Source organism: Sprattus sprattus (assembly GCF_963457725.1).
Source record: "Sprattus sprattus genome assembly, chromosome: 18".
NCBI classification, from domain to species: Eukaryota; Metazoa; Chordata; class Actinopteri; order Clupeiformes; family Clupeidae; genus Sprattus; species Sprattus sprattus.
In genome coordinates, this window is record NC_137916.1 from 5,246,402 (window position 1) to 5,317,635 (window position 71,234).

Below are 71,234 nucleotides of genomic sequence, written 5' to 3' on the forward strand. Positions count from 1 at the left end.
AGTCAGAAACACTACATGAATCCTGAAAGAGTGCTGCTAGTAGGTACGGTAAGCTACTAAATTCGCCAGGAAATAATAACGCCTCATATCAGTATTTCGTTTGGTCTCAGCATTGATATTTTGACCCTTTTGTGCTCTGAAAAGCCACCTAAAAAGAAAAGAGATGCCAGAAGTTTTTTTCCACCCATAGAGCTATCAAAAAGCCCAGGTCACTGTTAGTTAGCTAGTCGGAAAACTACCCACATTGCGAAGCTGCTAACCCTAAATCGCCACCCATTGTACAATGGAAAGATGTTTTGAAAGTTGTTGTGTAGGGCATGAAACTTTAGCTTGCATTACATCTCGTCTTGTTGAAGCCAGAAGGATAAGCTACCCTACCCTGTTTAGACAATTTTACCCATGAATGTAATCAATCACACTGGCTATTTTGAGAATACATGTTATACTTGAAGGTAGTAAAAAGGTGCAATAAATTGGGATGCCCAAATGTATGTAGCATATAATTCATGACTACATTATTTCATTGCACTGCAATCCAGATGATGTAGGTTTAGTACAGCTCCATAAAACCTTAACCATTTACCCACATATTACAAAATACAAATTAATTTCAGAACAAACAAATGCACTGCATGTACTTATCATTAGGTCATTTTGTTCATTAAGGCAATATTTTGAAATGCATTCAGGAAACTAAGAAATCCAGTGCAGGTTGAGGAAGAAGCAGCTGGACCATCAGGGCTTGAGATGAGGTCTTACTCATGTTTGGGATATCCAAAAAGGACAACAAAAACATGTGATGTCAAGAAATGTGGAGAACGTTTAGTTTTTTATTTAAACTAAGGGTTTATTATTCTTATTATGTTTAAATCAGTTCCAAGTTCCACAAGTAAGTACACAAATGTTAATATAATCTAATAAAGTTTGTCTGTTAAATATAACATCAACTACATTTTTCAATTTATGGTGGGGGTGGGGGGGTCTGCCGGGCAGTGTCCCTACCAATGCTGAGACCAAACCTACGCCCTTGTGTCATTCACATAGAATGTGGCAGTACTGTAGACAATCTGGATTACAATACGTAAATGTGTCTGAATGTACACTTACTTGCACATACTGAGCTCGCAGTTCTTTCACCCTGGGTGAGTTGCGCTCAAAAGGTACTCGGTAGACCTGTTTCATCCTCATGCCGTTGCGATGGAGGACACGGTGAATTGTGGATATGCTAACACTTTCAATTCCCTGGAAGTCTGTGTTGCCTAGTATGACTCTTTCTTGGATATCTCTGAGTCAAATTAAATTATTTTGAAGGACCATGCCCACTATAATGGTCTCTTGCTCTGCAGTGAATACAGATGTCCTTCCACCTGCATGTGGCAGCCTTGCAGTTCTAAAAAAAGTAGATGTGCAGTTACAAAAATATTCATGCAGTATAATACATACAGTGATGAACTTCACAAATGTCAATTGAAACCGCTGCAATAGAGAAGTACAGTAAATCTGCAATTACAAAAACACAGTAGTATACTGTACCTGTTCTCTTCTCTGAATGTCTTTACTATGGTGGACACAGAAAATCGGCTCAAATTGGGTTGCACTCTAAGTCCTGCTTCCCTCATTGTCAGTCCATGGACTACAACATGGTCTATAACTGTTGCTCTAATTTCGTCCGATATTGCCACTCTTTGTTTTCCTCTTTGTCCTCCTCTTCCTCTTTGTCCTCCTCTTCCTCTTTCTCCCCCTCCTCCTCTTCCTCCTCGTGCCCCACCTCGCATACGCACTCGTCCTCGTCCTCTCACAATGATTCTTCTATCCATTTCAATACTTTCTCCTTCCTACCTTCATCAACCTGTTTGCTCTCTAAACTGGCTTATATTGGTTGTGTCACATCATTTGACACAAGTGAAATCAATTTTGAGTGGTTGTGTTTAATCAATGACATGTGTTCTCTATTTGTATTTGATTTTTGCCACTTGTGTTTACCAGTATGGATGACATGTGCATTAGAGTGCAGAATGTGTTTTGAGACTGAGAATGTGTTTAGAGTTTTGCTAAAAAGTCTAAGTGAGATCAGCAAATTGTGTTTTACCATGAGAAATAGTTTAAGGTATTGACAACAGACTGCCCAATTAGCTTCATGAGTCCAGGCAACTGAGAACTTTGGTCAGCCAATGGGTTTTAGTGTTTTAGCAAGTGTAAAAAACTGTAACACTAAGGGGCATTCTTGTGTGGAGGATTTGATTCCGTTAAAAGTGGTTAGAAATGAGTAATCTTTGATCACTACTTTTTTCCCTCTACATTACGCCAATAACAAATAACTACTTTTCAATCAATTATATCCAGGCAAGTTCCTTTGGTTTTCTGTGCTAAACCGTGTCCATTGTCTTATGGCTTACAACATGGGTGCAAACGGTAGGCTACGTATTATGCATGTTAGACTAACCCACACCCCATCCTATTTTCTTGGATTCAAGTCACTTCTGACTCAGATTCTTCAAATCATCTGGTTAATAGCAGGGGTCAATTGAATCCCTGTTGTTTCAGTAATCGCACACATTTATCCATCTCAGCATTGACTGCAGACACCGCTCTTATTAATAGGGAGGCACTGATACCCATACCAGTATTGTGTATTGAGCTGATGCTGTCCTCATATATTCAAATTCTACGATACCATGCACCGAACACACTATTTTGTTTAAACAGAATGTTTTGTTTTTGGTTGAAAATAGCCTCCTGTTACACATTTTATGTTCATAATATTATATTTTATTTTGCAACAACCAGAGCGCATCTGATGGGGGGTAAAAAACGGTAGCCAAATTCATCACATTTTGATGGCAATTGTTTTGTTTTTTTTCAAAGTAGAAATACTGCCTTATTAAGTACCCGTACTCCTTATTTAGTACTCTGCATCAGCAAGTACACAAATGCAAGTACTCTTACTGTCCCAGAAAGTGGCATCGGTAGATCCCTATTTATTAATAAGGAGCAAGGACAGATCAGCTTGATAAGCTGTACTAATGTACAGTGGTATATCAACATTCAAGTAAGTATTTATGTTGGTATAGTTCCTAACATTTCCTCAAGTTAGCATCATCCGAAAACCACTAGTATCAAACTTCTGCCAGGGCCTGTATCAGTGCTACACTTTGCAGTGCATTACCACTGCTCATATACCTCACTGCAATGTTCAAGTAATGGATCTGAAGATGTTGTGATCAACCGCACCACCTATTGGTAGAAACAAGTTCCTAGCAACATATAGTATGACATTCCAAACGTTGTTTTGAAAGGGCTTATGAAACAGCAGTGACGAGACTAATAATTTGACCACCAGACGAATTTTTTTTTGAAGACGGTTAAATATTGTATCTGAAATCTACAAAGTCAACTCAATATAGAGTGTGGTCAGACAATTCAAGGGACAATCTCAACCTGACCCAGATTATATTTGGCCCTTTATCCAATATTGCCCTGATTTAAAGAAGAAAAACTCTAATCTCTAAATAAAACTATCAATGTATACACTACACTGTATCTTCCTTAACTTTTGATGTACAAAAATAAATGTACTTTTTGTGAACCTCACAATTTAGTGATTTATTGCAATAGTAATATGAATATTGAAACTAGAAAATGCATTTCCTGAAGGAAATACCAGTGCATGAAATGCAAAAGTTAGGAAAGGAGAAAAAAAGAAAGAAGAGTGAAAGAAGGAAATAAGAAAGGAAAGAAGAGTGGAAGAAGGAAAGAAGAAAGGAAAGAAGAGTGAAGAAAGGAGAGAAGAGAGGATGAAGGAAAGAAGAGTGAAAGAAGGAAAGAAGAAAAGAAAGGAAAGAAGAGTGGAAGAAGAAAAGAAAGAAGAGTGAAGAAAGGAAAGAAGAGTGAAAGAAGGAAATAATAGTTGAAGAAGGAAAGAAGAGTGAAAGAAGGAAAGAAGAAAGGAGAGTGAAGAAAGGAAAGAAAAGTGAAAGAAGGAAAGAAGAAAGGAGAGTGAAGAAAGGAAAGAAAAGTGAAAGAAGGAAAGAAGAGTGGAAGAAGGAAAGAAGAAAGGAAAGAAGAGTGGAAGAAGGAAAGAAGAGTGGAAGAGAAAAAGAGCGAAAATATTGAAAAAAGGAGATAAAAATGGAGTGAAGAAGAGAGATTGAGTGTGAGAGAAAGTAGACTGAGAGGGATAGAGAGAAAGATGGAGAGAAAAAAAAGTAGAGAATGGAAGGTGTCTTAATGTTCCTAGTTACAGTTAAATTGAGAGGGACAGAGAAGAGGTTCCTTTGATTTGGCGCAGCTGTCAGTGAAGCACAGGTGCAAGCCAGTTTAAAGACCCTATTATGATGTCATAATGGCCCAATGTAAGTCAATGGGAAAATTTAGATTCGTTTTTATTTAATATCTTAAAAAGTATAAAGTTTAGAAAAGTGAAAAATACATAGCATAAGTGTCCTTTACAAGACCTACGCGACAAAGTTTGAATGAAGTTTCTACGTTAAGCGGTTCGGGCTGAATTAATCGCAGAAAAAGGTAACAAGAATAAGAAGAAGAAGAAGAAGAAGAAGAAGAAGAAGCCTAGGAATAACAATACAGGGCATTTCATGCACTGTAATAAAGTAAAAGGAGTACTCATACATTTTTCACAGACATAACTGACATCAAACGTATGTCTCTTAAGATTGAGACATAACTTACACCCAAATGCAATATTATGCAATGTCCAAAATCTGTAACTTTAATAGAAATCACTAACATTTTCACTAAATCTTAAATGTAAATGTAAATGCGTTGACTGTTTAAAGCAGGTGTTTGTGGAGCCCGGCGGTCCTGGTTGGGCGGTGAGGCCACTGGTGCATCTGTGTCCTGACCTTCCCGTTCTGGGCTTTAGAACAGTACACGTCATGAAGAGGCCCACCTCCAACCAGCCTGCCCGCCCGCCTCCGTCATACTCCTACAGCATGTTCACCTCCCCCTCACACAGCTCGCCTTACTGGCCGTCTGTTGAAAATGAGAGCAGGTACATCAACAAAGGACAGAAGGCATATTTCACATCATGTGCATCAATAATGAAGTTTAAAGGACAGGAAGGCATATTTCACATCATAGGTATTAATAATAAGCTTCAGGGCTAGACTAGATGCCAGACAGAGAATCCATCGTTAAAAAGTTTAATATTGATCCAAAACTTCTTTCTGAAAATATAACAGAACTCTTCATGTAAAGTTCACCAATGACAAATTGCAATTACACTTGTATTAATGTCTAACTGTACTTGCGCTTCCACTATCGGGGCAATGCGACCTAGAAATCAGGCCAATCTGGTGATTCAAGCAGCGATAACCAAAACAATTTGCGTTTCTGGGCCGATAGCCCAGTAGTAAATAGCCTAAGCCTATTGGTGATAATGTCACCCATCCCGTCAATTTCACAAGTCAGTGGGAAATCGTACAAATATCACTGGAATCATGCGATTCAGTCTGGATGCCAGCCACCTACGACCTCGAGCAGAAGTAGAGAAGAAAAAGAATAGAATGGAAACCGAAGGGGCTGATTGTGTGCTGAATGATCTTCGTTTGCGGAATGAACAGATTCATCAGACTAATGCTAATTGCTGTTTCACTCAATTAAAGCGTATCCTTCATAACATCTATTGCTTAAAACTGTACTGTACTGGGCTGGCATTGTGGGATAGCTGTGTGTTTTATTGAAATACTGTATATTGAGATTTGTTCCACGGGTGTTGGATCATGACACGCACCGTATATGAAATGTTTATTATTACAGTGCATGAAATGCCCTGTATTGTTATTCCTAGGCTTCTTCTTCTTCTTCTTCTTCTTCTTCTTCTTCTTCTTCTTATTCTTGTTACCTTTTTCTGCGATTAATTCAGCCCGAACCACTTAACGTAGAAACTTCATTCAAACTTTGTCGCGTAGGTCTTGTAAACGACACTTATGCTATGTATTTTTCACTTTTCTAAACTTTATACTTTTTAAAATATTAAAGAAAAACGAATATAAATTTCTCCCATTGACTTACATTGGGCCATTATGACATCATAATAGGGTCTTTAAACTGGCTTGCACCTGTGCTTTACTCTGCCGTGCTAAGGCAAAAGACCGTAACTTCAAGTTAGGTCAAAAATGAGTTTTTGACGTATTTGTAAAATATCAGCAGTAATTAAACAAATGTACTGATATTAAATGTACTACTAACATGCCATTATCAAATTAAAGCCAGTGACATCAGTATTTTGGTTGATTTCACGATGTATAGGCTACCGACAGTTAGCATATCAAGCTAGGTAGCATTACCATTAGAATTGCATGGCAGATATGCTAAGCTATCGGGCTATTCCCCCACCCAGTGCCTGTGGCTAGTCCGAAAAAGGTGCATCTAAATCGGGTAACTTCGCTTGGCGAGCGGGGGCATGTGGAGGGGGAAAATGGGCCTCATTCTCTATCGTTCTCTCTCTCTCTCTCTCTCACACACACACAGACACGCACACACACACACACACACACACACACACACCCCAATGGACTGACATAGATGTTTTATGTGTTTCATGTGACAATTCAAGTTCATTGTTTTATGTGCTTAATGTGATAATTCAATGGTGTGTGTGTGTGTGTGTGTGTGATAATCATTGTATTGGTAATTGTGATAAATGAAATAGTATTACTACTGATTAATTAATAGGGTCATTATTCCATTGTTATCATACCACTGAGCTTTAACATAGAAGTTACTGCCTTCTGCCTTAGTATGCTTCACTGACACCTGTGCCAAATCCAAAGAACCTCTTCTCTCTCTGTCCCTCTCAATTTAACTGTAACTAGGAACATTAAGACACCATCCATTCTCTATTTTTTTTTCTCTCCATCTCTCCATCTTTCTCTCTGTCAACTTTCTCTCACACTCAATCTCTCTTCTTCACTCCATTTTTATCTCCTTTTTTCAATATTTTCACTCTCTCTTTATCTCTTCATCCAGAGCCACTCTTGTTCACTCTTCTTTCCTTCTTCCACTCTTCTTTCCTTTCTTATTTTCTTCTTCCATTTTTCTTTCCTTCTTCCACTCTTCTTGCCTTTCTTTTTTCCTTCATCCACTCTTCTTTCCTTCTTCCACTTTTCTTTCTTTTCTTCACTCTTCTTTCCTTCTTTCACTCTTCTTTCTTTCCTTATTTCCTTCTTCCACTCCTCTTTCCTTCCTTCACTCTTCTTTCCTTTCTTCTTTCCTTCTTTCACTCTTCTTTCTTTCCTTATTTCCTTCTTCCACTCTTCTTTCCTTCCTTCACTCTTCTTTCCTTTCTTCTTTCCTTCTTTCACTCTTCTTTCCTTTCTTCTTTCCCTCTTCCACTCTTCTCTCCTTTCTTCGCTCTTCTTTCCTTTTGTCTTTCCTTCTTCCACTCTTCTTGCCTTTCTTTTTTCCTTCATCCACTCTTCTTTCCTTCTTCCACTTTTCTTTCCTTTCTTCACTCTTCTTTCCTTCTTACACTCTTCTTTCCTTTCTTCTTTCCTTCTTTCACTCTTCTTTCTTTTCTTCTTCCTTTCTTAACCTTTGCATTTCATGCACTGGTATTTCCTTCAGGAAATGCATTTTCTAGTTATTATTATTATTATTTATCATTATTCATATTTGGAGGGTTGGAATGCACTACCCAACATTTCATTCATTTGCTGAACTGCATTCATTTCGAAAAGCTGAATATATAAACATTTTTAATGTTTATATTATTTACACACTAGGTTGTGTTTTAAATGGGAATTGATCAATTAAAATGTTTAAACATATATTTCATACTTTTTGAGCAGTGGATGGTGAACATTTTGGGGGAAACTCAATGTGCATTTTCCCTTGTTGATGGGATGTATACTGCATTGTTGAGAGGCACAAATCACTATGCAATGTGCCAATCTGACCAGGTCCTTGCAGACCATCTATCCCCATAAGCAAAATGATGGGTACACAATATGTAAAAGTAGTTTCATGAACCCCATAAACTAAAATGTAGGTGAAAATGATAAATGTTTCTCTCTGCAAGAGTGTCTGTAATTTAATAAATATTTTTTTTGGCTCTGATCCTCTCTTACCTGACTCCACTAACTCCCCCTTGAAACTGCCTCAAGCACCAGTTAACCCCGTTTTCCCCAGGGGTACATGGTGGACCAAAAGCCAGGCATCAAGAAAGCCCCGAGGATACACCCTCAAGTGGAAAACAGGCCTTAGTTGGCACGCACGAGCTCACCGGCATTTTGCCTCGAGAGTGGAAACACGGCAAGTGTTGCCTATGTCAATCATTCACTTTCTCTTTTAAAAAGCACAAGAGAGATCGAAACAGTAATCTTTGAAATTAAACTGTAACATGTGTGTCCAGAAACTCACCTTTAGGGACGAAACGCAGCGAGCTGCTGAATATTCAAAAGCGCGACTGGCCATGTTTAGGTCCGTCGTTCAGAAATTCATGACCGAGTCCATTTCCACACTTTCCACAACGAACCTACATGACAACATATTTCATATTCATGTTCGAATCAAAACCGATGCCTCACATGAATATACATTCTGATTGTAAAGTTTGTCTCGGCTACAAGGAAACAAATGCTGCATACCTTGAAGGCGCCCGACCTCTCCTGTTGCTTGGATAGGCTATTTTCGTGAATGGTTTCAGTGAATGCTGGCCAGGGTGACGAATGCTCGTATTTGGACCTACTTGGGAAAAGCTCATGGCCACACTCCGCGCACACATAGATGCCTGATGGAAAATTCACAAGGACAGTGTAGGGCAACACAAAAACAAGAAGTCACCAGATGACAAAAATCAAAAGGAAAGTTTGTATCAATCCTTAAAATTCCTATAAAGATATGCCTATACGCCTAACAGGGAAGAGCCAACAACTAGGTTTCTATCAGCACTCTTGAATCATTTCATGAATTTATCGTTGACGGATATTTGTTTATTAGCACACAATAGAACGCACACTTAAAGTACACCTTCCAAAACTGATTCAAGTAAGAGCAGGTTGAACAGGCTTGCGTGTTTATCAGATCAAGGGTTAACCTTACGCAAACAACTTTCATAACAGTAAGATGTCCACCAAAAGTTCACTCAACGTCAGCTGTTTACATCGTAGGAGTAATACTACTTACCACTTTCAAAGTGATCTTTGTAGATCTCACCTCCGGAAAATGCGCAAAAAGACATAATTCCAGAGATTTAAGACGTCAAATGTCAATGTTTAAAGGTAGAGATGACTCGAAGAACGAGTGCTCGGTCGTTTCGTTGATCTCTCCGGCTTAAATTCACTCGTTGCGCATGACCAAAATGGCTCTGGTGTTGCCCACGAGATGGCAGTGCTGGTATTTACAAACTTCGTTTTTTTTCTCTAAAACTCACGCTCACGTAATTTTCGATGGATGGCAGAGAGCGATCATACAACTGGCCAATCAATAATGATAAATGTCATGACTGGCCACACAATAGGGCCGGTCAAATTTTAGGCTAAATAAACTGTCTGTCTGAATTAGTTGAAATATTATGTGTGAGACAAACTATTCTGTACTTTCATTGCCAGATTTAAAAGCTAATTAGCCTAATTAAGGTGGAGCTCAATCAAGTAGCTAGGCCTAGTTTATTAGGCTAACGTATATTGTTTCACCAATCTACTACTTTTGTATTTGGCTTTCACCTACGATCCACCTGCCAGCTTTTGTCCAGTGCAATATCTAAATACCACTTCCTTTCATCTTATCCGAGCCTATCGACTCTATACCATTCGGGTCATCGCCGTACGTTGCTTGCAGTGTTCCTCTTGGCCTTCCTCCACTACTCAGAGAGACAGCAACTTTATCATTAGATCTGAGAGGCAAGTGCAGCAGGGTCCTCTTCTAGCAGAGGAAGAACCAGTTGAATGACATGACATATGTTAGAGATATAGGCCTACAGTGCGCCTCGGCGTAATGAATCATTAAACTGCAGTGTAACTGAACGTGAATGTAGGATGTTGTTGCAGGGATATCTGCAGTGCGGCTTCAGCAGGTGTGGGACATTAACACTTTTCACTGTATGAGAGAAAAATAAACATAATCCTTCACCTCTATATCGAAGTCGAAGATGTCCACATATGGCCTGCTGGATCGGCCCTATAGCTGGATTCCCGTCCAACTCATTCCCATATTTTAAGCGCATTGTGAATATTCAACAGGAAAATCCAGCTATTAATAATGTAAGTCTGAGCATTCCATCCGCTGTGATGGGTATTAAGAATGAACACTTTCCTACTCGAGGGATGAGCTGTGAACAGTTGTGAATTTTAAAACTTGAGGTGGCAGGGCAACTTTATCACTAGCCTACCAATGCGACTTGATGCCAATTAATCAGGACACGTTTGTCGCATTATACCCCTTCGGGAGTTTATCCACTCCACCAAGCGAATTAATTTATTATGACTTTTATACACATTTCAAGCGTTTCCACTCAGAATTCTCTAATGGTCAAAATTCGCTATCAAAGTTGGATGGAAACCACATTGATCAATTACCTTGCAAACTAGCAAAACAACTTAAATAAGAAAAACATCTACCATCTATTTCAAATTGTAGGCCTACCCATATTAGCAATTGGCTCGCTGACGTTCACAGGCTTTATTCGTCACCTCATAAACTTTTGTAGGAACTACGAACTGCAGCCTCATATCCAACCTGTCAGATATTTCAGACACAGCATTACAAACCAAATTCGTTGTATTTCGGTATGTAAAGTTAAGATGAGGACATACCACCTAATTTAAACAAATAATTACATTACTTCACCAGTCACAACAAAGCCTGGTTTGGAAATATCCAGAAGAGAAGGAAGGTAATTCTGAAGACGATGATTTAATCCGGATTAGTCAGCGATTCAGCAGCCCTCACAATTAGATTGGCTTGGTCCCGCTAGGAGAACCAAAGAGAGGCAGCACTGTGTTGCGCTGTTTACATGTTTCAAGAGCCACGGCACTTATCTGGAATGGTTAAATTTGGGTTCTATCCGTGTAATGCATAATGTCACGTCTATTTGTTTCCTAAGACCTTCATTTTGTGCGTAGACGCGTTTAAAAGTAAAATCTCGCCACCGGTTTACTGCAGAGGGTCTACATTTTAGTGCGGGACTCGAGAGCACTGCCCTGGACTGCTGCATACTCCCTCGAATATGCCGACGTGCGACATAAAGACATAGGCTAAGCAGCCGGAATAGAGTTTTGCAGTAGCCCGTGTTTGAGCATCTGTCCCAACATGATCTTGTAAATCTTAAAAGAAGCAATAGGCGACAGAGCAGCGATGGCAAAGTTCCGGTGAGTATAAGCACGATCGTAACGGACCATTATATCTTGTAGGCTTTCCAGTCTGCAACAGCGATGTTTCGACTCTGTAGCATGTCTAGTTATATAGCGTACATTGGAATGTAGCCGAGTCTATCTCACATCACATTTGAAAATTCGACTTTATTTTCTGACCATTTATAATAGGCTAGTGTTACCTGTAGAAACCTGGATATAGCCAGGCAAATAGATCGGAGTAATCACAGACACTTTTTTTTGATTACGCAAGTAATGAGTTATGACATGAAGCAAGCGAGCTGTGATGTGTGTCCATGTTATTGCAGAGTGGCCTATTGCTATGGCATTCAATGGATCACACTAACTAGCCATGTGAAGAGATATAAATAACACATGATGAAGTGATCAGGGTGCACTGCCCTGCAAATTAAGTCAAACTGAACAAAACTGATTCTAATCTGCAACCTTTGAAAGCTGAAAGCAACATGGCTATTGGCCAGTCAGATAAATGCTTCAGTTAGACAAAAACTAGCATCAGATTGATTGGGTTAGGGAACCTGATAGTCACCTCAAAACAGCAACCAAACAGTAAGACAGCCCAAACGTACATGTCAGTTAACTTTCTGTTCCTTAATATCTGCATGTGTATAGCTTGCCCCAGATTGACCACTGCCAGTTCCAGTCCTTGGCCGGTGATAAGGGCTGTTTTCGGGCCCAGTGACAGTGGACAGCTCAAGGCGCACTTTTGTCTGCCCAGACCAGGTACCTCACAATAGGCCCTGCTTAGATACTCTGTCCCTGTGCACTATAAGCCTATTAAAGTCAGTCCTACTCAGGCTATCTTTACCTGACGTAAACCTGCAGCCCATTTACTTGACCTCTCCCCTAGAGACAGGTTGCATTTAGAGCATCAGAACCAATGCAGTCTGAAGTAACAATGTTATAAACATATTTTAAAAAGCTGGTTTGAACGAAACTATTTGTAATTGAGTGAGCAAGCCTAGCCATTTTTTTTAACAAACCTGTTCTGTTACCACTCGTCTTTTTGAAACAATGTAGGCATATATTTAAATGTCTAGTGTTGATGCTTTGTTTCCTGGACTGATAACTTGACCTGACTTGCTTTGCCTAATATATATTGCCGAAGTGCATGCACTGTGTGTTGGTTGTGTTGGCTGTGATGCTATTGGGGCAGTGAGCTGGTTGTGTGTATGGAAGGCAGACTACTTTGCAGTCTGCAGCTGTTTACCCCAGAATGAGTATGCATGACAGGCTGCACGAGACTGTGAGAGAGAGAGAGGGAGAGAGAGAGAGAGAGGTGCATTTATTACTGTGATGATCAGCAATGGAAGGTTGATACATCCATAATCCTCAGTCACAGATTATATTTTGTATGGAACTATTGCATTCCTATACAAACTAACAAACCTCTCAATATTTTGGATGGATCTGCCTGCCTATATAATAACACTGAGGCTTATCTTTTGTGTTAGTCATGTCTACTTTGGTTGTTCTTGAGACAGAAACAAATTACTGAAAGATCAGGGTTTGCACGCAGGTTTCTTAAGGGATAAGGTATTCTGTCAGATAAAATCGCCATCCAACAGATTGAGATGAAAATGTTTTTTAAAAATGTCAAAGTTGTAGTGGAATCCCTTGGGTTTCTTATTCCTCCCATCAAATAAACAGACAAGCAAATGTCATCCAAACTAACGTCTAAATAGCAAGTAAACATTACGTGTCAGGCCTATGTTTCTATTCATAATTATTGAAATGACCGATTGTAGCACCACTGTGGTGAAACAGTAATACATCAATGGAGCAACATGTGGGAGAATGTGTAGACAGTCTTGTCAATGGGAACAGACACTTGTTCCTGTGTAATGTTATGGTATTTATGAAATGTACAGTACTTCACTATAATGGTATCCAGTCGTGATGGTAAAAGCACAGTGGTATTATAGTTATTGTTGTTGTACTGTTGTTGCTGATTTTGGTACAGAGTCATAAGTCTTTAGTATGAATAGCATTTCTTTGCTTTGTTTAATGGCTGTAAAGGCATAGTGAAATATTATTTGATGGGAAGAAAATAGTAACTATAACAAAATAACCACAGTTACAAGTTCAACCCAGGCCCGGGGTGGGTAATCGGGATGATCGGGAGCTTTCATGGAGGATTTGGAGGATTTCATGTTAATGTGCACAGAAAAGGAAATCCTCATGTCTAGAAGCAGTGACACAGTTATAGATAAAGTGGCTGAAACCAGTGCAATGCTTAGGCGGTTACTGATGCTGTAGATGCTGTTGGTGCTATTCCCAATGTAACTGTTTACTGTACTGTGAGTTGAACTGTAAACATTAGATCAATATCCTCGTTGAAAAGTGGGATAGGTTTCAAATGCTTTATTTATTTATTTCTGCTTTTGTTAATTATCAACCTATCCTTGTGGAATAGCGGAATATTTTTTGTTGACTTCAGTTTAAGTGGATTATTATTTAACCTTTACATTATTTGTTGAACCATGGTATTAATAAAAACAAAATCAGAATAGTAAGAGCTGAACTGAAGCTTCATTTATCCTATTTCCGATACCATGGAAAAAGTGGGCCGGTCATGGGCCTGAAATTCCCGGGCTGAAAAGTGGCCCCACTCGGTTCAACCCCAAACCTATTAAACCTTTTAACCTTTAAATTCATCCACAGAAGTAAAACCACTCTGAAGTTAAAAGGCCATTAGAACTTAAAAAAGGGTCAGAGCAGGGGGGTTGGGGGTTGAGGTGCAACAGAGTTGTGATATGTTCAGATCCATTCACCCATACTAAATACTAATGTCTCTTGGCTGTTCAGCAGGTGTCCTTGTTTCGTTGCCTGTGGTTGAATGATGTCTCCCTAATGCTGGAGAATGAAGCGGTCTCCATGTGACAGAGAAGAAGAAACAGCCCATGACTGTCATGTGTCATGCGTCACGCTCAGTCTCTCTTGCATCCTACCCTGGGGCTGGAGGCACCGTAACATCTAGAGGCCGGCAGTAAAGGGTGCAGCAGCATGGAAGACAGTGAACTCATTTTGTCCCTTGATTGTGATGAAGAAGGCCCCTCTGTGTCCTTCACCAAGGAGAGGCCGCGTGGCACAGCCTCAGGCACTGGCCAGCGTTCCCATGCCTTTCGTGTGCCTCTTTCCCCCTCCAGCCCCGGCTCCCTGGCTGATCTGTCGGCCACTACGCCAGGTCTCCGGCCCAACCTGGTGAAGTCCTCTTCCTCAGACATAGGGATGTCTAGAGAGGCTCAGGGGGCCATTCGCACCAAGCCTCTGCTCAGCCAGGTCAAATCCCTCTCCGCTGAGATGTCCCACCGTGACTCTGAGCCCTCTGCTCTGTCCAAGTCGGACTCCAAGCTTCACCACACCCAGCCCTGGAAGCAGCTTATCCTCAGCCAACAACCCCCCAGGGGTCTGCAGTCAGACACAGCCACTGCAGGGGACCCCATGTGGCAGAGGGAGGGCTCGCACTCCCCTGGTCCGCTCCTCTCGCCCACAGAGGCCGGTGGCATGAGCAACTCCATCAGAGCCGAGCTGGAAGACACTCGCCGCAAGTTCTCCGAGGCCATGCAAGAGCCACTAAGCATGTTCAGTAAGATGATGGGAGATGAGGGCAGCCCCAAGCAGAAGACTGGTGACTCGCCCAGCTCCCAGAGTAGTGCTGGGGGGGCAAACATTTCAATGAGGGGCGAAGACGCAGGTGGAAGACAGAAGGAGGCAGGGATAGCAGTGTGGGATACTCCATGTAGAGAACCCAGGACAGCCCCGGTGGACCCCAGCCAGTCCCCAGAGCTCCGCAGCGACAGCAGCAGCACACAGCTGGGTGGCAAAGACAGCCACTATGAAATCTGCACCTTTGGAGATGTCATACAGGTGGTGGAAGTCCAGAGGAGGTCCAAAGCAGGTAGCACCATAAAGCAGCCCCAACCCCAACCCCAGCCCCAGCCCCAGCCCCGGCCCGAGTCCCTGACTCAGCCTCGGCCCCAGCCATTCCTGGTCGCCCCACGGCACCTCTCCACAAAGCCCTTGCGTTGGCTCTTCTGTGTTGGAATCCTGGCATACACCTTCTTTGTGGTACCGCTGCCCTCCTACTTAACCGGGCTGTCCCTCGGGATAGCCTGTGGGTTCATGATGGGCCTAGGGGCAGTGATGTTCCTGGCTCCAAAACGGCCAGTCAGACGACCGCTGGTGCCTGGGCGAGCCCCACCTTCACCAGATGACAGCATGCCCACAGAGTCCCTCAGCAAGACCCACACCGATTATGGGCACTTACAGGTTAGTGTATGTCAGTTATGCATACATGCACTGTGCCTTTTGTTTGCTTACAGAGGAGATCAGCACACATGATTCTGATTGATGGACTCAGAAATACCTAGAAACAGTTTCTATAGAAACAACCCCATCGCACTGTAGCCTCTGCAGTTTTTATATTTCGTAAAGCTGTTTTGTAATGAATCTATGCATCTACTTAATTCTGTCTGTATTGGGCCAGACACTGATTAGTGCTGAAATCAGCTCTAGCTAAATGTCCATTGCTTCTAGTGTGTGATTTATATTGAGCTTTCCCTCTCTAGGTCTCATTTATCTCCAACCGTTTTCCCTTGTACTCTTTTTACCAGTGACTTTTTTGTGTTTGATTAGTCAGAGCAGCAGCATTTCCCTAGTAACCAGTGCTGTTTACCAGTTATTCTCTTTCCTGGAGTAAACCTTGAAGATCTCTATTCTCTTTCCTGCTGTAAACCTTGAGAAGCTGGTCCCAGATCAAACCTGCTGCATGTGCATTTTCCTGTCAGCATTCTCACACACTCCCTCCATCTCTCTCCTCCTGGGGCAGATGGTGGCTTTTTAGTGTAATAAGCGCTGCCAAGAATCGTTCACAGATATGCCAAACCAGCAAAGGCTTACTGGACATTGTAAAACATTTAGCAAGCAAACAGACTTGTTGTCCTCTGTGCCCTCTGAAGCTAGATCAGGACAATCAAACAGTATGGTTGACCTTCCCTCGCCAAGTTCAGTTAGGGATTTCCATTGCGTTTAAGTCAATTAGTTACCAATGAGCTCAGAGGAACTTATTCAACAGCCTGGGATTTCAGGCTTCAGTACAGACCTACTGGCAGACACAACAATGTCTCTGCACCCTGAGTACTCTGCACGTCTGCATACTACATGTGCTGGTGTGGACTACACAAACATCAGAGGCCAAATAAATGTATACTTATGTGGTGGCAGAGGACAGCTCTTTTCTCTTTAATAAAAGCTAATGAGACATGGGAAATCTGGACAGGGAATGGTTACTTAGCATGTGTCATTGCATGGTAACTTAGCATGTGTCATTGTCATGCCTAGCTGTGTCTCTCCTGAAGCTGGTGAAATGAGGATGTTCTCCTTCTCTCTCATAAATGGTCTGCTAGTTCCCATGTTGACACCAATGGCTCGCTGTATCTAGTTCCAATCTTGACAGAAAATGCCTTGCAATGTTCTGTACTCTACCTCTGTACTTCTGTGTTCAAGAACTCAATCTGTGTTGGGGTGTTCTGATGTGAACTCAAAGCACTATCTGTGTTTGGGTGCAGGGTTGGATGAATGCAATGGATGCCTACGACCCAGAGACATATCACCCATCGCTGAGCCACTCCGTATACGCCACACTGGAGGGCTCTTGTCTGAGTTTGTCCTACCCTCGCACCAACATCCCCCGTTGGGCAAGCTTCAATGAGCCAGACCATGAGGCAGTGTTCACTCACGCACGCAGATTCCAGCTGGCCAACAGCAAGGTGAGGCCATGCTTTGGCTATTGTTTCTGGTGACGTGGATTGGGCTTCAGCTAATTCTGAATTCAGCTAATTTGGTTAACTTTAGCATTGGTTTGTTTTAATTTAATATGTAGTTCATTTAGCTGACTTTAGCATTGGTTTGTTTCAATTAAAAATGTAGTTCATTTAGCTGACTTAAGCATTGGTTTGTTTCAAATAAAAATGTAGTTAATTAAGCTGACTTTAGCATCGGTTTGTTTCATTTAAAAATGTAGTTAATTTAGCTGGCTTTAGCATTGGTTTGTTTTGTTTAAAAATGTAGTTAATTTAGCTGACTTTAGCATTGGTTTGTTTCATTTAAAAATGTAGTTAATTTAGCTGACTTTAGTTTGGGTTTATTTCAATTAAATATGTACTGTAGTTCTTTAAGCTGACATGAGCTTAACCCGCTGAACCTGCTATGTTGTCTTCTCAATTACCTTATTGGTTCACCAGGTCTTTCTGCTGCCCTCCGCCTTGGCACGCAAGCGAATATGGAACAAGAAATATCCCATCTGCATTGTGTTGGCTGGAAGAGAGGAGGGCAGGGAGGAGGGGTTGGACAGAGAAGCCATGGAGGAAGAGCAAGAGGAGAAAGGAGATAAGTATCCTCTTCTCTCTGACTCTGAGTGTGATCTCCCCACTACACTCTACCTCTTTGGTCGGACAGGAAGAGATAAGGAAGAATGGTTTCAGCACTTCCTGTCCGTGTCCAAAGGAGACGTCCAGGCCAAGCTCTGTCAGGATGAGACACAGACTGGTAAGCACTGGTATGCTGTCTATAGACTCTCAAGCAATATGGCTGGATAGATAATATGATCTCTCTCGACAATCTTTGTTTTTGTGATAATTATATATTTACACTGTACTCTTTTCTCCAGTCCAGTGACTTCTCTTTTCTTTGTCTCTCTTAGAGGTATGCAGTGCTGGTGGATCGAGCGAGGGCAGCACAGAGGAGCTGTCCTCCATGTTGGGCCTGAAGGAGGTCACCGGTGCCATGAGAGAGAAGGTTCTGCTGGACTATGACTCCTACATGGCCCACTTTGTGTGTCGGAGTGGAAGCCCCACACCCAGCCCCAGCCACAGCCACAGTGACTCAGGAAGCCCTCTGATCAAGAACAGGGTGCGTATATTATCTAAACCCTTAACACAACGATGTAGTTTTGTGAATTAATACTCTACCGGTCGGTGTATTTTAAAATCCTGTGACTAATTTCAAGAGGGCAGGGTACTAGCATTAGAGGTTTATACTGGTTTAATGGTATAATGGTTATGCTGGTATAATGGTATGATACAAAAATGCCTGCACCTAATATGTAGGCTCGGCCTTGAATACCGTATGTAGGTAAATGCTGTCTACTGAATCATCATTTGCTTGGGAAAGTTCTCCTCAGCAGAGCCAGCTTTCGAGAGGTGGGCTGCTGCGCTAAACTTAGCATGTGAGCCATCAGGTTGTGGGCCAGTCTCCTTGGAAGTTAAGCTGGTAGACTCAGTTGCTGGCTTCTGTATGCGTGGTGTTGAAGAAAAGTTACAATATGCATTCAAACACCACAAAAGACTTAATCTAAATACAAAAAAAATATAAATCAGATTACATTGATATAACTCCTTGACAGAGGCGTGTCTTGATGTGTGTGTGTGGGCGGTGGTCTGCTGTTTTCTGAGCAGTTCTCCAGTGATCCTGCTTTGGGTTCTGGCAAAGAGGAGCCAGCCTGGGTCAATGCCATCCTGGGGAGGATATTCTGGGACTTCCTAAGGGAGCGCTACTGGGCCGACCTGGTCTGCCACAAGATCCAGAAGAAGCTCACCAAGATCAGGGTGAGAGATACTAGGAGCCACCACAACAACCACACTTGATCTGTCTATCTATCTCTGCTGCTATCTCTGCCCCTGGCTCCAGATTTAGTGATTAGTGATGACAATGATCTCCATTTATGTGCAGAAGTGGTCTGCATTGGGCACAGCTGATGTTATAACAGTGAGTTAATGAATATCTCCTGGTAATGTACCATAAGGCCAGATCCTTTAATTAACCAGGTTAGACTATGAAGATGGGCACAGACCCAGGCATGCCATCAGAGCAAGGCTTTTGTAGGGCAGCCAGAACTGAAGGTCATCGCAGCTCTAAGGCCCCTTAGAGGAGCCCATTCCATCAGGCACGGAGGCCGTCATGAGCAGTCCGAGCTTAAGGTGACATTGTTGCAGGACAAAACACATTTTTTTTATGATTAAGTGCTCCACTGTAGCCTTGAAGTCAGCAGGATAACATAATTAGGATTGGCCCTGGTACAAATATTTGTTCTTATAGCCAAACCCTCGTCCCAAACACAAACACAAACACAACACACACACACACACACACACACACACACACACACACACACACACACACACACACACACACACACACACACACAACCACTCCAGACAATTGCAAAGGAGACAATAGTATGGTATAAAAAGGCTCACCATGCAACTCACATTCTGCAAACCAGAGGCTGCTGTTGGTGGTGCTGATGACAGACTGGCCAAAGCGCCCAGGGGCGGCCTTTCCTACGGGCGGTTTAGGCGGCCGTCTAGAGCGCCATCTAGAGGGGGAGTGTCAAATACTGCGCCCGGGAAAAAAAACAAAAAAAAACAATTATATATATTTATTTTTTTTCTGGCGCATATTTTGGCGCCCCTTCTTTATCTCCAACCAATATTTTGACATTAAAAAACAAATCTAACATTAGGGTAAAATGAGCCAAAAATCGAAAACGGAAGGGGTACTACCTCCTTGGTTTCGTCAGAACATGCTAGTACAGTAAGGGCAGGCATTCGGTTAGAGTGTGTGTGTGTTCAAGAATCAAGAACATAATAATGAAGAGGCAAAAGCCATCTGGGGCGCAATTTAAGACGAAAAGAATGGAAGAAGAAGAGAAACGTGCCAATGAGAAAGGTAAATCCTTAAATCCTGTTCTTAGCCTAGAATTAATTCCAGATGAGAAAACGTCCATGAATGCGTGAATTGTCCCAGGCACTTTAGTGGAGTTTAGAAGAAAAGATGAAGCCTACATTATCATTGAAAGTTTTCCTACTCACATAGTTCTTTAAGGATTTTACAGAGGCGGGTATATCAAAAATGATATGTCCATGTATTCTACATTATACAAAATAGAAATTATTAAAATAGGGGCGCACATATAAAGCCAATAGCCAGTGCAACAACACTACAAATATCTTACTCGTTGCATAGCACACCCATTAAGGAAGACAAACACGGCAACTTGTCAACAAGTGAGGAATACTGGTCAAAATCCAAGTTTTGTAAGGCTAGCTAGCCAGTGACTTGTGACGTTACTTGTTATTGCCATTCAGTCTACACATCAGTTCAAGGTAAGCTGTAGGCTACCGCAATTTGTGTCATTTTCGATGTGTCATGAAATACAAATTGAAGTAATCATAACAACGTTAGTTTCGGTGGAGCGAGCTAGCCAGTTTAATTAGACATGATTGAACTAATCAATGTTGGAATAGCAAAAGTATGTCAGGCTTCCAAATACACCAAAATGCTTAATAACTACATAACAGCTACATTTAACAAATAATTGTAATACATACTGTAACGTGACGACATACTCGGCCCATAATGCCGTGCAGTGGCCAGTTAGTGATGGGAAGTTTGGATAATTTTACCGACTCGAATCTTTGAATCTCGTTCAGTAAAATGAACAAATCTTTTTTCGAGTCATTCGTTCATTTCAACGGGGGGGGGGATGGGTGCTGCTCAACATTTTAAAATTTTATAGCCAATTCCCTGGCGTAAATACGTCCACTACAAACACGTATCATATTTTCATGGAGGTTACTGCATGTAAACCAGCAGATACTAATTTAAAAGAAATTCCTGCATTCAAATAATGTATTATGAAAGTTTGGATGAAATGGTCATTTATTATCACATAAGCATTTAATTATCACGGCAAACAATTACGCTGCACTGAACTGTAAGTAAAGTTTAAAAAAATTTAAATAACTAAACCTGTAATTATTTCTTGTGAACGAATATCATAAATATAGACACTCGAAAGTGAACGAGGTTAATAAGTCCTTTCTGTTTCCTCTTCTGAGCATATGCAGGTTACGTGAAAAAATATCCAAAGACCCGTATCCGAAGACCCAGTCAAAATGAACGAAACATTTCGGGTTTCTCTAGCTTCCCATGCTAAGCCTATGCAGATCACGTGAAAAATGATCCAAATACTTGCATCCGGCAGATGACCTAATCGTTCACCTCCCGACCGTGTCTTTCGATCAACGTTTCGTTTATCTGCCGGATATGTTCATTCGTTCAATGATTCGTTCTTTTGCCGGATATGGGTCTTTCGTTCAATGTTTCATTCAATGATTCGTTCTTTCGCCAACCGTGTCTTTGGATCTATGATTCGTTCATCTGCCGGATATGGGTCTTTCGTTCAATGATTCGTTCTTTTGCCGGATATGGGTCTTTCGTTCAATGATTCGTTCTTTTGCCAACCGTGACTTTGGATCTATGATTCGTTCATCTGCCGGATATGGGTCTTTGGATCCTTTTCCACGTGACCTGCATAGGCTCAGTACAGTCAGCTAGACTGAGGAAACAGAAATGATTCGTTCTTTTTCCGACTGGGTCTTCGGATACGGGTCTTTGGATCATTTTTCACGTGACCTGCATTAAACGATACATTTCTGTTTCCTTGGCTTAGCCAATGCAACAGTCCCGATGCGCGGTCATGAACGAGAAAAAGAACAAATCTTTTTTTGAGAGGACTCGTTACTCTCGAGTCGTTGTAAGGATTCGTTCAAAATGAACGAATCGTTCACGAACGACACATCACTAAGATACTTTTCAATTTGTGATTCACTAACGATGTTCCCATGTTTCTTACTGTTCTGATTGCATGTCGTTGTTGTGTTGGGACTGAGTTTATACAGGTGTGCGACGGTAACACAGTCTATTTGCTGCGATCGTTGTTGTGTTTATTTGAAAGAAATGCAGTCTTACAAGGCGAAATAGCGTTTGAAAGTTGCGTTTTCGTGGGAAAAAAATATTATTATTGGGGGGGGAGTGTAGCTCGCCTAGAGCACCAAATGTGCTAGGGCCGCCCCTGAAAGCGCCAAATGTATCAACGCTAATCTAACAATCGATCAACGCTAATCTAACAATCTATCAGCCTGCCCTGGACTCAAACCATCACAGCCTCATTTTTCCAGCCTACATTAACAATATTAACACCAGGGTAGCTAGGTAACATATGGAAGGTAAGGGCAGAACTGTGGCGCAAGCAACAGCCCCGTACCATGGATGAGTCACTTCCCTTTCCCATCTCTCTCCAGCTCGCTTCCTGTCTCTCTTCACTGTCCTATCCAATTAAAGGCCAAAAGAACAAAAAAAATCCTTAAATAAGACTTTATCAACTTAGGTTTAGCAGCAGACTCATCCTGTTCCCTTTTTTATCTGGATATCTTTTTTCACAAGCTGCTCACACAGTTACACCACATACAGTGCCACTTGAAAGTATGTGAACAGAGTTTTCTGTTGTTTTACCATGATTTTTCATTTTTTTCATCACCAATTTTCCATAGATGAAATGTCAGGTTTATGTTTATCATTTGCATGTACTTGTATAGAGGGAATTGTTTGAGTAGCCTAAAAACTACATGAAACATGGAATTAGTGTATTTTCAAAAGTAAGTGAACCACCAGCTGGATTGGATAAGTCAAGCAGGTAACAGATTCGGTGAAACATATTTGGGTGCTTAATTAGTCAATTAAGCAAACCGATCAACTGAGACATCCTTAGGGAAAGGTTTGGGCAACACAGATTAAAAGAGAGAGGAAACCAACCAAACTACTGTAGTGCCAAGGTGTACCCACACTAGAGGATGGATACCCGACCCGAGCCCGTCGGAACCCGTCGGGTTGGGCCGGGTTCGAACAAATATTAGAAATGTATAAGCGGGCTCGGGTCAGGCTCGACACATCAGTGCGATAATGCATTGAACATTCCAAATGTAAAATATCTTAATAAATAGTGAAGCCAACTGTCTGCTTCACATGATGCAAAAGTTCGTTTTTGAGAATAAAATAAATTACATTTAGGTCCTACATTTTAGGATAACAGCCTTCTTCCCGTGGCGGTAATTTGTTTGTGACAACACGATAACAGGTGGCAAAATGGCATCACGGAGAAAGTTCCTACGGGCTCGGGTCGGGTATCCATCCTCTAGTGTGGGTACACCTTGGCACTACAGTAGTTTGGTTGGTTTCCTCTCTCTTTTAATCTGTGTTGCCCAAACCTTTCCCTAAGGAGTTGATCGGTTTGCCTAAAGTGCGTATGACACCTTAAAAAAAAGGTAAAAGGCATAAAAGTATCAAAACTATACATAAAACATAGTAATTTGAAGTCATGTTTAAACCCGAAGATTGAAAAATGAAGTTTGTACGGAGTTTCAAAGTGTGTTTTTCGTGACTCTTATCGTAAAACAGTTGCCGGCTTACCTGAAATCTGTGACGTCAGCGGTAGACTTCATTCTAGACTAGAACTAGTGATGGAGGGTGAAGAAGTCCGCGATTTAGAGCAAGTTTATGTCACAGACTCAAGCGAAGATTCAGAAATTGAGGAAGACTATGATCCGGATCAGTTAGTACACGAGACTGTGGGCATTGAGCCGTACCGATCACGAGAAGCAGTCTGAAGACTGCACGCAGCCGTGGAAAGTTCATGAGCGGCCCATTGAGTTAAAATAACTGTGGATCAAATCTTGTTCCTGTGAAAAAACCTATGTTCTCCGACAGCTCCGACAGCTGAATCTGGTGAGAGTCCAACCAATAGGCTATAGGCAATAGGCCAATATCACAGGTTCTCGATCAACTTCTCACCTATGGTGTTTGTCGAACTCACTTTCATTAATCCAGCCTACTGATTTTTGTTTAACCTTCTATCTTGATGTAATTCTTTATATATCGTTATATAACTTTCATGACCACAAATATAAATTGACCAGCGATTTAAATAGTTTTTTTGTTCAAAAATGCATGTAGAATGGTCGAAGCAAAGCCTCATGGGAAATGGCACCTGCGTATCGCTCTGCCTTTGTACAGTGAACGTAACTTGGGCCAGATGGGCTCGTTGTGAGCCGGTGGTGGGCCAGTGCAGACAAAATTGTCCTTGTGGATTTTTAACAAGTATATTTATATATTTTAAATAAACATATATATCGATTGTTTAATACCTCCTTTGTTTTATTTATTTGAAAAATGTTGTATTGAGGTGTCATATGCACTTTAATTGACTAATTAAGCACCCAAATATGTTTCACCGAATCTGTTACCTGCTTAACTTATCCAATCCAGCTGGGGGTTCACTTACTTTTGAAAATACACTAATTCCATGTTTCATGTAGTTTTTCGTCTACTCAAACAATTCCCTCTAAAAAAGTACATGCAAATGATAAACATAAACCTGACATTTCATCTATGGAAAATTGGTGAAAAATCATGGTAAAACAACAGAAAACTCGCATCGCTCAAGGGGTTCACATACTTTCAAGTGGCACGGTATGTTTGAATTTAAATTTTAAGTCAGCAACATTTTTGTCCCTTACCAGTTGCCGTACTTCATGAACGAGCTCACACTGGCTGAGCTGGACATGGGCACCTGCATGCCTCAGGTATTGAGCATCTCCAAGCCATCAGTGGATCGCAGGGGTGAGTGGATAAATGGGAATTTTTGAATTTCATATATATTTTTTTCAGCATACTTTACACTGCAGTAGGTACGTATTTCACAGCAAATTGAATATGAAGACAAGGGCAATATTTAATTTTTATATGTAAATAGCCTTCTTCTTTTGAAAGCTATTAATTTTTCTTCTTTTGACCCGTCCTCCATGCCCACCGGCATTCATGTCACATCAACAGCTCTTCTCTAATCCCATTTATGGATTAGCCAGCTCTTGCAGGCCTATTGTTTCCTGATAATAGGGCTCGCTAATCCGCTCATTTAATCTCAGAATGATGTCCCATACTTTACTTGTTGTTTTTTTTTTTTTGCATGAATTAATTCCAAAATGTTTTTCCTCCCCTTAATCTTAAACAAACTAAATGTTGTCGCAGAGACTTTTATCTGACAGTTTCATACATATTACTGTCAATTTTAAGTATATAACGAACCCAACCTAATCCAGTCATGGGTCATTGACGGTATCTGCAGATCAAAGCAATGGAAATATACTCAGTCATTATGACTCTGCATCCTCAAGGTAGATTAACTACTATAGATTGTGTGTGCATTTCAATCATTAGTTTGGTTTAGTTTGTGCAGTTTGTGTTAACTGTAGGAAATGTACTGCGATAAAAGATACATAATACATATATACTCATGCTCAGTCTCTCTCTTAGGCCTGTGGCTTGAGTTGGAGGTAGTCTACACTGGCTCTCTGCAAATGACTTTGGAGACCAAGATGGACCTGTGCAAGCTTGGCAGAGAGAGTGTGTGTGAGGCCTACTGCATCCCAGAGACACGTCATTTGAGGTATCTGGTGTGTGTGCAGGCTTGTGTTCAGTGACAGGATTACGCACACAGTCAAATTAAATCTTTGTTCAGGAGTAAATGTTGCTGTCAGTTTTTGTTATTAAAAGAGTTACAGCAATGATTTATTTCTCAACATAAGTGACCAGTGTTGCTAAGAATTCCTGCGGTTTGCATATAATCGTTCACAGGCACAATAGCATGTGCACATTTTTATAGCATGTTACATTTTATGGCTTTTAAAAATGGAAACAATTGCAAAAAAGAAAATGTGTTAGCCAAATCACTAGCATGCATAGAATGCATAGGAATAATATATGTCCCTGTCCCTAAAAGAGTTTCATAGTTGACAAGAAGAACTCTAACTGCTGCCTGTACTCAAGTGTCCAATTAGTCCCCAGACATGAGCGAGAGTAAGTTAGGGGGAAGTAAAGGCATCTCTCTGTATCTTCTTCTCTATCAAATAACCTTCAGCTTACTTGTTCATGAAGCGGGGCACAAAGATTTGCTTTCAGCAGTTCATCTCCTGCAGTGATTATCTAAGTGCACAGTGTGTGTTCCTGCATGGCAATATGCCCATGTGCGTGTGTGCACACGCCCATTCTTGTTTTGTGTGTGTGTGTGTGTGTGTGTGTGTGTGTGTATGTGTGTGTGTGCACGCTTATTCTTGTTTTGTGTGTGTGTGTGTGTGTGTGTGTGTGTGTGTGTGTGTGTGTGTGGTGATGTGGACATGTATATAAGTGTGTAGGGACATGTAGGCTCCACCCCTGCAGTGAGTTCTGCGGAGTAGCCAGCAGCAGCAGCAGCACAAGGACAGAGATCAATGACAGGGAAAGTCCTTCAGCTCCTCACTACTTCCCCCTGTTCAGTAAGTGTCCTTTGACCTCAGGGTGTACAGCAGAAGGGACAAACCGCTCTTCTTAATAACTCTCATCACCCTGTCCCCAACTGGGCCTGCTGTGGATCTGTGAGGCCTCTGTTCTGAGACAGTCAGCCAAAGGGGGGAATGTGCTATGCAGCTAGTGCAAATATTTGCCCGAAAGGTTCTGTTCAGCGACAGGGATTCAAGCCGGACAGCAAAAAGTACATAGTCTAACAGATAAGCTTAGTATGTGGGTCCCAAATGGCCATTATCTACTGTTATCATTGCCTGTACAATGGGAGTGGTCTTATCCCCCATAAGGAATGTGTGTAAGTGTGAGCGTGTGTGTCTGTGTGTGTGTGTGTGTGTGTGTGTGTGTGTGTGTGTGTGTGTGTGTGTGTGCGCTCACTTGCGTGTGAGAGTGAATGTGTGTGTGTGCATGTGTGTGTATGTATGAGTGTGTGCCTGTGTGTGTGTGCACTTGCGTGTGAGAGTGTGTGTGTGTGTGTGTGTGTGCATGTGTGTGTAATATGTGTGAGCATCTGCCTGTGTGTGTGTGTGTGTGCGCGCACTTGCGTGTGAGAGTGAAAGTGTATGTGTGTGTGTGTGTGTGTGTGTGTGTGTGTGTGTGTGTGTGTGTGTGTGTGTGTGTGTGTGTGAGCAAGCACATGCAGTGCAATCTATCTAGCCAACATTCAGCTTGCTAACCAACTAGCTAGTGTTGGCTATCTTGCATTGCTAGCTAACTACCCATACATTTTCACATTAGGCTGCGACTTCTTTACTAGTTGACATGACCTAGTCTTGATACATTTTTTACATTCATTCTTATATTTACTTTTAGATATTTTGTGATTTTTCGTTTTCAATACTACTAAATAGGAACATTTGGGCGAGACATTTTTGAAAAACCATTGATCATGACCAGACTGATTTTAAACATCTATACTGTTAAGCTAAGCATACTAGTGAGATTGCTGTACTGAGGAACCACAGGGGAACCAGCCTTATGTTTTCCCTTTTAGGTTCATTAGTTTGATTTACAAAAGTGTGTGTGTGAGGGGAGCACGATTGGGGCGGAAAGCTTCAGGGGCTTATAGATCATCACTTAATATGGTACCTGGAAAATCAGGAGGTAGCATGGAATTATGTTTCAAGGCAAGTGTGGGAACCCTGTGTGTGTGTGTGTGTGTGTGTGTGCATGTGTGTCTGTGTATTTGTGTGTGTGTGCATGTGTGTCTGTGTGTTTGTGTGTGTGCACTGCCCCACTAATGTTGTCCCATCCCCCTGTGCCAGCTCTAAGCCCAGGCTGTCTGTGTTAGCCGACAGCGATGAGGAGTCCTCCAGTGCTGGCTCCTCTGACGAGGAGGAAGTCATGCCAGCTGAGCCCCAGGGCCCTCTGGGAGATAAGGGCACCCCCCCAGGTGCTGATGGGTAATTATCTACTTGACTTCCTGTTGATCTCAAGTATGCCAGAGGGGTAGATTGCAGCAAAGAGCTTGTTTTGTGTATCAGCTAGTGACAATTGAAATCTAATATGAGAGGTTGAACAGATGTATTTGTTGAGAAGATTTTCCCTGAGCCCATGCCACTGTTGTCTGCTCCATACAGCCATGCTGGGGGAAGCACGGGCAGAAAGTTCCTGCGCTTCGTGGATATGATTGCCAAATCCAAATACTTCCAGAAGGCCACTGAAAATGAGTATATCAAGAAGAAGATCACGGAGGTCTCCAATATGCCACTGGTCCTCACGGTGGAGGTCCAGGAACTGTCAGGAACCCTGGCTGTCAACATTCCTCCTCCCCCTACTGATCGAATATGGTACTGTCCTAGTATTGCTGTGACTTATAATAATAATAATAAATATTTAGTAACTTAAGGTTTATAATAAATACTCTTGTGTGCGTGCGTGCGTGCGTGCGTGCGTGCGTGTGTGGGTGTGTGTATGTGTGTGTGTGTGTGTATGTGTGCAGGTATAGTTTCCGTGTGCCTCCCCGATTAGACCTGCGCGTGCGGCCGATGCTGGGGGAGAGGGAGGTGACCTTCACACATGTCACTGACTGGATTGAGAGGAAGCTACAGTGTGAGTTTCAGGTCAGTCCCTCCCCTCTAACCACTCACACCTAAACATACATCATCATACATTATCCCAATCCTCAGCGCCATATCCCCACCATCAGAGTTGGTCCCATAAGAGACTGCTTACGTCCAAGGCACAGAGAGTCGTCTAGAAGAAACAGGTGTATCCAGATCTGTAATTCTATGTGCAACATACGCTGAAACAATTCAGAAACATGTTTCCTTCTTTTTTGCTTGTAAAAACGTTTTGAGTAAATGGTTCTCTTCACAGCTTGGTGTGCTGCGCACAGACATGCTTGTTTGTGTGTGTGTGTGTGTGTGTGTGTGTGTGTGTGTGTGTGTGTACGATTGCTGCCTCTTGCTTTCACTCTCACTCACCTCCCTTTCTCGCTTCTGTCACTCAATCCAGAAAGTCTTCGTCATGCCAAACATGGACGACCTTTACTTGCCACTCATGACTCCCGCAGTTGACAACCCTCAAGCATCCCAGGATTCCCCATCCCAGTACTCCCAGAGGTCCTCGGTGGACCTACACGGAAGCAGGGAGGACAGCTTCGGCTCTGAGTGAGACGGACATACGAGTACAGATTTACAAAGAACCAGCCAACGCCTTCGGCTGAGGCACCATGTTTGCAGGGCTGTGCTGGGGCCTGTGGGCCAAAGGGCTTTGACTTGACGAGCTGAGGCACCATGTTTGCAGGGCTGTGCTGAGACCTGAGGGCCAAAAGGTCTTTGACTTGACAAGCTGAGGCACCATGTTTGCAGGGCTGTGCTGAGACCTGCGGGCCAGAGAGCCTTGACTTGACGAGCTGAGGCACCATGTTTGCAGAGCTGTGCTGAGACCAGCGGGCCAAAAAGGCTTTGACTTGACGAGCATGACTGACACCTGTTAGTGTCCTGTTGTAACATCACATCCAGCAGCAGATGGATGACTCAACCGTGCCGTGTTCTACATATGAAACACACTTAGAATAGAAGTCACTACCAGTCAAAAGACGCCTAAATGGTTGGTTTATAAAGACTGCCTGGCATGGCTTCCTCAAGGACAGAATCTCTCTTTGGTTCATTTAAATCAGTCAGGAAAGGTTGTGTCCTGTGTCCAGTAGAGGGCAGTAAAAAGCACCTTTATTTTCTGTTTGCCCTTTTTGGTGTCACTGAAATGCAAGAGCAGTTTGCAGTATTCTTTGCATGTGATGTCCCAGACTAAATGTTAATAACATGTAATGCACTTTCTGGGATGTGTCTGTTATTGATTTTGCTCAATAAATGATTTTCCTTTTCAAGTGTTTCAGTTATTTTAGCATACCTGGTGCTCAAGGCAACACAGAATTCTTAGGTGAATTGAGGCCAAACAGCAGGAGTAAGCAGTTTTTGTTTTAAACTAGCAAGCTATCACTAACTAGCATGGCAAATACCAAGAACAGCACTGTATTTGACAGCATTGTGCTATAAAAGCTGTTTTTCCATTTCTGCAGGGTTTTGGAACAGGATCAGACTATATATGCAGTATGGGGAACTAGTAGTTTAATTATATTTCTCAATTTTGTAATTGAACCCCCTTAAACCAGCCTTGCCCTATCTACATTAATCAGGCAGCCCCCACCACACCCTTGACATCTGTGCATGTGCAAAAGGGCAGGCATTGCTCTGTACTCACACAGTGACAAATCTCATGGCCATACTTACAAATGCGTTATACTGACTAGCTCCACCAACGTTATTACTTGGCTAACTGAGTTAACCTGTTTGGTGCAATAGCCCCACCTGGACCCTAGCTTCTGGAAGGCAGGTGTCTGACCGATTGACATTGTATTCAAAACCAAAGCTGTCATTCTTTTGGTTCATGTATGAACTTGGAATAAGTAGGCACTTTTTGCAATAAACTCTATTGAGTGGCATTTCTTTCCTGGCATGTGACTTTTTGTTTTATATTTTGTTATCATTTCATATCACTTGTACTATGTCAATTTGATAATTTTTCATAAAGAAGTTTGAACTACTTTTTCTCTGTAGCTTTTAGCCAACTAGATTTCTCCCTTGGGTAGCTTGGCTGAAGCTCAACTTCTACTATTGTGAAGTTACTGTCCGCTTACAAAGTTTGACAATATGCCATCACTATGAATTTGGAGATGTTATAAAAACTAGTTACCTACATACCTCAAAAATGCTAAAGGGCTACATAATGTGCCTCTAGGAAGTGTCTCCATGTTACACAACAGCTTCAGATAATAAGGGAGGTAAAGCACCCTTCTCATGACAAATGGAACTGTATAACACCAGCTGTTTGGTAAAAACAATATTTATTGTTGTATTTGGTGCATTTTAATCCACTGGATTTTTCTGGAGATTTCTTTTGCATTCTGTTCTCAAGCCAGCTCCTCGGTCTGAGTTTCTGGATGTTTCTTCAGGATATCTTTCTTGAGTGGACCCTGTGACAGAGTGAGAAGAAAAGAGAGGGATGGAAACTCTGCTGTGGTCTCAGGCTGTAAAAGTGGAACTGGTGTATATGAACTTCACTCACAACCTTTGTCATACACCTGTAGTTTACTGTACTGGGCGCCAGCCTGTGGCTACTGCTTGCTAACGTGCTAACATACAATGCAGGTCCAGTCCCACTGCACGGAGGAGCTGAGTCTTTCTTACCATGAACATCCTCTTCTCCTGTAGAGTTTGGAAGCGTCCACGGCCAAACTTGGATGTGGTGTCAATGAACTTGAGCTCAATGCTCTCGTTAGATTTACGTGATGTGTGCACCAGGAGAGACTGAGGAAACAAAGAACACATGAGGACGGCACAATCAAGAGAGCAGGCGGAATGCAACGCAGCTGCCAGGAGGAACATACAGTATGCCTCATACCTTTCTGAGAGTAAGGACACGCTTTTTGGTGCCAACCACACAGCCTTTCACCATTAAGAAGTCATTGCTCACTTCTCCGTAATGCGGGAATCCACCCTAGGTGACACAGGCAGAGAGTGGGTGGGGAAAGAAGTAACAGCTGTCTTCCTTGGACATTTACAAAATGGTTGACAATGTTCCCAAGGTTCTTGCATGGAGAGGCCTTTAAGTCCTATCTATCAAATGATTGACAGAGTGTTCTGTGACCATTCAAACCAAGAGTAATTGAGCAAGTAGTCATGTTTTACAATATCAGTTTCATACATCATATCAGTAATGTAATTTATTTCAATACCATTGGGGTGACGGTCTTCTGAGTTGTGTCGTAGTTTGTGGAGGCATTGTTGCGGATGACTTTACCATCCTTGACATGAACCCCTTTGCCAATACGATAAATCTACAGCGCATAAACAAGATAAACAAGTTGATGACTCACACAGTAGTCCACCACCATCACCAGCATCTTAACTCAAATACATACGAAAGTGTGCCGTTCTGACCCACCTTCTTGTTGACCTCCGTGCGGTGGTGGTAGCCCTTCTGGCCAGCGCGGGCAATGGTGTAGCTCACACGGGCAGGATGCCAGGCCCCGATGCATGCCACCTTACGCAGGCCCTTGTGGGTCTTCCTGGGGAGCTTCTTGGTTCCCCAGCGGCTCGTCACACCTTACGAGGGAGGAATGAGGAAATATGTGCATCCTCACCACACAACACAGTTCTCATACAGTCCTTTACAGAGCTATAGGTTTACACAGCACATATATTTAAATATATTTCATATATATTTAAACTCTGTTGATAATATATGTGAAGAGAAAGCAATGCTGTGGGTTTGATTTTGCCAAGCACTGACCCAGATGGTGGCAACTCTATTTAAACTCTACTAAAAAAAAAAGATTTTGAAGAGCAGGGTCCTACACAGTGTACCCTCACGTGTCTATAGCTTCATAGCTGTTTTTCAATACCAACCACAGACCGGATGAAACTATATTTTACTGTACAAGAACGTGTACTACTACTACTACACTGTAAACCCGAACAAGTTCAGAGAACTCAAAACTTTGAAAATTTGAGAACATATATATATTTTTTTAAGTAAACTTAACTCAAAAATTATACATCGGCTATTCTGATTTTTTTGTGTCATCATTTTCATAATTTTTGAGTTCTCTGAACTCATATTATTCCAAAATCGTAAAGGATTTATACTCGTCAGATATTTGTGTTTCTCTGGGTCTTTCTCAAACTAGTTATTACGCCCTTACAAGTTTTTGAAAGGGTTTCTTCCTTACGTTTCAACTTCTTGCGCAAGCTCTTACTGTAGAGAGAACTGTCATTGGTCGACCGCCTTCCCAATGTTGCCACTGCATTTAGGTCTACATCTGTGATTTAGCAGACACTTTTATCCAAAGCGATTGACAAGGAATTTTGCATTTATAGATCATGAGCAGTTTAGGGGTTCACACTTATACACTTGGTAAGGAGGAGTGGGGAATCGAACTAGCAACCTTCTAACCTCTGGATTACTAAACGACTCCTCTACCTTAAGTCTGCTGTGTCCGACTCTCATCACAAGAGCTTTGCAATGGTGTTCTCAACGACGTTGATGACGTCAGATACTACATTTTTTTGAGTTATCAGGCAATGTTAAGTCAAACAAATACATTCCAATACAATTAAAATGTCTGCACTTGCTCAGAAAACTAATACATTTTAAGTTGGGTCAACTAATTACCAGGTTTTAAGTACTGAAAACATAATGTTAATGAGTTAGTAGAACTGTCTGGGTTTACAGTGTATACTGTGTAAATTACAATGTTGTTCAGAGAGTTCACTGAGTGTGTGTTCTATTTACACATTTACACAGATGTGTGTTGTCCCTACCTACCCTTGAACCCGTGACCCTTAGTGACACCAATGACATCGATCATCTCATCCTGAGTGAAGACGGCAGACACAGGAACAGGCTGCTCTAACCTCTCTATCACCCAGTCCACCTTATCCCCGATGGTGCCTCCGTTCAGCTGCACCTCCATCAGGTGGGCTTTCTTCTGTCTGAGAGGGAGCAGACGCATCTGCACACACACACACACGCACGCACGCACGCACGCACGCACGCACGCACACACACACACACACACGCACACGCACAGGCACACGCACACAATGGAGGGTATGTTCTGCAAGAGTTTCACCCAACTGCAGGAGCAGTGACCCATGTGTGATGTCATGTCAAAGAGACAATTTACCACTTCTTCAAGCATGTTTTTATAAGTAACTAGTACTGGTGTCATTTTTAAATGAAGTTTCATGGTACATGGTCACGTGAAGTTTCATGGTACATGGGCAAGGCCAGACAAACACCTGTCATTGCAACTTGCTGCCAAGGCTATACATTATTGCTATTCTGCAGTTGTACCACAACACAAAAAAAAAGCATGATATTGCCAACTACGTATATCACCAAAATACATGAGTTAGCATGCTAACAAGCCTTGTATCAGGTTTTTGCATACCTTTCAGTGGTTAGATTACTAGCTTTCAACCTAAATGTCTTAAACCTCTAGAATATCTGTGTCCACCCACCTATGGAGACCAAGGGAAGAAACTAAACACTGAAGTGTTACCGGTATGGCAATTTGGGTTTCTTTTTTATCAACCTATATCTCAATATGTAAATGTCATCTTTATCTCAATTTCTGTTCATTTGTCTTTAAAAATAAATCCTTTGTCTCCTTGCCTACCTGCAACATTGGCATATCAGTACAAACCTATGAGATAATTCACCAGTAGGCTACTCAGGAAAGGTCATCCTACAGCTTGCTAGCACTGTTGCTAAATGTGCTTTGAGGTATGAGGTTCTGATATTCAGTTCTTCTGCCTACACAGAGCTACCTTACCATTAACACACACATGAACATACACACATGCGCACAGGCCTAGTAAGATCTTTTTCTTACAATGCCAAAAATAGACATAGGACAATCTTTCACAGATTTGCACTGAGCTGCGCTCTCAACCGTGCCACTTTGGTCGGTGAGAGGCCAGTGACTTCACAGACTAAAGTTTAAACCGACTGGAAACGTTTGTACACATGTTACAGCGTCTTCCTGTCCTCTGGGTCCATTATCTCAGAAGCCCAACAGACGTTAAACTCTAATCCCCCTGTCCCACGGCCCCCTGTTACTTGAAGCAGAATGGCTCTCTGGAGACCTTTGCTGTCAACTTGCCAGCACTTCCGAAGAAAATGTATTTTTAAACTACCATCTGAAACTCCATCTCCATTCACACCGTTGTGCAAGACAAGTGCGGGGGGGGGGGCTATTTGGGGATGGGGGGTTGGTATTGGGAGGGAGGCAGCTGATGAGTAGTGATCTTAATACCACATGTCAGGAGAAGAACAGGGACGACAAGGGCAGCGGCCTACACAGACAGCTCACTGGAGCACCTGAAAGGCCTCTAACTAGTAGGGGTGTGCAAAAAAAATCGATTCACCTTCCGATTCAGAATCGATTCATAGAATTCCAAAAATCGATTCATTTTTTTTCTAAGATTAACGTTCTTTTTGACTTCGCAAACTGTGTAGTAGGCTAACGTTACGGTTTGAGTGATGGTGAGCGCGATACGGCGAAATGGTTGATAAAAAGCTTCTGAATAGAAAGTTTACCTTTAAAAGTTGTGTTGTGCAAAAGAAGCGAGCTTCACTGTTGTCTGAAAATGTCAACAGGCAGCTGGCTGAACAGAAGTCATGGTTTAACTGCACTATAGGCTGAGTCTGAAATGTGCACTTAATAATTTTATTTTGTACCGACCTGTTTGGCAATGTTGTTTTTCAATAAAATAAAACATTGCATAAAGCAAGCCAATCCACTTTTCCATGATAAGAGCATTAAAATAAAATTTGTGATTAATTAATTTGCGATTAATCGCGATTCATTTTGAGTTAACTATGACAAAAATGCGATTAATCGCGATTAAATATTTTAATCGTTTGACAGCACTAACATTTACATACTGTGAATCAATTTTTTTTAATCGAGAATCGTTTTTGAATCGAAAATCGAAAACATTTTCTGAATCGTGCACCCCTACTAACTAGGGGCGGAAAGAGAAGGAGCAGAGCTTCCTCTTTTATCAATGTCAGCGTAGACAAGAGTAAAGATGAACCCTCCTGCTCAGGTAGATCAAAAACTACACTGAAATATCAATTCTACCCATTCCAAGCAGTCTCTCCCACTGTACCTGTGTGTGCACTATGACACGGATGACAGAACAGTACTTCTTCATGAGGGCAAAGTCCTTCTCCAGCTGCTTCTTGCCAACCTCATCTTGCCATTTCCTGTTGTATTTCGTGAAGGCCTTCTTCTTGCCCTTGGACCTGATGGAGGTTTCATTGTGTGAAAGGAGACCAGAGAGCAAAAGGGCATTCACTCTTACATGAGACTTCATGTCTAGTTTTAAACCAACATGCACAAACACACCAATTTCTGTAGAATCTGCGCCGGCATTCATCACTCATGTGCTCAGCGAAGACCGTCTTGAAGCTGCGAAGGCCCCTGATGGTGCTGATATATCCAACCACTCCCACCACCACCACAGGGGGGGTCTCAATGATGGTGACAGCCTCCACCACCTCGCGCTTGGACATCTCTAAGAGAAGGAACAAGAGACCCAGAGAGCAGGTGACTCTTAAGGAGTCATCATTAACCTGACGCTAGCATCACATTCATTTTCACTGAATTCACTCTGGCTTACAAATCTCCTAGATGACACTCTCTCAGAGTTATATTGAATTGATGCAGTGAAAACTGAGTTCATGAGTATAAATAGTTTATGAATCGTATTGAACCAAACTCAATAGGAAGATAAGTAAAAATGCACCTTTTATCAAGAAATGAAATGTTCATGCAACCCTTTTCACTGTTTTCTACTTCATCCGAATGCAACATCTCTGCTAACATCCTTGACAGCAGCCATAACGTTGTAGTCTCGCATTGAAGGCTTTCCTCTTTGTCAGAATCTAATCGGTAAGCTCTTGTCGGTTAGTTTCCAGACAATAATCCTTGTAAACTGAACCAATATCTAGTCTGAGAGCACGAGGTACTAAGTCCTGTGGTGCCATTCTACATGTATGTGTCACCAACTTCTTCAATAGTAGTGGTTGGAGTGGTCTCAATCCTCATTGGATTAGAAAACATCCATCCACCTTTTTTTATTCGAATGGATGGAACAATGATTCAAAAGCTTGATAGTGGTGGTGTGTTGCTGTACGTACTCATGGCTGTGCGGTTCATCTCTCTTACAGTGTGGGTCATGCCAGCCTTGTACCCCATGAAGGCAGTGAGGTGGACAGGTTTGCTGGGGTCATCCTTCGGCCAGGTGCGCACCTTCCCCCTGTGCTTGTGGCTGCGCTTATGAGGCAGGAACCCCAAGTGCCCATGACGTGGGGCATGGAATTTACGATGAGACTAGTAGGAAAAAAATCATATGAAAAATACGTATGAAATACTCATATATAAATAAACACAGATGAAGAAAGACTGGGAAATATTAAAGGGAAAGGAATTTCTCTTATTCGAAATTACAATGCTTTTGTCAAAACTAAAATGTACACTATTGATTCATTCAATCATGGGCTTTATTACCGATATACAATCATTTACTGTTGCTGTCTCTTTGGTTTCACTACCCTGCAACACATCCTACAACCGCATGCACAACCTAGCTCCGTTCACAGTTTGAGACACTCTATATGGGGTGAAGTGGTAAATCACAGCCAAGAGCTCCACTCACCCCTTTTGGTACGCCCTACTGTGTTTATGTCCAACATGTGAAGCTGGCCATGAGCCAAGTGTAAAATGTCAAGAAGATGTAGAACTACTCTTCCCTGTGAAATACTGCCTGTCTTAAATTATTTTCAAGTTAGGTTTTAGTTGATTTACAGATACATTACAGTCATACACTTATTCTCAATGTTTCCAATGGTTCGATATCTAAATTATCACATTCTAATAATATCTTATCATATATCTAATATCTAATTATCTTAGCCAAGTCTGTTTATTTACATGATAATGCAGGTTTTCCTCTTTAATAGTTGAAACAAGCGCATAAATGAATGGATACACCCTAAAACGAGGCACACACATGCAAAGACCATTTCCACCATAACCCCTGCGTGACAAGTGCACTAAGAAGTCCCCCTGCCTGTGAGCCAATACTTTGAGAATGCTTCTATAAGATTATACGTTTGAAACGGGACAGTTACATCACATACACACACACATATTTCAATACACTAACCCCTTCAGAGTTAATAACGGTATATCTGAGCGTCCCTAAGAGGAGAGGAAAAGCATGGCGAGCTACTAACCATGGTTGTGAACGCTTTCCAGGGCGAGGAGCAAAGAGACAGGAGCAAGTGCTGAACCCAGAGTCATGGAGTAGAGTAGACCATATGCTCTTAACTGGTGGCTGGCACAGTCAAGTAGTGGTGTTATTTTTCAGACAACCTTCATCGTGCCAAGGTGCTACATTTGGGGAAGGGAAAGGGGGTGCTACTCTTCAAAGATGTTCAGGTTCAAGAAGGCTAACTGCACCCCTCTGTGGAAATGTAGCGATAGGATTTCAAAGATAATGAGATAGAACCTTTACTGAGTGATGGCTTTTTTACATCTATTTTTTTAGTTTTTTTATTATCAGCCTAGTCTTTCTACCTCTGGCCACTGGAATCACAAACATGCTTGCTCTGGAGTGTTCAGTACTTGGGCCCTGTGAAGCGCCCTGAGACAATGTTGATTGTTACTGGTATCGGCTTTAAATAAATTAAACTGAACTGGATTTAATCAAATGGATTCTGCATTTTCACAACATTTTCAGATTCAGCAAAGGTACTTTGTTATGGTCTTTTAGAATAGAAATGCATATATGCATTTTAGTTGAAGCGGGTGGCTTAGTTTAAGTATTTGAATAATTTCTAGTGATACAGGAGGGTACAGGTGCATCTCAATAAATTAGAATATCATCAAAAAGTTGATTTATTTCAGTAATTCTATTCAAAAAGTGAAACTCATATTTTATATAGGTTCATTACACACAGACTGATATATTTCAAGTGATTATTTCTTTTAATTTTGATGATTATAACTGACAGCTAATGAAAACCCAAAATTCAAAATTAGAATATTACTGAAGACCAATAGAAAAAAGGATTTTTAACACAGAAATGTTGGACTACTGTACAGCACTCATTACTTGGTCCGGGCTCCTTTTGCATGAATTGCTGCAGCAATGTGGCGTGGCATGAAGGCAATCAGTCTGTGGCACTGCTGAGGTGTTATGGAAGACCAGGTTGCTCTTTTAGTGGCCTTCAGCTCTTCTGCGTTGTTGGGTCTGTTGTCTCGCATCTTCCTTTTCACAATACCCTATAGAATCTATGGGTTTTAGGTCAGGCGAGTTTGCTGGCAAATCAAGCACAGGGATACCATGGTCCTTAAACCAGGTACTGGTACCTTTGGAAGTGTGTGCAGGTGCCAAGTCCTGATGGAAAATGAGATCTGCATCTCCATAGGATGGAAGCATGGGAAGCATGAAGTGCTCTAAAACTTCCTGGTAGACGGCTGTGCTGACCTTGGACCTGAGAAAACACATTGGACTAACACCAGCAAATGACATGGCACCCCAAACCATCACTCACTGTGGAAACTTTACACTGGACCTCAAGCAACTTGGATCCTGTGCCTCTCCTCTCTTCCTCCAGAATCTGGGACCTTGATTTCCAAATGAAATGCACAATTTACTTTCATCTGAAAAGAGAACTTTGGACCAGTGAGCAACTGTGCAGTCCTTTTTGTCCATAGCTGTAGGTGAAACCGTGGTTGTTACATTAGTTTAATTAAATCAGTCTCATAAAATTTAATAATCATTAAATTTAGTATTTAATATTTTATAATACTATATTATAATACTAAAATAATGGAAAGCTCTAGTTGTACCACTATGCTACAGTCTAAGTATGGTATCACAATACTATCGTACTACAATATCACTACAAAGTCTATAACACTTCATGGAACAACCAGAGAAGTGAAGGCAATTGAGTTTCTTGATTGGCGGAAAATGGCTTTCAGTGGAATATTGGAACAACAACAGACAAGACAATTGTTTAAATCTAAATAAACAATTTATTAAAGGTAACAGACAGTAATTAATGGCTAATACTAATCATATAAACAACTGAGTATAATAATGAAACAAGACACAAAGTGGAGTTGGGAGGGGGCATGAGAGCCTGCTCGTCCGTGTGTGTGTGTGTGTGTGTGTGTGTGTGTGTGTGTGTGTGTGTGTGTGTGTGTGTGTGTGTGTGCGCGGTTACGCGCTAAGTGGAGAGAGGGGGAGTGAGAGAGGAGCTATGTGGTAAAGATGATAACGGCTGTGAGCGTGAAGTGAAGAGTGCGCAAGCCCTAAATTCAGGAGATAAGGCTGCGGGTCCGAGACCTAAACTCGTATGTTTCTTAAAGGCACCCAGTGCAACTTTATATAAACATTCAATGAGAAGACGAACTTAGAAGAACCTCCAGTCCGCTTTTTCAATCCTTATGGTCTTTTACAAACCTCAGCCAGGCAAAGTACAACGTTGTCCCGGAAGAAAAACTTGCTTCCTTTTGCTCTGACAATGTTCCCCAACTCTGAGAAGTGTTTTTTCCAGCAGGGCAATGCTCCATGCCACACAGCCAGGCCAGTAAAGGTGTGGATGGAGTTCCACCAGATCAGGACCCTGTCATGGCCAGCCCAATTTCGAGACCTGAATCCCATAAAAAACCTCTGAAATGTGATCAAGAGGAAGATGGATGGTCACAAGCCATGAAAAGAAGCCGAGCTGCTTGAATTCTTGCGCCAGGAGTAGCATAAAGTCACCCAACGGCAATGTGAAAGACTGGTGGAGAGCATGCCAAGACACATGAAAGTTGTGATTTTAAATCAAGGTTATTCCACCAAATATTGATTTCTGAACTCTTCCTAAGTGTAAGCATTAGTATTGTGTAGTTTAAAAATGAATATGAGCTTGTTTTCTTTGCATTATTCGAGATCTGAAGACACTGCATCTTTTTTGCTATTTTGACCAATTGTCATTTTTCTGCAAATAAATTATCTAAATGACAATATTATTATTTGAAATTTGGTAGGAATGTTGCCAGTAGGTTATAGAATAAAACAAAAATGTACATTTTACTTTAACACATACCAATAAATAGTAAAACCAGAGAAACTGATGATTTTGAAGTGGTCTCTTAATTTTTTCCGCGGCTGTATATTAACACACATATAAGACTAATCTCTGCCCAGATGTCAGCCTTACTGTGAAGAACGCTCTTGCTTAGCATTCAACTGTGTTTTCGCGGAATCCTCGTGAACAACGCGGCACGTAGGTTCACTGAATGTCCGTCTGTCCTTCTTTCTGCGCCTCATCAGGCGAACTCGGGGAGGCCTTGCTGGAGGTCCGATGGTTTAGAACAGGGGTCTTCAACGTTTTTCAGGCCAGGGACCCCCAAACTGATGGCGAGATGAGCAGGGACCCCCTACTATATAAATTGAATAACATTTTGTTTATAATATACTGGGCCTAGTGCCAAATAAACATAGCTACCCTGTTATTCTGTATTCAATACTAAGCTATTCAAATAATACAAAGGCTAATATATTTATTTACATTTTTGTTTTTTAACATTGAATTTAACCTAACATTTTTGAACAACGAATTTAACTTAACATTTTTTAACATTGAATTTAATTTAACATTTAACAACATGAAAGGTACAGGGTGGGTGTGCCACTGCCATTTATAAACCTACATCTTGCAAACAACTCTAACAACGCTAACAATTAATAACAACAAATTGGAAGAACAATATTAACATCAACGACAGAATATGGCTACAAACATTTGAATCACTTTTGGGTCTAGAACAAATGTCGAATTCTATATACAGTGCCACTTTAAAGTATGTGAACCCCTTGACCACTTAGGAGTTTTCTGTTGTTTTACCATAATTTTTCATTTTTTTCATCACCAATTTTCCATAGAAGGAATGTCAGGTTTATGTTTATCATTTGCATGTACTTTTTTTAGAGGGAATTGTTTGAGTAGCCAAAAGACTACATGAAACATGGAATTAGTCCATTTCAAAAGTAAGTGAACCCCCAGCTGAATTGGTAAAGTCAAGCAGGTAACAGATTCAGTGAAACTTATTTGGGTGCTTAATTAGTTAATTAAGCAAACCGATCATCTGAGACATCCTTAGGGAAAGGTTTGGGCAACACAGATTAAAAGAGAGAGGAAACCAACCAAACTACTGTAGTGCCAAGGTGTACCCACACAGATCAACAATGCCAAAAGGAAACGAGATATCTGAGAACATCAGGTAGAAGGTTCTGACAGCCCATCAGTCTTGGGAAAGCTATAAGACCATCTCCAAAAGATTCCAGCTCCATCCATCCATCCAAGACAAATAATTTAGAAATGGAGGGCATTCAACATGACCGCATCTCTGCCTAGAAGTGGACGCCCATCAAGACCATCCCCAAGAAGCACCAGAAGAAGAATAAATCAGGTAAAAGTCAACCCACACATCACCTCTAAAGAGTTTCAGACCTCTCTGGCAGCATCTGGGGTAAATGTACATGGGTCTACAATCAGACGAAAATTGAATAGACATGACATTCATGATCGGGTTGCTAGAAGGAAGCCTCTGCTCTCAAGAAAGAACAAAACTGCCCGTCTCAACTTTGCCCGAGAGCACTTGGATAAACCAAAGGCCTTCTGGAAGTCCCTTCTTTAAACAGATGAGTCCGAGATAGAATTATTTTGTCACGATCAAAACCAACAATTTTCGTCTGATTGTAGACCCATGTATATTTACCCCAGAAGCTGCCAGAGAGGTTCGAAACTCTTTAGAGGTGATGTGTGGGTTGACTTTTACCTGATTTATTCTTCTTCTGGTGCTTCTTGGTGATGGTCTTGATGGGCGTCCACTTCTAGGCAGAGATGCGGTCATGTTGAATGCCCTCCATTTCAAAATGATTTGTCTTGGATGGATGGATGGAGCTGGAATCTTTTGGAGATGGTCTTATAGCTTTCCCAAGACTGATGGGCTGTCAGTACCTTCTTCCTGATGTTCTCGGATATCTCGTTTCCTCTCGGCATTGTTGATCTGTGTGGGTACACCTTGGCACTACAGTAGTTTGGTTGGTTTCCTCTCTCTTTTAATCTGTGTTGCCCAAACCTTTCCCTAAGGATGTCTCAGATGATCGGTTTGCTCAATTGACTAATTAATCACCCAAATAAGTTTCACTGAATCTGTTACCTGCTTGACTTTATCAATTCAGCTGGGGGTTCACTTACTTTTGAAATGGACTAATTCCATGTTTCATGTAGTTTTTCGGCTACTCAAACAATTTCCTCTAAACAAGTACATGCAAATGATAAACATAAACCTGACATTTCATCTATGGAAAATTGGTGATAAAAAAATTAAAAATCATGGTAAAACAACAGAAAACGCTTAAGTGCTCAAGGGGTTCACATACTTTTAAGTGGCACTGTACACTGGCACTCCCACAATCTGGCAAGACATTAAACAACATATTTACAGCAATCTTGGGTATAGTCAGTGAGCAAATGTCAGGTCCTGTGTTCAAACACTGTATGGAAGACAGGGCGCCCACCTCTTCACCTACACCAACACCCTACCTGTGTGTTATGTATGTTGTGTTATGTTATGTTATGTGATGTTATGTGATGTTATGTTGTGATGTTGTTATGTTGTCTTGTTATGTTGTGGTCATGTTGTTATGTCGTTATGTTATGTTTGTATACTATGTTATGTTTGTAGGGTATGTTATGTTATATTACACACAAGGTACATATGTAAGTAGGCATACCAGATGAGTAGGCTGTCATCAAGCTCCCTATACTTAAGTGATAGAAATGGAACTTCAACCATCAAAAAAGGAATATATTTGTGTTAACTTCTGTATTCATTTATTGACCAAAACGATATGAAATTATTCTGTATGCTATGTGATTTCCCGAGCAGAAAATAATAAAAAAGAAAAAAAATAACAACTTATTAAAATAATTCACAGATATATGTTTTTGTTTCATCATACATAAAAAAGGGACAGTGAATCCTCAAGCATCTGTCGATCATGGCACACATCCTCCCACATTAGTGAGATCTTCTTTTCAATAACTCCTGACTGACACGATCCAACGGATGACGGAGGAGGAGTCTGGCGCATGGAGTTGTGTTGAAAACATAGATGTTATAGTGAGATTGACAGGTCAACAAACCAATCACACCGCTAGCAAGTTGTTAAGATTGTAGGAAGTAGCATGCTAACATTAGGTAGGGGGCTCATACACCTCGCAAATCCTCTCAGACCTATTTTTCAGTTACAATTAACGTATATTGACCTTGTACAGTGTCTATTTCTCTTTATTTTTTTATTTTTTTTTTAAATCTAAGCAAAAAAATGTCAAACTAACTATTTATAGTTACAAACAAGACCAGCTATGGAGTTTGTTCCGCCATCTTTTATTTTTGATCTTCGCGCTCTTTAGACTTGAGCAGAAACGTGATCTGATTGGCTAGTGCCTGTGCTGTCGTTTTTGCATGAAAGGTGTTGTGAGTGAACCGGTGCCCAGCTTGAGAGAGCTCCTGTGGGTAGCTGAATGTGTCGATTGGACTGACAGATAACGTTTTCTCGATCAATTATGCGTTCGCTACAATATGTTGGATTTATGTAAATGTAAATTTAAACGGAATAAATACAATTCTGATTCGAAAGACATTTAAACTTCTGGAAAAAAAAATTGGTTGGATTTTTTTTTTTTTTTTTTTTAGAAAAAAAATGTCTTAACAACCAAAAATTTCGCGACCCCCCTGCAGTACCTCCGCGGTCCCCCTGGACCCCTGGTTTAGAAGGATGTTCAGTTCTGTTCTGTCGACGTGAAGAATGAATAAGGGAAGCCGGTCGCCTTAGGGCCGGCTCAGATACACATACGCGTCTTTTTTCAGGCAGAAACGCTTCAGTAACGCCTTGGCAAAGTGCGGCGGCCAAAACAGAAGCGGTGCGCTTCCCTGCCTTGCGCTGGAAAGTTGAGAATAGTTCAACTTTTAAGCGCACCTAAAAAACGCTTCAAAGACGCAACGCGTGGTGGAGAAGGGGCGCACGCCTTTAAACGCGCCGTACCATAGGAATCAATGCATTTGCTCGCGTCCTGTTTTTACAAAAACGCGTAGCCTATGTGTATCTGAGCCCTTATCCTACTCAGAACACTGCTGGGCTGCAGTAATATAGCCTACTACCGGTATAACTTGGTTGCAACTACATGAATCAAAGTATTTTCTTAACTTCGGCCAAAAGTTCAATACGATGTCGTGGGTTGTCCTTGTTCTGCAGATAGGGTATCTCTTAATTGAATGATGTTCATGTGTGTGAAACCACCGCCAGAGAGAAAGTCTTTGGGGGTTATCACTGTTTTACTTTTAAGGGGCAAAATGCGTCACCCTTTTTATGACTTTGATGTGACCAATGCGATGTCACTGGTGTTGATAAGGATTGAAATGTGATAAGGGAATTGTGGGTAATGGAGTCTATGGTGTCTCATTCACTTACATAGCCCAGGTGAGACGTCTCTGACGTTGTCTCCGGTTCAAGAGTGGCTTGACACAGGAATGCAACAGTTGAAGCCCATGTCCTGGATACGTTTGTGTGTGTAGGCTCTTGAAGCACTGACTGCAGCTGCAGTCCACTCCTTGTGAATCTCCCTTGAATGGGCGTTGTTTCACAATCCTCTCAAAGATGTGGTTATCCCTGTTTGTTGTGCACCTTTTTCTACCACATTTTTTCCTTCCATTCAACTTCCCATGAATGTGCTTGGATACAGCACTCTGTGAACAGCCAGCTTCTTTAGCAATGACCTTTTGTGTCTTTTCCTCCTTGTGCAGGGTGTCAATGATCGTCTTCTGGACAACTGTCAAGTCAGCAGTCTTCCCCATGATTGTGTAGCCTACTGAACTATAGACTGAGAGACCATTTAAAGGCTCAGGAAGCCTTTGCCGGTGTTTTGAGTTAATTAGATGATTAGAGTGTTACACCATGAGTCTTCAATATTGAACTTTTTCAAAATATTCTAATTTTCTGAGATACTGAATTTTGGATTTTCATGAGCTGTCAGTTATAATAATCAAAATTAAAAGAAATAAACACTTGAAATAGATCAGTCTGTGTGTAAACAATCGATATAATCCAGAGTTTCACTTTTGAATAGAATTACTGAAATAAATCAACTTTTTGATGATATTCTAATTTATTATATGGCAACGACAGTACGAGCATTCGGATTGGCTAATGGGTAGTCATGCCAGCCGCGCATTGACGTTCTAGCCGGTCTGCGGTCTGATAAGTATTCTTATTGCACACCCCATCAATCTTAAAAATGAGTGATACCATGTACCAAGTACTAAACATTACATCCTTAAAAATTAGCGATGTATCAACAGCCCTGACCATGTATTGATAGAATCAGGACTCCTATTATGAAATTATCTGAGAACAGGAAACCAGTTGAATGTCGTGGTAACATGATAGTTGACAGAATTCGCATTTTGATATCGGGTAATAGTATACTGTATAGGACTTCAGAAGCAGCGAAAATGTGTTATTGAAAGTGATGATGATGACTACTATAGTTTGAAAACCTTGCGTTTAACTGTAAATTAAAGCCATTTAAGCTGAGCCCTGCATGTTGTCCGTTTTCTATTGATCATTGTAACTTGAAGTTAGCAAGTCATTGTTTGCTAGGCAACACCTGAAACACTGTGTCGTGAGAAGACTTGAGAGCTGAACAAAACGACATGTTTTCTATTTACAATTACCATTTATTTTCCAAATGAAAAGAGCTTAAATGCCATATATTAAACAACTTACTAACCTCGACCGTTCGATCATGCTGGCATGCTTGATGCTTCGGCCCCGCGGCATCAACCTCGCTATCGCTCGGTCGATACCTTACGGCCTCTGTCTGATATTTACCTGCATGACCTCACTCTCGGCCAGTAAGTAGTTATTATTGAGATTCACCTGTATGTCTGTTCTGCTTTGGAATCCACAAAGACTATGGAGCATCGATACGGACAAGAGAGACACCTGGTGGAGGAAAATAGAGCCACATCACTGCCGTCATAGCAGTAACCTTTTGCCTTTGACCTTGTTTTGCAAAGAAACATTTGTAATTGTTCGTTTAAAATAAATGTAAGTGCAAAATATAACTATTTCCCAATATATTTTGTGTATATAAAATATACACGATAAGTATGCTGCATTGTGTGATGACCTTTACGTCTCGTATTCGTCCATATTGTCTACCCTGCGCAAGCGCACATCATAGGAGTTAGGAGTGTTGAGGTCGAATTAAATCAACTGACTTTTTTCCTCATTAGTGGAAAAAATGCCGCAGGAATACGAGAAAGATGCATACCCAGAGCCTCCTAAACAGACACCGGTTACCGAGAAGGAGACAACCCTTCCTAATCCAGCTTTGATTACCTCCAAATTGTTCTATTACTCAGTGGACCTTCCTGTCACCAAGTTTAGAGGTAACATCAACTAGCTAGGTTAGCTAAGGTGAACGCTAACGTTAGCATGCTTATACACTGTACTGCTACCTGGCTGAGAAGCGGAATCGCGTATTATTATGATGATGATGTATGACTGCTTGTTCACCACTAGCGTTACTGATCATTTTGAATAGTTTGCTATCGGAGGCGATGTTGAGCTTTCAGTATGAACTAAAGTAGCTAAATTAACAGGGACTAGGCTAGCAACGTTAGCCTGCTAGCCGGGGTGCATGATTGCAAGGAGATTTTGTTAAAGTTATAGGCTACCTATGTATGTGCTGAAGGATCTAGGCACATATGTCAATCGTTTCTACCATTTAGTCACTTTAGTTGGATTGACCGTACATTTCAGCACAGTTTGCCAACGCACACGTCTAGCTAACATTTGCAGGATATGCACAAACACACATTTTGTCAGTCAAGTCGCAGCATTAGGTAAGATGGACTGGAGAAGAGCACATTTTGTGAATCTAAGTCTGTTTTCTTCTTGACTCTCCCCGTGGTTTTCTAGAAATCATAGATGGTATTCGGGGTAAGAACAAGTACCACTACTATCACCAGAACTTCCGACGTGTGCCTGATCTGACTGAATGCGTGGAGGGTGACTACCTGTGTTACTATGAGGCGGAGATGCAGTGGAGGAGAGATTTGTAAGTGACTTGTTGTTTTTACCGTGAGTTGCCTTGCACATATACGGTCGAGTTTAATGTAACCCCAACTGTAACATGACTGCTTCGTTTCTGTTCTGTCGTGCAGTAAGGTTGACCAGGAGATACTGAAAATAATGCAGGAGCGTCTTCGAGCATGTCAGCAGCGGGAGGGACACAGCTACGTGCAGAACTGTGACAGTCAAGTGAAGGACTTCAATCAAGTCGCCCAGGCCTATAACTCTCGTTGTATGTATTTGCTCTCATTGCTTTACATGTATATGAGTCAGCAGTAGTACATGTGTGTTGTAGAGATGCAGGGCAAATTCTGTAATGTGCAAGAACTGTGCTGAATTCATCAAAATGTAGGCCCCAAAACAGACATCAGCTGATCATGTACTTGTCGCGTTGCAGATGGGGACTTGGGAGCTCACGCAAACAGCCGCAGGTGTCTGATGAAGCAGAAGGAGAGGATGATCGAACAGCAGCAGAAGGCTTGAAGACCCAGAAACTTAATACGCCATCTGTTTTGTGGCTCCTCTGTGTGTATGTAATTGTAAGATAAATAAATATATTGAAAAACAGGATGTCAAGTAAAATATGTTGTAGAGATGCAGTTGCTGTTTAAAAGGCCAGAAGATAAGACTGCCAACTGTGGCAGCATTTATCAAGTTTTAAAGGAACTCTTTGCAACAATTTGACACTTTTTCAGAAGGTTTTATAGGCAACTAGTTTTGTTACCATCCTCAAATTCATTTCGATAGCATATAGTCATGTGAAGGACAGAAACACCGTTCTTCTCCACTAGCCATCCAGGATATTCCCTATGTAGTTCTTTGTAACGGGCTGTTACACCCAGCAAAAATGGCGGAAAAGCTTTCACACAGATGCCATTGCCAGCTATACTGCATCAGTTAGTGTGTTGGCAAGCTTGTGTCAACTGGGCTGTTGGTGTTTTCAAGGTTTTTATGACCAGTTAGGTCATTAGCATGTTTTTGAAAATAACTCTGTATTGCTGCTTTAAGGGCACATAACTGACATTTTCGTTTCTCCTTAACCTAAGGCAGTGTTTCCCCCTAGGTTCACCGCTTTGGGGGTGGGGGGGAGATGTTTTTCGGCCTAAAATTCCTGATTTCACGGGAGCTTCCCACTTTTCGGGGGGATAAGCCCCTACATAAAGCCTATAATATTTCCTGTGACCCAGCAAAACTAGGGGGGTCTAGGGGCATGCTCCCGCATAAGAATTTTTTGAAAATAACCTTTTAAATAGTGTCCTCTAGTGGGTTTTAGGAAGAGAAATTAACAAATTTAGATTTAAAATATGGCACAAATATAAACATATTGAAGACATCTGCTGAGATTTTGTTTTGGATGTGTGTGAAGCAGGAGCACCCTGACCTGGGAGAAAAAGCTTAGGAGCAGCTACTACCCTTTGCCTCCACATATTTATGTGAGGCTTCCTTCTCTGCAATGCCTGTGATCAAAACAAAGCAGAGAAACAGACTGTGCCTGGAGAAGAGGTTAATCACAGCAGTTGCTTCTCTTTTTTGGGGGGAAAATAACCTTTTAAATAGTGTCCTCTAGTGGGTTTTAGGAAGAGAAATTAACAAATGTAGATTTAAAATATGGCACAAAAATAAACATATTGAAGACATCTGCTGAGATAGGTGCTCATTATAGTTAGTCAGATATCCTCTGTTCAATTTTCAAACTCTCCCTCACTATATGACTTTTTTGATAGAGCAATATTTCCATGACACCTGATACGATGCCAACTATCTGACATTAACAGACCGTTTCAGAGTACTTCGTAAATTTCCCCAAAAGCCGAGTGTTTCTCTGACGGACGTATTAAAGCATGTACCTTGTGCTTGCCTAGCTCTGTGCCTTTAGGAACTCCTGGGGTATGTTAGCATTGTGTGTGGAGAGACGGCGCGCCAAGTTCAAGGCTTTAAAATGCGACAGTGACGTCTGCATATTAAGCAGAACATCCGGTGTTCATCTTCATACTTTCGTTTTGTTTTACGCTTTGTTTACAGCATAAGGCTTAGTGTCAACATATGGGGCTATGTTGTATTACTGTTACTAGTAGGCTAATGAATGCACTGCTTAACTAATAATTCAATAAACATGAAGCTTAACATCATAAACCTTGGTGGATTTCAAACGTAAACAAATGCGCTTGTCATTCCACTTCATGCTGTAGCCTACACCACCAGCATTACCTGGCTCGTTGTACTACAATAGTGTCGCAAAGTTTGCGCTAGCGGCCTCACATCAGGCAGGTCCTCACATTTGGCAGCTACACATGGCATTCTTTCAGTAACTTCTGCTAGTCTGGCTAGTAACTCTTGAAGGGTGCAATCTACTTTTTGCATTTATATTGTCTGTTGACAATTAAAAGTTTAGCTCTTAAACCTCAGTTGCCTTGTAAAAAGACTGCATACATCCTTAGAACTTCAGGCTACACCTTTGACCACAGTTCTTAGGCCCTTAATTACACCCCGTCAACTGCACATTTTATACAAAATGCTTTTAAACTTGCTTGTGAATTTAATGCATTGAAGTAAACTTAAAGGATCAGATTTATCAGTGGTGTAGATGCCCTATACCCACTTACCTTATCACTATTGAAATGGCTCATGTTTAAGGAAGCCTGTACCCAATAAGGACTGATATGGGAAGCTCTCTGCTAACAAATCCACTGAATCTCAAAACCCATCACTGAGCAGTGTTCAACATTAATGATGATGACTGCTTCTAATCACATAGATTGCTCAAGTTATCAATTTAGGATAATGTTTAGATGACCAAAAGGTGAAATTGCCATACATACTGGGACTAGCTGTATTGAATTACAGAAAGCATTGATGCCCGGAAAGCTACTCTAAATTAAAATTAAGGAAACCCCATGCATCTCTTACAAATACCCTTCAAAAAATAACATTTGATAATATATATATATATATATATTTTTTTTTACATATTCCTCAGCTTAAACCTTAAACCACTTCCAACTTCACAAATGACACCAGACAAAATGGATTTAACATTTTACTTCATGTGTTGTACAAAAAGCAGTTAAGCGGCTGCCTGGAGAGCCTTCTGAACAGCAACTCTGGAATGAGTCTTTGCCAGATGATCCGTGAATTCCTGTAACGGAAACGAACAGGTCAAGACCGGAATTCAAGTTTTTTGCAATCTGAAACTAAATACAATAACGGTCACTTCAACCAAGTCAGTAACTCACCTGATAAGGAGACTTGGTGAAGACTGTTTCCTTCCAGAGGTCAGGGGTCAGATAGCTGTACGTCTTGGAGATGGCATCAAACGTGGCCTTAGCTACAGAAGGAAATAGTCGTTAGGTCAAAGAAGTCTCATTCAAGGCTGAGAAATATCAAATGGTTGCAAAGAACTGTTGAGGTACACTACAGGAACAGGAACACCATGGACCAGGTATCCCTGCCGTGCATTACTGCACTCAATGCTGTCTCTCCCTTAAAAACTCAGCTAGCACCATGGAGAGGTGCAGCCGACCAGAGAGGAGAGGGCTCGTCATTTTGTTCTGCAGGCAACAGCCACCCCACCCACGCACAGAAGGGAGCCAACTCACCAAAGTTGCCCAGAGTGGCAGTGCAGCCCCTGGCCGAGGTGTAGCAATCGTCAATACCAGCCATCATGAGAAGCTTCTTGGGAACGGGAGCAGACACGATGCCAGTACCACGGGGGGCAGGAATCAGACGCACAAGGACTGAGCCACAGCGACCAGTCACCTGAAAGATAGGAAGGGAACAAGATGGTCAAATAATAAATCAATAAGTAAATCAGCCAAATCTTCCAAAACACCACCCACAACAGCCCAATAGGACGCATTTCCCACCTTGCAGGGTACAGTGTGGGGCTTTCCGATCTTGTTTCCCCAGTATCCTCTCCTCACAGGGACAATGGACAGCTTGGCCAGGATGATGGCACCACGGATGGCAGTTGCCACCTCTTTGGAGCACTTCACTCCCAGGCCAACATGGCCATTGTAGTCACCAATAGCAACAAAGGCCTGAAATGAAAGAATAATGAATCAACTTGTGTCAAAAGAATCTGCACCACTGTTTAGACATCCAGTTTTCAAGTGTCCATTCGAACCATGAATGAGTTCACCATTGGCTCCATATTGGCTTTGCCTGTTATTACTGCAACTTCTCTTTAAAAGAAAAACCGCATAACACAACTTCTCTGCGCCAGAGCCCAGTTTACCTTGAATCTGGTGCGCTGTCCGGCCCTGGTCTGCTTCTGCACAGGCATGATTTTCAGAACCTCATCCTTCAGAGCAGTGCCCAGGAAAAAGTCAATGATTTCAGACTCTTTGATGGGGAGGGAGTACAGGTAGATCTCCTCCAGGGACTTGATCTTCATGTCCTTGACCAGGCGACCGAGCTTGGTCACGGGCACCCACTGCAGAATTAAAGTCAAACCAGATCGTGTATGTAAAACAGAGTCCACTGTGTAGGTATACTAGTGGCATTGAATTCAGAATATTTCAAAGGGCTTATAGGCCAAGATGATTGAAACCCAAAATGGCTTGCTATGCCCTTTAGCTCAAGAGAAATGACAGGTTGATACCTCCTTGTCCTCAGATTTGCCACCCCTGGCACCACGACCACGGCCGCGGCCTCTACCGCGTCCACGGCCACGACCGCGACCCCGGTCCCCAGTACCGAAACCTCCACGAAAGCCTCCTCTAGCACCGGCGTCGTCCGCCATTTGCTAGGGGGAAAAAAGACACACGAATAAATGAAAACACACGAAATTCGTTCACAAGTAAGATCAGCAATGCACAAACACAGATTCAATACAACGTGGATTTCCATTGCTTGAGAACACCAGCTAACACAAGCTAAAGTTCCTAGCCGATTTGGTAGCGTCAATGCACCTAATGCTAGTCTATGTTCCCAGATCACTACATACCATATAAACCAATTTGAATTTAAGCGTTTGCAAGAATGTAAAAACTAAATGTTTGTGTTTTTGTTACAACTTATTTAGCCAGCGAGCTAGCATAGCATCCTTGACTACCGCCATTTTCCAATGACAGATACATTAAGCTTTATAAATGTTTCCGTAATAATCGTTGCATTAATATTAAAGGCAATAGTATTAATAAAGTCACAAGTGCATATCAATCACACGTTTTCGATGCTAAATATTATGATTACTTAGATGGCTCATAGATTTCAGAGAAGTCATACATGCACGACTTACGTGATATCTGTAGCAGGAAGAAGAAGACCATACGTGGGTTCCGGTAGAATTTATTTGACCTGAACTATCGCGATATTTTGTCGATACTCTGTCCATGGTGTTCATAGCATTGCCTGAACACAGCTTTCAGTTTATCCCCGTATAATGTATCTCAAACAGTAAGGCTGTTAGTAAAGTCTCTTGTGCTCTTTTACTTGACGTTGGGCAAAATGTATCGTACAAATGTTCTCCTGTTGCTTGGAATCTGTCTATCTGTGTTTATAAAGATTACAGTAGGCTTACTTCAAATACATATTTTTTATTTCATCTTGTTTGTCACAACAGCAGTAAAAAACAGTATCTCTCAGGACTATCTCTGTTTGGCAGATATGACTAATATCTGCCCTTTCTGCGGCATACTGTGGTAAACATGTTATTAATATGCCAAACCCCTTAATATAGTCCAAAGAGCAAGAGAGGACAGGAATTTCTCAGAAGCTACTGATTCTGCTGTTGCTTCTCTCACTGTTGCTGCCCTCTTCCTCCTCCTCCTGTTGCTCATCCATAACCTCCAGGCTCTCACAGATCAGGGCAATCTGCTCCTTCATGTGGGCCATGGCCTTCTGCATGCGCCTCATCTTCCTTTGGAGTGCAATAGCGACTGCACGGTGGCTTTGACGCTGTGCCTCATGCTGCACACGCAGCTGCTGGTAGCAATTGTGCTGTGTCCATGTACCATGGCTCACCAGTGCTCCGCAGCCCATGTGGCACGGCCGGCTCCAGTGCTCACAGTGCCGTGCGTGGGTCTCCAGGTCACGGCGCAGCAGTTGGGCACGGCAGCCGCGGTATGGGCACCCCACCAGCTCGAACACACAGGCCAGGCTGTGGCAGTACTGCTCTGCCAGTGGAAAGGTTGCGCGGCAACCACGGATCTCGTTCTTGCACTGAAGAAAATGGGAAAAGGACAAGGTGAAAGGATGGAGAAATCTGTAGTATGTTATCTGATCAGTACTGTCAAAGATGCTTTGTTTTTGTTTCCATCATTACAACCTACAGCACACATGTTTTATTATACAGTGTCTTACCTTAATCTTTAAACGGCCAATTGACTTGCTCAATTTGTACATCACCAATATTAAATTATGATTAATTGGTTTTCGACAACAAGGACATGTCTCCTGCCTGGAAAAAAAAACATATCCAAATGTCTCAAATCTATATGTTCTTTCTCCATTAAGAAAAAGTGCGAAATGTACTTGGATAATAGTATGAAGCAGCACCTTTTCAGCCACTGTAAAATGCATTTTTTGCAGAAGATGTGGTGGCAAGGTGCCCGCACTGGACATCTAAGAACACCTTGACATATGGTACAAATCAGGTCTTGGTCTGGAGGGTCAACAAAAGAATCCGCATCATAACCTCCACTCTCCCAACATAGCTCTGGATCAGCCTGTACAGAGGACATAAGTAATATAATACACATTTTGTGTACACCGTTATTTAAAACCAACCTCAGGCCCTGACTCCCTAGCTTTTTCTAGAACATCATGACAGACCTTGACAGAACAACAACCCAAAAAAGGATAAGCTATTGATTTTAAATGTCATCAAGCTGTAGCAGTTCTATACATTTTAGCTTCACAGTGAGGTTTTTAAAACATCATAAAATTATAATTTAAACCTGAAGCTAGAAAACAAACACAGTGTTCTGCTCTGGTATAAAGATAACCTCTATCAAAAAAAAAAAAAAATCGTTTTTAAATGGGCTGGCATCGAGTTATTGACAACATGTGATAACAGATCTTGTTCATCGAAAATATTAACCTTTTGATGTTACGCTATTTGGGTTGAAAAGTGTTTACCATTTCTCTCAACGTTGTTATCCATGAATGACTCTCACGTGCACTGTCCAAACAGAGAAGAGCTCCTGTCAATAGTTTAAGCTACGGGTGGGGTGACATGGCCATGCGCAGTAGCAACGCCAACGGCGTGACGTGCACTTTGGGGCTGAGTTTGGGTTACTCTTTGTCATTAAGACTACCAGACCTCTATGAATGTTTTCAAAGTCAAGGATGTAATTTACGGAACTGAAAGTTTCACCAAGGACGGATGCAGTCTGAGGAATTTACCAAAGTAGTCAAGACTAGCCTAATTGTTAAGACAAAGTATTTAGCAAAGCAAGCAAATCATTGTTTTATTTTCAGAGACGGAGGTTGAGGTTGAAAATAAGACTTGCGTGTGTGTTGCTGCTGTATTGATGATAATGATAATGATTTTCATTCACCCTATCAACGGGTTGAGCATGCACACTGCCCGCGTGGGACGCGCGTCAAAGGCCCCCACATGCTTATCTGATCATGCTCTCCGATCTCACGAGGCACGCCCTTAAACGCCCTCCTTGAAGTGGGACCACACCTTTGAGCACCTCGGAGGGCCATCCGAGGGTGTCGGATGGCCTCTGGAGCACCGCTTGAATTTTCTCACTATCCGATCCCAGCTGTCCGACACCCCTGGCTAAAATGACGTTTCCTGTTTCGTTCCCTATATGACAGCACCTCCGTTTTTAAAAAAAATCGCTGAGAGCTTGCTGGGAACCTGGGGCTGGAGGTCCAGGAGTGCATTAGGAGTTGTAGGAAAATCAGGGACAAGTTTGTAAAAATGAAAAAAACTATGAAGGGCACCAGCGGCGATGCAGGAGGAAAACCGACATCTCCCTTCTTCCTTGCTCTATCGTGGCTCTCGCCGCATATAAAGCATAGGGAGACGTTGTCTAATTACAGCAATAATAAAAACATTTCTTGGTTTTCGAACAGCCTCTTTGTGTTTGAGTTAGCAGAGCATGCAGTGTAAATGATTACATTGTAAAATAACCTGAATTGTAGACGTGAAAAAGCAGAACTGTTTGTGTGGTATAATAATAGAAAATATTCGGCAATAACCGTGAGCTTGGTCATTGTCGTTAGTAATTCATTTCACAACAACAGCCTCTGATCATTAACTGAAAATACACGGGATAAAAACAAACGATTTCTTATTTAATAGTTTGTTGTTGAAGATGTAATGGCCTTGTAACATCATAATAAACCGTTGGTAATCTCCACAGCCTCTCTAGAACCATGCAGGTAGAGGTGAGTCGTACAATCATCATATTAGAAAGGGCGTGTCTCTCCTGAAGTCGTACGAGGTGAATTGGATAACCATGCCAATGCCTAATGCTGCATGCTGTGCAGCTTTGTAGTTTACCAAAGTCGTACTAAAACATTTTGACAGAAAACAGGAAATGTGAGGTCCTGACATGTGTGATTCCGGAAATGATGTTGTTTGGAAATGATGTCGTAAACTGGCCAATCACAGCCTAGGGGGTCTCCGACTCTCTCCGTCTCTTTAAGAAAAGTTAGAAAAAAGCGTTTGTCTCCGACCAGCTCTCCGACGGCTCTCCGACGGGTCGGATGGGCGGTAACACCTGGGTGAAGGTGTTACCCAGGCGTGCCAAGGCGTGCCAAAGTGTCCCTCTACGACCAAATCGGAGAGAATCGTAGAAGTGTAAAAATGCCTTACGGGCTTACATTTGTCTAAAAAAAACTGCAAATGCACAGAGGGTGATCTACAAATATGCCTTGAGTTGCACACGTGTTTTGCATTCCACAAATTTCCTACTTGTGTGTTGGTTTTTACAAATATATGTGTATTTGTAAATATATCATTTTACATTTGTAAAACAAAAAGCCATTTGTGAAACTGAAAATTCTGTTTGTGAAAAAAAAGCCATTTGTGAAACTGAAAATTCTGTTTGTGAATCGTGACTCAGCATTTGTGGAACACCCATCACACGTTCGTATTTTTGAGACATTCTTTCCGCAAATCCACAAACTCGTAGCTTGTGATTCGTGTTTTTTTTAAAGTTTTTGTTGTGTTTAAATTTGAACAAACCTGGGGGAAATGTATGTAAATAAATGGAGCACTTGAACCCAATACAATAACAGCTTTCAGTTTTACAACAGGTACATTCACACGAGTCTGTAAGAGATGTAGCACAGTAAGTGTGTGATCTCACCCATGTCAGTAACACTCGGCTGTCCTATCAGGGCCTCAGCATAACTGCACTGAGAGGATGCAGGTGGTTGGGGCAGCTGGGCTGTAGGCTCAAACAGGTGGTGGGATGTTAGTTGGCCTGGTTGGGGGTGTAAACTGGCCTGGGGGCTGTGTGGCGCTGGTCTGGCCTGAAGGGTGGGCAATGCTGATGTGGCCTGGGGGTGTAGATCTGGCCTGGGGGGTGTGTGACGCTGGTCTGGCCTGAAGGGTGGGCGATGCTGATCTGGCCTGGGGATGCTGATCTGGCCTGGGGGATGTGCGACGCTGGTCTGGCCTGAAGGGTGGGCAATGCTGTTCTGGCCTAGGGGGTGGTCTGTGCTGGTCTGGCCTGGTGAGTGAGTGAGACGCTGGTTTGGTCTGGTGAGTGAGTGAGACGCTGGTGTGGTCTGAGTGGTGAAAGACGCTGGTGTGGTCTGAGTGGTGAAAGACGCTGGTGTGGTCTGAGTGGTGAAAGACGCTGGTGTGGTCTGGCGAAAGAGTGAGACTCTGGTGTGGTCTGAGTGGTGAAAGACGCTGGTGTGGTCTGAGTGGTGAAAGACGCTGGTGTGGTCTGGCGAAAGAGTGAGACTCTGGTGTGGTCTGAGTGGTGAAAGACGCTGGTGTGGTCTGGCGAGTGAGTGAGACTCTGGTGTGGTCTGAGTGGTGAAAGACGCTGGTGTGGTCTGAGGGGTGAGTGGCGCTGGCGTGGTCTGAGGGGTGAAAGACGCTGGTGTGGTCAGAGTCATGGCTGTGTCTTCTCCTCTGTAGTGACCTTTGTCCTAATGATTTCTGCCTAGTGTTGCATCCTTCAGGGATCATATAGGTCTATAGGGGTGATTGCAGGGTGGTAGGGTAGGTGTACGTTTGGAAGGTGTGCAGAGGCCCTGGTGATGTCTTAACCCGGTGGATGGTGGCAGTCTTTTTCGGGGCAGGAGAGTATACTCTAAAAACAAAAGGTTCTATTCATGGGTCCCAAAGACGTCACTTCCGTGAAGCCTGCCGCCATCTTTGTGACCGACTCAACCAGTATTTCCTATTGTACTATAAATGGCGGCGCTTAGACAGTGACGTCACTTGGGATCTATGAATATAGAACCTTAAAGGGTTCTATAGCTTGGTACGTATTTGGAACCCTCAAAAGGTTCTATATAGAACCATTTCAGAGGGTTCAATTAAAAGAACCCTTGGGGGTTCTTTTCTTTTTTTTAAAAGGGTTCTAAACAGCACCTTTTAAAAGGTTTATTAATTCTCGCAAAACCTTTGATCGATGTTTTTAAAATCATATGCTAACACTTAATCATCAATTATAATAATGAATGATAGTGAATAATACTGCAATAGTGATTATCAATAATTATTGTATAACCATTTTGGAAAAAGCTGTAGGCTAAATGCACTATTAGTTTAAATAAAATAACCAATAACTTGATAGAAAACTTTGCTGTTGCTACTATAAAAGAAAGAGAGGAGAGGTGGATTCAAAAATGGACTGTATTTTTTATTTATTTTAATACACAACAGTAACAGTGATTAACTAATCTGGATATATAATTTCAGAACAGAAATTAATAATAATGCTCTGAAAAGCTAAGGGTATGCTTGATCTGCCGGGGGTACTCCAAGCCACTGACGAAGTACACCTCCAGCAGACATTGAATGGCATGTTCCACATCCATCTCGTCGCTTATGATGGTGACGCCATCTATCATAATGGATGCTCTCCTGGCATCGTGGAGGCAGATGACCGGAAATTAGTTGGGTGGTTCCTTTGTAAATGAGAAGTGTGTAAGGGAAAGAAATGGGGGGGGGGCAGGCGCCCCTGACTGTGACTAGCAAGCAGATAGACATACAGACATAGGCACACAGTTGGGCTAAAGAAAGCAAGAATTCAAAAAATGGCACCTGATGTCCAGGTGGTTCCTCCAGAGGCACATGGTCCACAATTCTGTTTCTTCTAGCACCAACATTTCTCTTAATTTCCTGGACGTCAATTTGCCTAAAGGAGACCTTTCTTTTTAAATTTTGTTCCTCAGACACTCAAGTAGGGTCTCCTGTGGGTATAGACATTAATTATGAGGCTGGCACAAAAGCAAAGTAGTATAGAAATTGAACTGAGGAATAATGTTTTGCATAACAGTTGTTAAGGAATATTCTACGTTCCTTTTACGTGTTGGTTTAGGACTAAAGTACGCCAGTACGAAGGTTTTGTTGTAACAAGGTAGAGCTTTACTTGATAAGTTGCAGCACAAATACAGTTGAGTTTACATGATCAATTTCACCAAGTGAACACAACCGGAGAGCTTGAGCATCTCGAGCATCTCCTCTGCTACCGAGAAGTTCTTATAGTCTATCTTTCACTGATGTCATCTGTGGGCTTCATGTGGTTACCAGGTGGGTGTCATGAGGTCCCTACTCTGGTGAGTCTGTCTTTCACAGGAATAGACATAAATGTGTCATGTTGTGTGAAACCCCTGCACCTCTGCCTCTCAGGGAGTAGCTGACCATGTTATCTCTCTAGTGGCCTTCAATGTATCAAGAGTCAACTGACAGCTCTCTCCTGTCTTGGACAGCTAGGAGCTACTGTTGTGGTGACCTGACCTTTTCTAAACACAAACACAATTGAGGCCTAGGCCTAGTCCTACAGAGACATGACCCACATAGGCCTGCTTTCCCCACTCTGGTTTCTGAACACATCTCAAGGATTGTACCTATTCTTCCTAATAAACCTATACTGAACTGAAATTATCTTACACAGTTGGGAAAGCTGGGGTCTCCAAGAAACTGAAATCTGGTGATGAGACATCCCAGAACATCTGTGTATTTGTATGGTTTAGGTACCTGAAAGATCATTCATTGTTATTAGAACTTACCTACTCAAATGGTTTTAGTTTTAGTTTTTACACTGTAATTCACTTACTTTTTCTGGGGGGAAGGTGGGCAGACTGAATACTGTTGGCCATGGTTGGGTCAAAGAAGACGAGCAGGTTCTTTGTCTAATCATCTCATCACTGGCACAGGGCAGTCTAGACGGGACATTCTTTTGCCTATGGAAACATTATCTGAACATCACACATTTAAACTTCACACACATATAATAGTAATGAACATGAGTTAATGTAGACATGCATGCTAAACTTACTGTCAGCATGGAGCATGGTCCAGGGGCAACCCAGCTTCATGTCTGGGTGAGAAGAGGAAAAGTTGTTAGTTTAAATAAAATGCTTACTACTCACTTCCAAAATGCCTATTTACTACCATGTTTATTGAATGATTAACACATCTCACTCACTGTTCTTGGAGCTAGTAGTTAAGTATTAATTTGTTCAGTTCCTTCATAAAAATCACCTGAAATTTCATTGACGGGGATAGTTCTTCAACCATCCGTTCAGTGAGGACCAGTAGTCTCTCCATCAATTTCCTGTTTGTTAAAAATAAAACAAAACACTTGTGTTGACAATGATACAACTTAATTATATGTACTTGATGGCTGGTTCCCCTGCAATTTAACTAGACAGTCTGACAATCAAGTAGTTACTGCCATCAGGGCCGCTGACAGGTTTGGCTGGGCCCGGGACAAAATTCTCTCAACACAACCACAGAATTCCCTTGTGCAGCTCCCAAACACATGACGTCGGGATGACAAGCCCATTTATTGCGGATAAACCAAAAGGATTATTTACAACTTTAATTTGATAGGCTAAGGATATGGACTGAGTGAAGTTATGGCTTTCAGAATCATACCACAATAAAACTCACGCTATTGTATTCACTTAGAGCTCATTAACTGCACATTTCATCGACCATTTTTCACTTGACCAAGGGGAATCATGTCAAGGGTACTTTTATTTATCGGCAGACCCGCGTGTATGTCCGCTGAACTTCCAGAGAATGTTTGGGGAACAAGGCGGAGCCCATTCATCTGGCGAGTTTCAAGTTAACGGCAATCAGAAACTAAGTTACAGGCTACCCCAAAACGTCACGTTTATAACCCATTCGTTACATCCAACTAAATGGCAATTTCACATGTTGCCATGCCACTGGCTTATTTTAAACCATGAGCCGCGTTACACTGGCTGTAATTCAGCTGACGGGATGATTCTCAAATCAATTCAGCCTGATTGGAGTGCGCAGCGCGTGCCTGCCTGAAACATTTGATTTGGACATGGGCCTATTTGCGGGGTAAAGTGCATATTCTAAGATTCAATTAGATATAGGCGTATGAAACACAGTGTAATAAAGCCGTTGTGGTTATCAAATTATTCAATGCCCCCTGTCTGTCTGATATTGATCTCCGTGTGACTTGCTCATGTGGTGCTGCGCTAATATGTTTGACACGCCGCCTGTGCCTGTGTTACTTGACGACGGGACTAAGTTGGCCGTGTCTTACCTGGCTCTGCTGCACAGCTGCCTTTACTGGTACCTGCAGCATCACCTGAGTCTTTTCTGAAATATTTATAAAGAGATCCCCTCAGGCTTTCGGCTTCTTCCTCTCTTTTTCGCCTTTCTTTCTTTTTCAGGGCTCCTGACTTGTGCATGTTGAATCGACTCGCGCACTGACCACTAATGGAATGATGTCGTCTTTTTTCTTCTCCAAAGACCAAACCATTTTGGCATAGGGGTGATAGGGGGTTATTGGCCGTTTTTTCAAGGGCAATGAAGGCAAACAATCTAGGAGTCATTAATTGAATGCAAATGAAGCACTTTTCTTCTCTAAATCAACACATTTTGAAGTATACATACAATAATTAATCCCAACTTCATGGGGGTCCAGTTACGGGCCCCCCCCCATTCCAGGGCCAGTCCAGGCCCGGGACAACGTACCCGTTTGTCCCCCCCTGTCGGCGGGCCTGACTGCCATATCATTCTGATTTGGCATTGTTGGCAGACGTTTGTAATTCGCTAGTAATTCGCTAGTAACTCGCCATGCTAGCTAGCACGCTAAATTTTGTTAGCTTAATTTATCGGGAGCCGGGAGGACAGTGAATATCAATGAACAAGAATAGTGGATACAAGCTCCAAATCATATAGTCGATAGTTGATTTCATTGTCAGCCTGACAAGGAAGTAGAAAACTAATCTTAATGATGGATCCGGTAGGGTGACAGGCTAGGATAGCTAGTTACTGCTGAAAAAGAACGAACTTTTAGAATCTAGATTCTACAGCTGACCGGTAAACGCCCACTGACGTTTACGAAGAACGCCTTTGTTTTTTACTTAAGAGGTATCATTTCTTGTTTTGATTTGCATACAACATGGGTAATGATTATGATTGAAATTAAAGGGATTAGGATTGTGTTTCACTTACCGTTAAATCCAGTGCAGAATGATCGTCTTCAGAAAGGATCCATAAACGTTCGTTGACGTTCAAATAACCCTGGCGTGTATGAAATGGCACCCTTTTTAAGGAAAGGGTTCTATTTCCTTGGCTAAGAACCCCATGGTTCTATAGACCAATTTTCACCACACGTCAGAACGACGTCACACAGGGTCAATCGCGCAAGACGGTGGCAAAAGACAAACAGAAAAATGTCGTGTTGTGCCGTGGGATGCCACAAATCGTAATTCTGTAAACAGTGACCTAAAGTTTTACAGAATACCAGCAGATAACAACTCGTTTAAAGCCAACCGCAAACGTTGTTGGTTACAAGCCATCAGAAGATCCGATTGGAATAAAGACCTTATTAAAAATGCACCCCTATGAACCCTTTTTTCTAAGAAATGGCTATTTTGGAGCTGGGGAATGCTTCTGTGGTCCTCTCTGCAACTCTGCATAACATCCTACCAACTATTTCCTGATGCTGTCTGAGGTTGTTTGTGCCTGTGTGGATTGTGATATGACTTGGTGTGCCAAGGTCTGTATCTGAAAAACTAATTTGGAAGGTGTCTTGAACTTTTGGGCACCACATCTTTGTTGTCTCTTGTCTTGGGAGAAGGTTTTTGTTCATTTAGAAATTTCCAATTTGAGTCTATCAGGACAGTAATATCAGTGTGTGTTTGGGGCAGGCTTTTAATTTTCACTCTGTACTGGAAGGGATGCAGGTAGGTTGGTGTCAGTGGACATGCCTGTCAGTGGGTACTTTGATGGGGTTTGGGTGTTGTTGGGTGGAGCACTCTGGGTGAGAATCAGGCTCAGGAGGTTCAGTATGGACTGTGTTTGGAGGCTCAGGAGGTTCATATGGACTGTGTTTGGAGGGATTCTGATCTCTTTTCTACTTTAATCTTGAAGGAGTTGAAGTTCCCCTCAAAAGCTCTGGGGGCTGCTTCATTGCCTTGAATCATTACCAAGTGTCAAGTCTCTCTCTCTCTCTCTCTCTCTCTCTATCTCCCCCCCCCCCCCCCCTCTCTCTCTCTCTCTCTCGCCTTCGCTCTGAACCAGGGCAATAAAAGTCAACTGTATAACTAAATAAATATACAACTGGTCAACTTTTTGGTCTTCAGACCGTGTGGTGTGTTAGGAATCATGTATGTCCGTTTTATGGAGCTTTAATAAAACACATTCACCTCGCATGGACACATGTACAACAACGGTTGCTTCTCTAACATCTAGTCTCGTTATAATCTCGCGATAGTATACTTTTATTATAAGAACGCTACAGCTTCCCTCTTTTTAATAATGAACCTCCTGGAGGTAGACTTAAAGAAAAATCATATCTACATCACTGTAGCTACACTGTATTAACTTAAGTGTTCTTTTCTTTCCTAGATCAGAATGGAAACATAAACTTCTGTTTAAACTAAACTTAAAAGTAATTCACCCTTCCCTCTTTTTAAACAACAAAATCATTCCTTTTTTTTTCAAAGTTAGAGTTCAGGTAGACATCACATATTCCTTCTGCCATGCAGGTGGGGACCTGACACGAGCCGACTTCCCAGGAACATCAGGCGACGGTACTGCTGTCATGGGCTCTGGATCTATGGAAGGGGGGAAATGGGTGGGTATGGGAGTGGGGACTGGGACAGACTCAGCTGGTGTGGTAACTGGGTTTGGAATGGAGGGGGCGCTGAGACTGACATCACCGTTGAACTTCTTGACATGAGCGGCGTTTCTCATTTTGGGTGGGCTGTTAGGTTGTTGAATGATGACTGCATTTCCTTGTTTACTGATGACTTCATATGGCTGTGATTCGAAGTTGGGGTCTAGCTTGTTGGACTTGTGTAGGTTCTTGCAAAGAACAGTGTCTCCTGGTTGTATGTCCTGATCCTTGGCTCCTCTTCTCTGATTAGCAGCGATGTTGCGTTTCAACTTGTGCAGAGCGTCCTTGTCATGACTTTCCTCTAAAGCGGTGGCATGGGGTTTATCACGGTCAGCAGGCATATCGGTGAAGCTTGGCAATTTGTCGCGGAGATCTCTGTTCATCAACAGCTTTGCCGGGGTCACTCCTGTGACTGAGTGAGGAGTGGTCCGGTAGTGGAACAGAAAACTTTTCAGTGCAACTTTCCAATCTTTCTTTTCAATCTTGGCTATTTTGACTGATTTCAGAATGGTTCTGTTAAATCTTTCCACTTCTTCATTTGACTGAGGCCAATATGGTACTCCTTTCAGCTGCATGATGCCATGTGTGGTGAGGTTATCATGGAACTCTCTGGATGCAAAGGGTTGACCGTTGTCGCTTCTCAGGTACTTAGGATAGCCATGAATTTGGAATATCATTTCAAGAGCATTAATCACATTGGTTGCATTTGTGACTTTCATGTAGGCAACTTCGGGCCACCTGGAGTAGTAGTCGATTACAGCAAGCAGGTAGTTACCTTCAGAGATGCTCAGCAGGTCAATTGCAAGGTAAGTCCAGGGCTGGTCTGGCAATGGTGTGCGCTCTAACTCTTCTGGTGGAGCGTTCTTGCCACTTACTTCACATGGTTAGCACTTCTTTACTCGCTTTTCGACCATTTTGTCAATTTCAGGCCACCAGACTTTGGTTCGCAGTCGGTTCTTTGTTCGGCTCATTCCTTGATGTCCTTCATGTCCTAACTGTATTACGTGCTCTTGCAGGGCTTCGGGAATCACGATCCTGTTTCCTCGCATGACCAGCTGTCCAGCCGTCCAAAGTTCATCTTTGACCGCCTGGTATACTGTGCCTTTAAAGCAGGCCCAGTAATTTTTCTGTATGACTTGACATAGCTTGGAGATGCCCGGATCATTCTTTGAAGCCTGCTCGATCTCACGGGGGGTTAGAGCATGAGGTATGGAATCTTTGATGATGCTGTAGATGTACTCATCCGTTTCCCTCTCCTCAGCTTTATCGCAATGACCAACGGGTTGACGACTCAGGGGGCCTTGTTGGTTTTGCAGGGAATGTGGACAATTTGGTAGGTAAACTGTTGCAGGTACAGCAACCACCATTCCACTCGGGCTGATGGGGGTAGTGAGTTGGGTGATCGCACTTTCACAAGCGCCTTTGATCTGTGAGTATCTTGAATTCACATCCGATGAGGTACAAGCTGAATTTTCGACAGGCCCAGAATACTCCGAGAGCTTCTCTTTCGAACTGAGAGTAGCGTGTCTCAGTAGGTGTGAGCTTCCTGTTGGCGTAATAGACAGGCTTCCAGACTCCGTCTGTCTGTTGTTGCTCTAAGATGCCGCCTAAGCCGATGGGAGAAGCGTCACAGGTGTTTCTGGTTGGTCTTCCAACTGAGTAGTATGCCATGACGGGGGTGTTGATCAAAGCAGTTTTGAGCCGGTCAAACGCACTCTGTTCTTCCCTCTCCCATTTCCACTCAGCATCTTGCTTAGTGAGCTCCCAGAGAGGCGCAGTTATGGTGGCGAACTGTGAGACGAACTTTGCACAGAACTGGGCAGTTGGTGGGGGAGCATGCGCGATGGCTTTGACCTTTTCATCTGACACCTTTAGGCCTTCTTGTGATAGGACATGACCCATGTACTTGATGGATGTCAGTAGTTTGATCTGGCATTTCTTCTCATTGACTGTCAGTCCTCTTTCAGCTAGCCGTTGCACCACGGTAGCCAGCCTTGTGTCATGTTCAGCTTCTGTGCTGCCAACTATGACTATGTCGTCAGACATGTTGTATGCACCTGGGCAGTCTTTGATAACTTGGCTGATTATCTGTTGGAATTTTTCAGATGCCATGTTCACTCCGAACAAGAGCCTTTTGTATCTGTAGAGTCCTCCTGGTGCAGCGAATGTTGTGATTTCTCTGGAGTCGGGATGGAGCTCTACTTGGTGATACGCCATGTTGAGGTCAATTTTGGAAAAGTATTTTCCTCCGGCCATTTCCCGGATGGTCTCATCGATGGTAGGCACTGGATGACGCTCACGGACGATGGCCACATTGGCTCTTCGCATGTCAATGCATATTCGCACATCTCCATGTTTGCGGTCATTTTCTGGCCTTTTCTCCACAGTGACTAGTGGATTTACCCAGTGAGCTGGTTCTGACACTCGCTCAATGATGTCTAGGTCCACTAGCTCTTGTAGTTTTTCGATGACGCGCTGTCGTCGGTTGAATGGAATCCTCCGCACAGGCTGAATGACTGGAGTGACGTTTGGATCAATTTTCAGTCTGAGCTGGTAGTTCTTGAGTTTCCCCAGCCCAGTGAAGACTTGAGGGTACTTTGTGCGTAGACTTGACCATACGTCGGCTCCAGAACAGCTTTGGATGTTTGCGTTGATGCCCACTCTCAACAGTCCTAGGTCTTTGCTGGTTCTGCTGCTTAAGAGTGATGCTTGTGCTTGTGGCACCACGAAGAACGAAGCAGTGGCACGCCGTGATGTGTTTGGGACTTCAACTTCAAGTGTGCACTTGCCTAAGAGCGTGAGGGCTTGTTTGCTGGCATAAGAATACAGTTTGGTGGAGGCAGGCTGCAGACTGACTTCGGGCCTAGCCTTCTGTAATCTTTTGAAATCATGCACGGACAGCGTGTTGTGGTGAGCACCTGAGTCTATCACCATGGGTAAGGTGAAACCGTTCAGGCGCAGGTCTAAGGTGTCCTCTGCTTTAGATATTCTGAATAGGTAGAGATCTTCAGAATCACTCCGTGAGTCATTACTTTCTCCTTCTTCTACCCTATGTTGGCCTTTTTTGTTTCGACCTTTGCTTTGCTTTGGATCATCCTTGCTGTTACCTGAGGCTCTGCTACGACCCTGTGAGCTCGGCATGTCTTCTGGGTTTGACTTGCATTTGTCTTTGTGGAAACAGAGATCATCAAAGTGACCCTTTTTCCCACAGTGGCTGCACTTGTGGTTCTTGGATCGGATGCATTCGCGACCTATGTGTCCTTGTGCACCACATTTGTAGCACCCTGACTGTGATGCTGACTTGGGCTTTGGTTTGGGCCTTGCTCTGCTGGAGACATGGTTTGTGTTGGATGGAGGACTGAGAATTAGCGCCTCCTTGTTGTGGTATGAGCCAATTACTTGGATAAGGCGATCCAGTGTGAGATTATCTTCTCTGTATAATTTGGCTTTTAACTCGGAATTTTTAATGTGCAGTAGTACTTTATCTCTTACATGGTTATCAGCTTCAGCATTGAAGTTGCATGTTTTCACTAGTACTTTGAGGCTCGTGATGAAATTATTTATTGTTTCACCAGCATTGGGCTCAGTTTCCCAGAATTTTGTGCGGGATTTTGGTATGTTCTCCCTTAATGCAAAAGTGTTATCGAAGATTCCGATGGCTACTTGATACACATCTCGTGCAGCTTGCTGATCATTAGCAGGTTGGTGGGCTTTCTGCTCGTCAGTGAAATTTTTCCATACCTCACGCAGTCCCTCTCCCCCTGTTAGCAATAACACAGCTCGCTTTTGTGCAGCATTTACAACTCCTGATGCTATGATGTATATTTTAAGTTCATTCTTCCACATTTCCCATCGTTGATGTAAAGTTTCAGGCTCGCCAACAGTGTCTAATGGTTTCGGTGGCGCAAGACCACCAAGGGCAACATGACTCATGAGCCATCTTTACTTTCGATTTCAAACGAGGCCTCTAACAGGTTCCGTAAGCAGTATTTCTGGCATATGCACGCTCAATTTCGATTATTAAACGTTTTGGCATCACACAGAAAACTTATTTCACTTCCCTGAAAGAGTGTTGTCGAATTTCCAGTGAAGATCCGGAATTGTAGATCCGACAATTGTTGCAATGTCCTTACGAGGTCGTGACTTGCAGATATTTTTTTCTGCTTCGGGTCCGTCCACAGCTGAGAGGGCTTTTAATTCCGTCCTTCTATGCTGTCGGGCACATCCTCGTCGCCAGTTGTGGTGTGTTAGGAATCACACACAAGAAAGTATGTCCGTTTTATGGAGCTTTAATAAAACACATTCACCTCGCATGGACACATGTACAACAACGGTTGCTTCTCTAACATCTAGTCTCGTTATAATCTCGCGATAGTATACTTTTATTATAAGAACGCTACAGACCGACCATCAAAGATGATACCAAACTGATTGTGTATTGACGGCCATTACCAAAGACAGATGTAATGCAGAAAAATAGGTCTCAGCACCACAGAAGAAACATTTGCGTGTTTTACAACTAAAACCCTTACATTTTTTGACAATGTTATGTAGTGTTACCAAGTCATTTAATATCATCATATCCGCTGCAATGCATCACCTGTTTCATAAAGGTACGCACACCCAAATAGTCTATCCAGAAATCAAGAAAATGCCTCCTCATGCAACCAAACTGATTTTGTCACTGGCCATTATCAAAGACAAACTTAATGCAGAAAGATCACAATAGCAGCACTGCAGAAGAAACGTCCTAGACACAGCAGTTTCGCTATGCATATACAAATATACAAGGCTAGGAAATCCTTCTTCTCAAACACCATCAGTAGAAATATTAACAACTCCAAGGTTCTGTTTTCAATTGTGGAAAAACTTACATCTCCTGTCTTTCAGTTTCCCAGTGAGTTTATCTCTACTGAAGCCTGCAATGACTTTGCAGCTTTCTTTAATAATAAGATTTACAATATAAGAGCTAGCATATCATGTACAAACCTTACAAAGCCTGGACCCATAGAAGGAATTCCAAACAATGTAATGTCAGAATTTTCTATTATAGACAGTACAATCCTTCTAAAAACTGTACAAGCTCTGAATTCATCAACTTGCAGTTTGGATGTTCTGCCAACTCAGTTCTTTAAATCTGTCTTCCATCTCCTAATCACAGATGTACTGAAACTAGTGAATACATCTCTACAATCTGGCATTTTTCCAAAGTCCCTAAAAACAGCCATTGTAAAACCCCTTATTAAAAAAAGGAATCTGGATACCTCTGTATATAACAACTACAGGCCCATATCTAACTTGCCTTTCATTAGCAAAATCATTGAAAGGATAGTTTTTAACCAACTAACTGAGTTTTTAACTGATAATTCATGTCTAGACCCATTTCAGTCTGGTTTCCGAACCTATCACAGCACAGAAACCGCCCTTGTTAAGGTACTCAATGATATAAGGCTAAGTACTGACTGTGGGAAAACAACTGCTCTGGTCTTATTAGACTTAAGTGCTGCATTTGACACAGTTGATCATGCAATACTGCTCCATAGGCTTGAGCACCTGGTTGGTCTGAGGGGCACAGTGATTGACTGGCTCAAATCCTACCTCAAAGACAGAAGTTTCTATGTCAGTATTGGCAATTACACTTCCTCATCCATCCCCTTAAACTGTGGTGTTCCCCAAGGATCGATCCTAGGTCCCCTGTTGTTCAATTTTTATATGCTCCCACTCGGGCAAATTATCAAACAACATCAAATTTCATACCATAGCTATGCTGACGACACTCAATTACAGTGGCGGCTCGTCCATAAGGGCGATTGGGCGACGCACTGCCTATGGGAAAAAGAAGAAGGGAAAAAAAAGAAAAAAAAATTATAATAAAAAAAAAATTCCTGATGTATAAATTCAATTGCACGACTACATGTAAATGTAAATTTCATATATTTTTTCTGTCGGATTCTACCACTAGACCGTCTTATCTGCCTCTGTATGTCATTGTCGAATCAGGTAACAGTCATTCAGTCAGCCTAGAGTCAAGATTCAAATGGCCCCGCCCCTTCAGGGCGATCTGGGACGAAATGAAAATCGCCCCAGACCTCTCCCATTGACTCCCATGTTAAATGCGTTTTTTTCACAAAACAGAGCTCTCACTTGTACTCAATGCATTCTCTATGGCTTCCGGGAGGGCTCGCCCCTCCAAGTCTAGTCATAAGTAAGCGACGCAAAAGCCTATGGTAAAAGCCAATGAGGACGTCACACAGCTTCGACAAAGGCATGTCAAGATGGCACCTGTTCAGCACAACAATTCCATCCGCTCTTTGACAGAAACTTCTTTTTAGTCAGCGTAATAATGAAGATAAATTGACCAAAAAAACAATTAGGACTTCCTAGACCAAAAGTATCCATTCAACAGTTTTCTACAAAGGGAGGGAAATTGGAACAAAAGAAAATCGCGGTCGTGAAGTGGCTAACGCGGTCTGTATTTCTATTTACCACTGTCACTTTTCATAGGTTTCACAGTGTGAACTATCTTTGAATAATTTTTTATGTGATGACTTATTTTGCTTTTGTAAGCCAATACTTTCAGTCAATAAATATCGTTGGTTTTGACGTATGTTGCCCCCTTCTTTATGTTGTTAGTGGACATATCATGTGTCCTGTTCAGCTATGTTACAACATACAACATTTGAGACGTGTGGATAACGAAAAAGTGGGATCATTTAATGTGGAGCCACATCATGTTTGCTTATGAAGGCTCCTGAATGTAACTTTCTTCCATAGCGTTCCACTTGTATCTTGCTACTCTAGCTATGTAGAAAGAGGGGAGATATTACTGTTGGTTGCTGCCAATAGTGGAAAAAAAGGTATTGCTGCATGAGTAAATCGGATAACTTAATGTAAAAACAACTTAATGTACCTACTGAATAGGTCGCCTTAATCATAAAAAAAAAAATTGCCCCCCCTGAGAATTTTTTCAGGAGCCGCCACTGCTCAATTATACTTAGCAATTTCTCCCAATGACCTTAGCCCGCTAGAATCACTTAATCTGTGCATAGATCAAGTCAATAACTGGATGTGTCTTAATTTTCTTCAACTTAATA

The 71,234-nt window shown here is 42.2% G+C and overlaps 5 protein-coding genes across 5 annotated transcripts; 2 read left to right on the top strand and 3 right to left on the bottom strand.

The window, feature by feature from the left end:
* Positions 1-4,585: 4,585 nt before the first annotated feature.
* On the bottom strand, positions 4,586-9,293 carry msrb1a (methionine sulfoxide reductase B1a). Its single transcript, XM_080855843.1, has 4 exons — positions 9,145-9,293; positions 8,607-8,749; positions 8,380-8,494; positions 4,586-4,989 (listed from the first exon to the last, which is right to left on the bottom strand). Exons 1-4 carry the CDS (start codon positions 9,197-9,199, stop codon positions 4,979-4,981), a joined length of 324 nt encoding a protein of 107 aa, XP_080711969.1. The 5' UTR covers positions 9,200-9,293; the 3' UTR covers positions 4,586-4,978.
* A 5,030-nt stretch (positions 9,294-14,323) lies between these two features.
* On the top strand, positions 14,324-29,621 carry LOC308379301 (testis-expressed protein 2-like). The gene is made up of 11 exons (XM_080856386.1): positions 14,324-15,623; positions 16,922-17,122; positions 17,597-17,900; positions 18,055-18,263; positions 18,809-18,958; positions 24,773-24,872; positions 25,566-25,698; positions 27,854-27,991; positions 28,169-28,378; positions 28,531-28,651; positions 29,046-29,621. Exons 1-11 carry the CDS (start codon positions 14,358-14,360, stop codon positions 29,202-29,204), a joined length of 2,991 nt encoding a protein of 996 aa, XP_080712512.1. The 5' UTR covers positions 14,324-14,357; the 3' UTR covers positions 29,205-29,621.
* A 1,298-nt stretch (positions 29,622-30,919) lies between these two features.
* Positions 30,920-38,024, bottom strand: LOC308379443 (large ribosomal subunit protein uL3-like). Its single transcript, XM_080856588.1, has 10 exons — positions 37,905-38,024; positions 36,807-36,999; positions 36,013-36,181; positions 35,774-35,909; positions 33,420-33,606; positions 32,037-32,197; positions 31,828-31,929; positions 31,494-31,589; positions 31,280-31,399; positions 30,920-31,065 (listed from the first exon to the last, which is right to left on the bottom strand). The coding sequence occupies exons 1-10, from the start codon at positions 37,905-37,907 to the stop codon at positions 31,003-31,005; spliced, it is 1,230 nt and encodes a 409-aa protein (XP_080712714.1). The 5' UTR covers positions 37,908-38,024; the 3' UTR covers positions 30,920-31,002.
* An 8,951-nt stretch (positions 38,025-46,975) lies between these two features.
* On the top strand, positions 46,976-48,445 carry ndufb10 (NADH:ubiquinone oxidoreductase subunit B10). The gene is made up of 4 exons (XM_080857201.1): positions 46,976-47,193; positions 47,726-47,864; positions 47,971-48,110; positions 48,276-48,445. Exons 1-4 carry the CDS (start codon positions 47,046-47,048, stop codon positions 48,359-48,361), a joined length of 513 nt encoding a protein of 170 aa, XP_080713327.1. The 5' UTR covers positions 46,976-47,045; the 3' UTR covers positions 48,362-48,445.
* Positions 48,446-50,902: 2,457 nt separating this feature from the next.
* rps2 (ribosomal protein S2) lies at positions 50,903-53,190 on the bottom strand. The gene is made up of 7 exons (XM_080857194.1): positions 53,118-53,190; positions 52,479-52,622; positions 52,113-52,310; positions 51,742-51,915; positions 51,475-51,634; positions 51,112-51,203; positions 50,903-51,014 (listed from the first exon to the last, which is right to left on the bottom strand). Exons 2-7 carry the CDS (start codon positions 52,617-52,619, stop codon positions 50,943-50,945), a joined length of 837 nt encoding a protein of 278 aa, XP_080713320.1. The 5' UTR covers positions 52,620-52,622; positions 53,118-53,190; the 3' UTR covers positions 50,903-50,942.
* Between the last annotated feature and the right edge of the window lie 18,044 nt (positions 53,191-71,234).

Bases quoted from the DNA above. Each gene is read 5' to 3' on its own strand.
- LOC308379301 (XM_080856386.1), top strand. From the start codon at position 14,358: ATGGAAGACAGTGAACTCATTTTGTCCCTTGATTGTGATGAAGAAGGC. The intron at 17,123-17,596 runs GTGAGGCCATGC...TTGGTTCACCAG, and splicing joins TCCAGCTGGCCAACAGCAAG to GTCTTTCTGCTGCCCTCCGC. The intron at 27,992-28,168 runs GTAATTATCTAC...TGCTCCATACAG, and splicing joins ACCCCCCCAGGTGCTGATGG to CCATGCTGGGGGAAGCACGG.
- LOC308379443 (XM_080856588.1), bottom strand. The intron at 35,910-36,012 runs GTGTGTTTGTGC...AACCTCCATCAG, and splicing joins CGCAGATTCTACAGAAATTG to GTCCAAGGGCAAGAAGAAGG. The intron at 31,930-32,036 runs GTGGGTCAGAAC...TATGCGCTGTAG, and splicing joins GCACGGAGGTCAACAAGAAG to ATTTATCGTATTGGCAAAGG.
- ndufb10 (XM_080857201.1), top strand. From the start codon at position 47,046: ATGCCGCAGGAATACGAGAAAGATGCATACCCAGAGCCTCCTAAACAG. The intron at 47,194-47,725 runs GTAACATCAACT...GTGGTTTTCTAG, and splicing joins TCCTGTCACCAAGTTTAGAG to AAATCATAGATGGTATTCGG. The intron at 47,865-47,970 runs GTAAGTGACTTG...TCTGTCGTGCAG, and splicing joins ATGCAGTGGAGGAGAGATTT to TAAGGTTGACCAGGAGATAC.
- rps2 (XM_080857194.1), bottom strand. From the start codon at position 52,619: ATGGCGGACGACGCCGGTGCTAGAGGAGGCTTTCGTGGAGGTTTCGGT. The intron at 51,916-52,112 runs GTAAACTGGGCT...CTTTCATTTCAG, and splicing joins GACAGCGCACCAGATTCAAG to GCCTTTGTTGCTATTGGTGA. The intron at 51,015-51,111 runs GTGAGTTACTGA...TTTCCGTTACAG, and splicing joins TCACCAAGTCTCCTTATCAG to GAATTCACGGATCATCTGGC.